The sequence below is a fragment of the Vicugna pacos genome, unplaced genomic scaffold (genome assembly GCF_048564905.1).
Source record: "Vicugna pacos unplaced genomic scaffold, VicPac4 scaffold_19, whole genome shotgun sequence".
Lineage (NCBI taxonomy): Eukaryota > Metazoa > Chordata > Mammalia > Artiodactyla > Camelidae > Vicugna > Vicugna pacos.
Window position 1 is genome coordinate 75,471,255 of NW_027328740.1, and position 72,089 is coordinate 75,543,343.

Below are 72,089 nucleotides of genomic sequence, written 5' to 3' on the forward strand. Positions count from 1 at the left end.
CCGTCCTTCACCTAGCTTGAAGGGAACACAAAGTTTCTTTTCAGTTGCCAACTCCACTCCATACATATATATGGGGAGGTACAAGCTCCAACTCGGTTTTACAGTGAAAACGGCAGGCACTTCAAACCGGCACTAGGAAACAGACTGAGAAACAAGAGTAAGGGTTTCTCCTGCAACCCGTTCCCTTTGTGCTGGATGAACGAACGTCTCTCCACATGCTCAGTTCTGAGAGATAAGTGTGTGTGAAAGCCGTCCTTCACCTAGCTTGAAGGGAACACAAAGTTTCTTTTCAGTTGCCAACTCCACTCCATACATATATATGGGGAGGTACAAGCTCCAACTCGGTTTTACAGTGAAAACGGCAGGCACTTCAAACCGGCACTAGGAAACCGACTGAGAAACCAGAGTAAGGGATTCTCCTGCAACCCGTTACCTTTGTGCTGGATGAACGAACGTCTCTCCACATGCTCAGTTCTGAGAGATAAGTGTGTGTGAAAGCCGTCCTTCACCTAGCTTGAAGGGAACACAAAGTTTCTTTTCAGTTGCCAAATCCACTCCATACATATATATGGGGAGGTACAAGCTCCAACTCGGTTTTACAGTGAAAACGGCAGGCACTTCAAACCGGCACTAGGAAACAGACTGAGAAACCACAGTAAGGGTTTCTCCTGCCAACCGTTCCCTTTGTGCTGGATGAACGAACGTCTCTCCACATGCTCAGTTCTGAGAGATAAGTGTGTGTGAAAGCCGTCCTTCACCTAGCTTGAAGGGAACACAAAGTTTCTTTTCAGTTGCCAACTCCACTTCATAAATATATATAGGGAGGTACAATCTCCAACTCGGTTTTACAGTGAAAACGGCAGGCACTTCAAACCGGCACTAGGAAACAGACTGAGAAACCAGAGTAAGGGTTTCTCCTGCAACCCGTTCCCTTTGTGCTGGATGAACGAACGTCTCTCCACATGCTCAGTTCTGAGAGATAAGTGTGTGTGAAAGCCGTCCTTCACCTAGCTTGAAGGGAACACAAAGTTTCTTTTCAGTTGCCAACTCCACTCCATACATATATATGGGGAGGTACAAGCTCCAACTCGGTTTTACAGTGAAAACGGCAGGCACTTCAAACCGGCACTAGGAAACAGACTGAGAAACCAGAGTAAGGGTTTCTCCTGCAACCCGTTCCCTTTGTGCTGGATGAACGAACGTCTCTCCACATGCTCAGTTCTGAGAGATAAGTGTGTGTGGAAGCCGTCCTTCACCTAGCTTGAAGGGAACACAAAGTTTCTTTTCAGTTGCCAACTCCACTCCATACATATATATGGGGAGGTACAAGCTCCAACTCGGTTTTACAGTGAAAACGGCAGGCACTTCAAACCGGCACTAGGAAACAGACTGAGAAACCAGAGTAAGGGTTTCTCCTGCAACCCGTTCCCTTTGTGCTGGATGAACGAACGTCTCTCCACATGCTCAGTTCTGAGAGATAAGTGTGTGTGAAAGCCGTCCTTCACCTAGCTTGAAGGGAACACAAAGTTTCTTTTCAGTTGCCAACTCCACTCCATACATATATATGGGGAGGTACAAGCTCCAACTCGGTTTTACAGTGAAAACGGCAGGCACTTCAAACCGGCACTAGGAAACAGACTGAGAAACCAGAGTAAGGGTTTCTCCTGCAACCCGTTCCCTTTGTGCTGGATGAACGAACGTCTCTCCACATGCTCAGTTCTGAGAGATAAGTGTGTGTGAAAGCCGTCCTTCACCTAGCTTGAAGGGAACACAAAGTTTCTTTTCAGTTGCCAACTCCACTCCATACATATATATGGGGAGGTACAAGCTCCAACTCGGTTTTACAGTGAAAACGGCAGGCACTTCAAACCGGCACTAGGAAACAGACTGAGAAACCAGAGTAAGGGTTTCTCCTGCAACCCGTTCCCTTTGTGCTGGATGAACGAACGTCTCTCCACATGCTCAGTTCTGAGAGATAAGTGTGTGTGAAAGCCGTCCTTCACCTAGCTTGAAGGGAACACAAAGTTTCTTTTCAGTTGCCAACTCCACTCCATACATATATATGGGGAGGTACAAACTCCAACTCGGTTTTACAGTGAAAACGGCAGGCACTTCAAACCGGCACTAGGAAACAGACTGAGAAACCAGAGTAAGGGTTTCTCCTGCAACCCGTTCCCTTTGTGCTGGATGAACGAACGTCTCTCCACATGCTCAGTTCTGAGAGATAAGTGTGTGTGAAAGCCGTCCTTCACCTAGCTTGAAGGGAACACAAAGTTTCTTTTCAGTTGCCAACTCCACTCCATACATATATATGGGGAGGTACAAGCTCCAACTCGGTTTTACCGTGAAAACGGTAGGCACTTCAAACCGGCACTAGGAAACAGACTGAGAAACCAGAGTAAGGGTTTCTCCTGCAAACCGTTCCCTTTGTGCTGGATGAACGAACGTCTCTCCACATGCTCAGTTCTGAGAGATAAGTGTGTGTGAAAGCCGTCCTTCACCTAGCTTGAAGGGAACACAAAGTTTCTTTTCAGTTGCCAACTCCACTCCATACATATATATGGGGAGGTACAAGCTCCAACTCGGTTTTACAGTGAAAACGGCAGGCACTTCAAACCGGCACTAGGAAACAGACTGAGAAACCAGAGTAAGGGTTTCTCCTGGAACCCGTTCCCTTTGTGCTGGATGAACGAACGTCTCTCCACATGCTCAGTTCTGAGAGATAAGTGTGTGTGAAAGCCGTCCTTCACCTAGCTTGAAGGGAACACAAAGTTTCTTTTCAGTTGCCAAATCCACTCCATACATATACATGGGGAGGTACAAGCTCCAACTCGGTTTTACAGTGAAAACGGCAGGCACTTCAAACCGGCACTAGGAAACAGACTGAGAAACCAGAGTAAGGGTTTCTCCTGCAACCCGTTCCCTTTGTGCTGGATGAACGAACGTCTCTCCACATGCTCAGTTCTGAGAGATAAGTGTGTGTGAAAGCCGTCCTTCACCTAGCTTGAAGGGAACACAAAGTTTCTTTTCAGTTGCCAACACCACTCCCTACATATACATGGGGAGGTACAAGCTCCAACTCGGTTTTACAGTGAAAACGGCAGGCACTTCAAACCGGCACTAGGAAACAGACTGAGAAACCAGAGTAAAGGTTTCTCCTGCAACCCGTTCCCTTTGTGCTGGATGAACGAACGTCTCTCCACATGCTCAGTTCTGAGAGATAAGTGTGTGTGAAAGCCGTCCTTCAACTAGCTTGAAGGGAACACAAAGTTTCTTTTCAGTTGCCAACTCCACTCCATACATATATATGGGGAGGTACAAGCTCCAACTCGGTTTTACAGTGAAAACGGCAGGCACTTCAAACCGGCACTAGGAAACCGACTGAGAAACCAGAGTAAGGGTTTCTCCTGCCAACCGTTCCCTTTGTGCTGGATGAACGAACGTCTCTCCACATGCTCAGTTCTGAGAGATAAGTGTGTGTGAAAGCCGTCCTTCACCTAGCTTGAAGGGAACACAAAGTTTCTTTTCAGTTGCCAACTCCACTGCATACATATATATGGGGAGGTACAAGCTCCAACTCGGTTTTACAGTGAAAACGGCAGGCACTTCAAACCGGCACTAGGAAACAGACTGAGAAACCAGAGTAAGGGTTTCTCCTGCAACCCGTTCCCTTTCTGCTGGATGAACGAACGTCTCTCCACATGCTCAGTTCTGAGAGATAAGTGTGTGTGAAAGCCGTCCTTCACCTAGCTTGAAGGGAACACAAAGTTTCTTTTCAGTTGCCAACTCCACTCCATACATATATATGGGGAGGTACAAGCTCCAACTCGGTTTTACAGTGAAAACGGCAGGCACTTCAAACCGGCACTAGGAAACAGACTGAGAAACCAGAGTAAGGGTTTCTCCTGCAACCCGTTCCCTTTGTGCTGGATGAACGAACGTCTCTCCACATGCTCAGTTCTGAGAGATAAGTGTGTGTGAAAGCCGTCCTTCACCTAGCTTGAAGGGAACACAAAGTTTCTTTTCAGTTGCCAACTCCACTCCATACATATATAAGGGGAGGTACAAGCTCCAACTCGGTTTTACAGTGAAAACGGCAGGCACTTCAAACCGGCACTAGGAAACAGACTGAGAAACCAGAGTAAGGGTTTCTCCTGCAACCCGTTCCCTTTGTGCTGGATGAACGAACGTCTCTCCACATGCTCAGTTCTGAGAGATAAGTGTGTGTGAAAGCCGTCCTTCACCTAGCTTGAAGGGAACACAAAGTTTCTTTTCAGTTGCCAACTCCACTCCATACATATATATGGGGAGGTACAAGCTCCAACTCGGTTTTACAGTGAAAACGGCAGGCACTTCAAACCGGCACTAGGAAACAGACTGAGAAACCAGAGTAAGGGTTTCTCCTGCAACCCGTTCCCTTTGTGCTGGATGAACGAACGTCTCTCCACATGCTCAGTTCTGAGAGATAAGTGTGTGTGAAAGCCGTCCTTCACCTAGCTTGAAGGGAACACAAAGTTTCTTTTCAGTTGCCAACACCACTACATACATATACATGGGGAGGTACAAGCTCCAACTCGGTTTTACAGTGAAAACGGCAGGCACTTCAAACCGGCACTAGGAAACAGACTGAGAAACCAGAGTAAGGGTTTCTCCTGCAACCCGTTCCCTTTGTGCTGGATGAAAGAACGTCTCTCCACATGCTCAGTTCTGAGAGATAAGTGTGTGTGAAAGCCGTCCTTCACCTAGCTTGAAGGGAACACAAAGTTTCTTTTCAGTTGCCAACTCCACTCCATACATATATATGGGGAGGTACAAGCTCCAACTCGGTTTTACAGTGAAAACGGCAGGCACTTCAAACCGGCACTAGGAAACAGACTGAGAAACCAGAGTAAGGGTTTCTCCTGCAACCCGTTCCCTTTGTGCTGGATGAACGAACGTCTCTCCACATGCTCAGTTCTGAGAGATAAGTGTGTGTGAAAGCCGTCCTTCACCTAGCTTGAAGGGAACACAAAGTTTCTTTTCAGTTGCCAACACCACTCCATACATATACATGGGGAGGTACAAGCTCCAACTCGGTTTTACAGTGAAAACGGCAGGCACTTCAAACCGGCACTAGGAAACAGACTGAGAAACCAGAGTAAGGGTTTCTCCTGCAACCCGTTCCCTTTGTGCTGGATGAACGAACGTCTCTCCACATGCTCAGTTCTGAGAGATAAGTGTGTGTGAAAGCCGTCCTTCACCTAGCTTGAAGGGAACACAAAGTTTCTTTTCAGTTGCCAACTCCACTCCATACATATATATGGGGAGGTACAAGCTCCAACTCGGTTTTACAGTGAAAACGGCAGGCACTTCAAACCGGCACTAGGAAACCGACTGAGAAACCAGAGTAAGGGTTTCTCCTGCAACCCGTTCCCTTTGTGCTGGATGAACGAACGTCTCTCCACATGCTCAGTTCTGAGAGATAAGTGTGTGTGAAAGCCGTCCCTCACCTAGCTTGAAGGGAACACAAAGTTTCTTTTCAGTTGCCAACTCCACTCCATACATATATATGGGGAGGTACAAGCTCCAACTCGGTTTTACAGTGAAAACGGCAGGCACTTCAAACCGGCACTAGGAAACAGACTGAGAAACCAGAGTAAGGGTTTCTCCTGCAACCCGTTCCCTTTGTGCTGGATGAACGAACGTCTCTCCACATGCTCAGTTCTGAGAGATAAGTGTGTGTGAAAGCCGTCCTTCACCTAGCTTGAAGGGAACACAAAGTTTCTTTTCAGTTGCCAACACCACTCCATACATATACATGGGGAGGTACAAGCTCCAACTCGGTTTTACAGTGAAAACGGCAGGCACTTCAAACCGGCACTAGGAAACAGACTGAGAAACCAGAGTAAGGGTTTCTCCTGCAACCCGTTCCCTTTGTGCTGGATGAACGAACGTCTCTCCACATGCTCAGTTCTGAGAGATAAGTGTGTGTGAAAGCCGTCCTTCACCTAGCTTGAAGGGAACACAAAGTTTCTTTTCAGTTGCCAACTCCACTCCATACATATATATGGGGAGGTACAAGCTCCAACTCGGTTTTACAGTGAAAACGGCAGGCACTTCAAACCGCTACTAGGAAACCGACTGAGAAACCAGAGTAAGGGTTTCTCCTGCAACCCGTTCCCTTTGTGCTGGATGAACGAACGTCTCTCCACATGCTCAGTTCTGAGAGATAAGTGTGTGTGAAAGCCGTCCTTCACCTAGCTTGAAGGGAACACAAAGTTTCTTTTCAGTTGCCAACTCCACTCCATACATATATATGGGGAGGTACAAGCTCCAACTCGGTTTTACAGAGAAAACGGCAGGCACTTCAAACCGGCACTAGGAAACCGACTGAGAAACCAGAGTAAGGGTTTCTCCTGCAACCCGTTCCCTTTGTGCTGGATAAACGAACGTCTCTCCACATGCTCAGTTCTGAGAGATAAGTGTGTGTGAAAGCCGTCCTTCACCTAGCTTGAAGGGAACACAAAGTTTCTTTTCAGTTGCCAACTCCACTCCATACATATATATGGGGAGGTACAAGCTCCAACTCGGTTTTACAGTGAAAACGGCAGGCACTTCAAACCGGCACTAGGAAACAGACTGAGAAACCAGAGTAAGGGTTTCTCCTGCAACCCGTTCCCTTTGTGCTGGATGAACGAACGTCTCTCCACATGCTCAGTTCTGAGAGATAAGTGTGTGTGAAAGCCGTCCTTCACCTAGCTTGAAGGGAACACAAAGTTTCTTTTCAGTTGCCAACACCACTCCCTACATATACATGGGGAGGTACAAGCTCCAACTCGGTTTTACAGTGAAAACGGCAGGCACTTCAAACCGGCACTAGGAAACAGACTGAGAAACCAGAGTAAAGGTTTCTCCTGCAACCCGTTCCCTTTGTGCTGGATGAACGAACGTCTCTCCACATGCTCAGTTCTGAGAGATAAGTGTGTGTGAAAGCCGTCCTTCAACTAGCTTGAAGGGAACACAAAGTTTCTTTTCAGTTGCCAACTCCACTCCATACATATATATGGGGAGGTACAAGCTCCAACTCGGTTTTACAGTGAAAACGGCAGGCACTTCAAACCGGCACTAGGAAACCGACTGAGAAACCAGAGTAAGGGTTTCTCCTGCCAACCGTTCCCTTTGTGCTGGATGAACGAACGTCTCTCCACATGCTCAGTTCTGAGAGATAAGTGTGTGTGAAAGCCGTCCTTCACCTAGCTTGAAGGGAACACAAAGTTTCTTTTCAGTTGCCAACTCCACTCCATACATATATATGGGGATGTACAAGCTCCAACTCGGTTTTACAGTGAAAACGGCAGGCACTTCAAACCGGCACTAGGAAACAGACTGAGAAACCAGAGTAAGGGTTTCTCCTGCAACCCGTTCCCTTTCTGCTGGATGAACGAACGTCTCTCCACATGCTCAGTTCTGAGAGATAAGTGTGTGTGAAAGCCGTCCTTCACCTAGCTTGAAGGGAACACAAAGTTTCTTTTCAGTTGCCAACTCCACTCCATACATATATATGGGGAGGTACAAGCTCCAACTCGGTTTTACAGTGAAAACGGCAGGCACTTCAAACCGGCACTAGGAAACAGACTGAGAAACCAGAGTAAGGGTTTCTCCTGCAACCCGTTCCCTTTGTGCTGGATGAACGAACGTCTCTCCACATGCTCAGTTCTGAGAGATAAGTGTGTGTGAAAGCCGTCCTTCACCTAGCTTGAAGGGAACACAAAGTTTCTTTTCAGTTGCCAACTCCACTCCATACATATATAAGGGGAGGTACAAGCTCCAACTCGGTTTTACAGTGAAAACGGCAGGCACTTCAAACCGGCACTAGGAAACAGACTGAGAAACCAGAGTAAGGGTTTCTCCTGCAACCCGTTCCCTTTGTGCTGGATGAACGAACGTCTCTCCACATGCTCAGTTCTGAGAGATAAGTGTGTGTGAAAGCCGTCCTTCACCTAGCTTGAAGGGAACACAAAGTTTCTTTTCAGTTGCCAACTCCACTCCATACATATATATGGGGAGGTACAAGCTCCAACTCGGTTTTACAGTGAAAACGGCAGGCACTTCAAACCGGCACTAGGAAACAGACTGAGAAACCAGAGTAAGGGTTTCTCCTGCAACCCGTTCCCTTTGTGCTGGATGAACGAACGTCTCTCCACATGCTCAGTTCTGAGAGATAAGTGTGTGTGAAAGCCGTCCTTCACCTAGCTTGAAGGGAACACAAAGTTTCTTTTCAGTTGCCAACACCACTACATACATATACATGGGGAGGTACAAGCTCCAACTCGGTTTTACAGTGAAAACGGCAGGCACTTCAAACCGGCACTAGGAAACAGACTGAGAAACCAGAGTAAGGGTTTCTCCTGCAACCCGTTCCCTTTGTGCTGGATGAAAGAACGTCTCTCCACATGCTCAGTTCTGAGAGATAAGTGTGTGTGAAAGCCGTCCTTCACCTAGCTTGAAGGGAACACAAAGTTTCTTTTCAGTTGCCAACTCCACTCCATACATATATATGGGGAGGTACAAGCTCCAACTCGGTTTTACACTGAAAACGGCACGCACTTCAAACCGGCACTAGGAAACAGACTGAGAAACCAGAGTAAGGGTTTCTCCTGCAACCCGTTCCCTTTGTGCTGGATGAACGAACGTCTCTCCACATGCTCAGTTCTGAGAGATAAGTGTGTGTGAAAACCGTCCTTCACCTAGCTTGAAGGGAACACAAAGTTTCTTTTCAGTTGCCAACACCACTCCATACATATACATGGGGAGGTACAAGCTCCAACTCGGTTTTACAGTGAAAACGGCAGGCACTTCAAACCGGCACTAGGAAACAGACTGAGAAACCAGAGTAAGGGTTTCTCCTGCAACCCGTTCCCTTTGTGCTGGATGAACGAACGTCTCTCCACATGCTCAGTTCTGAGAGATAAGTGTGTGTGAAAGCCGTCCTTCACCTAGCTTGAAGGGAACACAAAGTTTCTTTTCAGTTGCCAACTCCACTCCATACATATATATGGGGAGGTACAAGCTCCAACTCGGTTTTACAGTGAAAACGGCAGGCACTTCAAACCGGCACTAGGAAACCGACTGAGAAACCAGAGTAAGGGTTTCTCCTGCAACCCGTTCCCTTTGTGCTGGATGAACGAACGTCTCTCCACATGCTCAGTTCTGAGAGATAAGTGTGTGTGAAAGCCGTCCCTCACCTAGCTTGAAGGGAACACAAAGTTTCTTTTCAGTTGCCAACTCCACTCCATACATATATATGGGGAGGTACAAGCTCCAACTCGGTTTTACAGTGAAAACGGCAGGCACTTCAAACCGGCACTAGGAAACAGACTGAGAAACCAGAGTAAGGGTTTCTCCTGCAACCCGTTCCCTTTGTGCTGGATGAACGAACGTCTCTCCACATGCTCAGTTCTGAGAGATAAGTGTGTGTGAAAGCCGTCCTTCACCTAGCTTGAAGGGAACACAAAGTTTCTTTTCAGTTGCCAACTCCACTCCATACATATATATGGGGAGGTACAAGCTCCAACTCGGTTTTACAGTGAAAACGGCAGGCACTTCAAACCGGCACTAGGAAACAGAATGAGAAACCAGAGTAAGGGTTTCTCCTGCAACCCGTTCCCTTTGTGCTGGATGAACGAACGTCTCTCCACATGCTCAGTTCTGAGAGATAAGTGTGTGTGAAAGCCGTCCTTCACCTAGCTTGAAGGGAACACAAAGTTTCTTTTCAGTTGCCAACTCCACTCCATACATATATATGGGGAGGTACAAGCTCCAACTCGGTTTTACAGTGAAAACGGCAGGCACTTCAAACCGGCACTAGGAAACAGACTGAGAAACCAGAGTAAGGGTTTCTCCTGCAACCCGTTCCCTTTGTGCTGGATGAACGAACGTCTCTCCACATGCTCAGTTCTGAGAGATAAGTGTGTGTGAAAGCCGTCCTTCACCTAGCTTGAAGGGAACACAAAGTTTCTTTTCAGTTGCCAACTCCACTCCATACATATATATGGGGAGGTACAAGCTCCAACTCGGTTTTACAGTGAAAACGGCAGGCACTTCAAACCGGCACTAGGAAACAGACTGAGAAACCAGAGTAAGGGTTTCTCCTGCAACCCGTTCCCTTTGTGCTGGATGAACGAACGTCTCTCCACATGCTCAGTTCTGAGAGATAAGTGTGTGTGAAAGCCGTCCTTCACCTAGCTTGAAGGGAACACAAAGTTTCTTTTCAGTTGCCAACTCCACTCCATACATATATATGGGGAGGTACAAGCTCCAACTCGGTTTTACAGTGAAAACGGCAGGCACTTCAAACCGGCACTAGGAAACAGACTGAGAAACCAGAGTAAGGGTTTCTCCTGCAACCCGTTCCCTTTGTGCTGGATGAACGAACGTCTCTCCACATGCTCAGTTCTGAGAGATAAGTGTGTGTGAAAGCCGTCCTTCACCTAGCTTGAAGGGAACACAAAGTTTCTTTTCAGTTGCCAACTCCACTCCATACATATATATGGGGAGGTACAAGCTCCAACTCGGTTTTACAGTGAAAACGGCAGGCACTTCAAACCGCTACTAGGAAACCGACTGAGAAACCAGAGTAAGGGTTTCTCCTGCAAACCGTTCCCTTTGTGCTGGATGAACGAACGTCTCTCCACATGCTCAGTTCTGAGAGATAAGTGTGTGTGAAAGCCGTCCTTCACCTAGCTTGAAGGGAACACAAAGTTTCTTTTCAGTTGCCAACTCCACTCCATACATATATATGGGGAGGTACAAGCTCCAACTCGGTTTTACAGTGAAAACGGCAGGCACTTCAAACCGGCACTAGGAAACCGACTGAGAAACCAGAGTAAGGGTTTCTCCTGCAACCCGTTCCCTTTGTGCTTGATGAACGAACGTCTCTCCACATGCTCAGTTCTGAGAGATAAGTGTGTGTGAAAGCCGTCCTTCACCTAGCTTGAAGGGAACACAAAGTTTCTTTTCAGTTGCCAACTCCACTCCATACATATATATGGGGAGGTACAAGCTCCAACTCGGTTTTACAGTGAAAACGGCAGGCACTTCAAACCGGCACTAGGAAACAGACTGAGAAACCAGAGTAAGGGTTTCTCCTGCAACCCGTTCCCTTTGTGCTGGATGAACGAACGTCTCTCCACATGCTCAGTTCTGAGAGATAAGTGTGTGTGAAAGCCGTCCTTCACCTAGCTTGAAGGGAACACAAAGTTTCTTTTCAGTTGCCAACTCCACTCCATACATATATATGGGGAGGTACAAGCTCCAACTCGGTTTTACAGTGAAAACGGCAGGCACTTCAAACCGGCACTAGGAAACAGACTGAGAAACCAGAGTAAGGGTTTCTCCTGCGACCCGTTCCCTTTGTGCTGGATGAACGAACGTCTCTCCACATGCTCAGTTCTGAGAGATAAGTGTGTGTGAAAGCCGTCCTTCACCTAGCTTGAAGGGAACACAAAGTTTCTTTTCAGTTGCCAACTCCACTCCATACATATATATGGGGAGGTACAAGCTCCAACTCGGTTTTACAGTGAAAACGGCAGGCACTTCAAACCGCTACTAGGAAACCGACTGAGAAACCAGAGTAAGGGTTTCTCCTGCAACCCGTTCCCTTTGTGCTGGATGAACGAACGTCTCTCCACATGCTCAGTTCTGAGAGATAAGTGTGTGTGAAAGCCGTCCTTCACCTAGCTTGAAGGGAACACAAAGTTTCTTTTCAGTTGCCAACTCCACTCCATACATATATATGGGGAGGTACAAGCTCCAACTCGGTTTTACAGTGAAAACGGCAGGCACTTCAAACCGGCACTAGGAAACAGACTGAGAAACCAGAGTAAGGGTTTCTCCTGCAACCCGTTCCCTTTGTGCTGGATGAACGAACGTCTCTCCACATGCTCAGTTCTGAGAGATAAGTGTGTGTGAAAGCCGTCCTTCACCTAGCTTGAAGGGAACACAAAGTTTCTTTTCAGTTGCCAACTCCACTCCATACATATATATGGGGAGGTACAAGCTCCAACTCGGTTTTACAGTGAAAACGGCAGGCACTTCAAACCGGCACTAGGAAACAGACTGAGAAACCAGAGTAAGGGTTTCTCCTGCGACCCGTTCCCTTTGTGCTGGATGAACGAACGTCTCTCCACATGCTCAGTTCTGAGAGATAAGTGTGTGTGAAAGCCGTCCTTCACCTAGCTTGAAGGGAACACAAAGTTTCTTTTCAGTTGCCAACTCCACTCCATACATATATATGGGGAGGTACAAGCTCCAACTCGGTTTTACAGTGAAAACGGCAGGCACTTCAAACCGCTACTAGGAAACCGACTGAGAAACCAGAGTAAGGGTTTCTCCTGCAACCCGTTCCCTTTGTGCTGGATGAACGAACGTCTCTCCACATGCTCAGTTCTGAGAGATAAGTGTGTGTGAAAGCCGTCCTTCACCTAGCTTGAAGGGAACACAAAGTTTCTTTTCAGTTGCCAACTCCACTCCATACATATATATGGGGAGGTACAAGCTCCAACTCGGTTTTACAGTGAAAACGGCAGGCACTTCAAACCGGCACTAGGAAACAGACTGAGAAACCAGAGTAAGGGTTTCTCCTGCAACCCGTTCCCTTTGTGCTGGATGAATGAACGTCTCTCCACATGCTCAGTTCTGAGAGATAAGTGTGTGTGAAAGCCGTCCTTCACCTAGCTTGAAGGGAACACAAAGTTTCTTTTCAGTTGCCAACTCCACTCCATACATATATATGGGGAGGTACAAGCTCCAACTCGGTTTTACAGTGAAAACGGCAGGCACTTCAAACCGGCACTAGGAAACAGACTGAGAAACCAGAGTAAGGGTTTCTCCTGCAACCCGTTCCCTTTGTGCTGGATGAACGAACGTCTCTCCACATGCTCAGTTCTGAGAGATAAGTGTGTGTGAAAGCCGTCCTTCACCTAGCTTGAAGGGAACACAAAGTTTCTTTTCAGTTGCCAACTCCACTCCATACATATATATGGGGAGGTACCAGATCCAACTCGGTTTTACAGTGAAAACGGCAGGCACTTCAAACCGGCACTAGGAAACAGACTGAGAAACCAGAGTAAGGGTTTCTCCTGCAACCCGTTCCCTTTGTGCTGGATGAACGAACGTCTCTCCACATGCTCAGTTCTGAGAGATAAGTGTGTGTGAAGCCGTCCTTCACCTAGCTTGAAGGGAACACAAAGTTTCTTTTCAGTTGCCAACTCCACTCCATACATATATATGGGGAGGTACAAGCTCCAACTCGGTTTTACAGTGAAAACGGCAGGCACTTCAAACCGGCACTAGGAAACCGACTGAGAAACCAGAGTAAGGGTTTCTCCTGCAACCCGTTCCCTTTGTGCTGGATGAACGAAAGTCTCTCCACATGCTCAGTTCTGAGAGATAAGTGTGTGTGAAAGCCGTCCTTCACCTAGCTTGAAGGGAACACAAAGTTTCTTTTCAGTTGCCAACTCCACTCCATATATATATATGGGGAGGTACAAGCTCCAACTCGGTTTTACAGTGAAAACGGCAGGCACTTCAAACCGGCACTAGGAAACAGACTGAGAAACCGGAGTAAGGGTTTCTCCTGCAAACCGTTCCCTTTGTGCTGGATGAACGAACGTCTCTCCACATGCTCAGTTCTGAGAGATAAGTGTGTGTGAAAGCCGTCCTTCACCTAGCTTGAAGGGAACACAAAGTTTCTTTTCAGTTGCCAACTCCACTCCATACATATATATGGGGAGGTACAAGCTCCAACTCGGTTTTACAGTGAAAACGGCAGGCACTTCACACCGGCAATAGGAAACAGACTGAGAAACCAGAGTAAGGGATTCTCCTGCAACCCGTTCCCTTTGTGCTGGATGAACGAACGTCTCTCCACATGCTCAGTTCTGAGAGATAAGTGTGTGTGAAAGCCGTCCTTCACCTAGCTTGAAGGGAACACAAAGTTTCTTTTCAGTTGCCAACTCCACTCCATACATATATATGGGGAGGTACAAGCTCCAACTCGGTTTTACAGTGAAAACGGCAGGCACTTCAAACCGGTACTAGGAAACCGACTGAGAAACCAGAGTAAGGGTTTCTCCTGCCAACCGTTCCCTTTGTGCTGGATGAACGAACGTCTCTCCACATGCTCAGTTCTGAGAGATAAGTGTGTGTGAAAGCCGTCCTTCACCTAGCTTGAAGGGAACACAAAGTTTCTTTTCAGTTGCCAACTCCACTCCATACATATATATGGGGAGGTACAAGCTCAAACTCGGTTTTACAGTGAAAACGGCAGGCACTTCAAACCGGCACTAGGAAACAGACTGAGAAACCAGAGTAAGGGTTTCTCCTGCGACCCGTTCCCTTTGTGCTGGATGAACGAACGTCTCTCCACATGCTCAGTTCTGAGAGATAAGTGTGTGTGAAAGCCGTCCTTCACCTAGCTTGAAGGGAACACAAAGTTTCTTTTCAGTTGCCAACTCCACTCCATACATATATATGGGGAGGTACAAGCTCCAACTCGGTTTTACAGTGAAAACGGCAGGCACTTCAAACCGGCACTAGGAAACAGACTGAGAAACCAGAGTAAGGGTTTCTCCTGCAACCCGTTCCCTTTGTGCTGGATGAATGAACGTCTCTCCACATGCTCAGTTCTGAGAGATAAGTGTGTGTGAAAGCCGTCCTTCACCTAGCTTGAAGGGAACACAAAGTTTCTTTTCAGTTGCCAACTCCACTCCATACATATATATGGGGAGGTACAAGCTCCAACTCGGTTTTACAGTGAAAACGGCAGGCACTTCACACCGGCACTAGGAAACAGACTGAGAAACCAGAGTAAGGGTTTCTCCTGCAACCCGTTCCCTTTGTGCTGGATGAACGAACGTCTCTCCACATGCTCAGTTCTGAGAGATAAGTGTGTGTGAAAGCCGTCCTTCACCTAGCTTGAAGGGAACACAAAGTTTCTTTTCAGTTGCCAACTCCACTCCATACATATATATGGGGAGGTACCAGATCCAACTCGGTTTTACAGTGAAAACGGCAGGCACTTCAAACCGGCACTAGGAAACAGACTGAGAAACCAGAGTAAGGGTTTCTCCTGCAAACCGTTCCCTTTGTGCTGGATGAACGAACGTCTCTCCACATGCTCAGTTCTGAGAGATAAGTGTGTGTGAAGCCGTCCTTCACCTAGCTTGAAGGGAACACAAAGTTTCTTTTCAGTTGCCAACTCCACTCCATACATATATATGGGGAGGTACAAGCTCCAACTCGGTTTTACAGTGAAAACGGCAGGCACTTCAAACCGGCACTAGGAAACCGACTGAGAAACCAGAGTAAGGGTTTCTCCTGCAACCCGTTCCCTTTGTGCTGGATGAACGAAAGTCTCTCCACATGCTCAGTTCTGAGAGATAAGTGTGTGTGAAAGCCGTCCTTCACCTAGCTTGAAGGGAACACAAAGTTTCTTTTCAGTTGCCAACTCCACTCCATATATATATATGGGGAGGTACAAGCTCCAACTCGGTTTTACAGTGAAAACGGCAGGCACTTCAAACCGGCACTAGGAAACCGACTGAGAAACCGGAGTAAGGGTTTCTCCTGCAAACCGTTCCCTTTGTGCTGGATGAACGAACGTCTCTCCACATGCTCAGTTCTGAGAGATAAGTGTGTGTGAAAGCCGTCCTTCACCTAGCTTGAAGGGAACACAAAGTTTCTTTTCAGTTGCCAACTCCACTCCATACATATATATGGGGAGGTACAAGCTCCAACTCGGTTTTACAGTGAAAATGGCAGGCACTTCACACCGGCAATAGGAAACAGACTGAGAAACCAGAGTAAGGGATTCTCCTGCAACCCGTTCCCTTTGTGCTGGATGAACGAACGTCTCTCCACATGCTCAGTTCTGAGAGATAAGTGTGTGTGAAAGCCGTCCTTCACCTAGCTTGAAGGGAACACAAAGTTTCTTTTCAGTTGCCAACTCCACTCCATACATATATATGGGGAGGTACAAGCTCCAACTCGGTTTTACAGTGAAAACGGCAGGCACTTCAAACCGGTACTAGGAAACCGACTGAGAAACCAGAGTAAGGGTTTCTCCTGCCAACCGTTCCCTTTGTGCTGGATGAACGAACGTCTCTCCACATGCTCAGTTCTGAGAGATAAGTGTGTGTGAAAGCCGTCCTTCACCTAGCTTGAAGGGAACACAAAGTTTCTTTTCAGTTGCCAACTCCACTCCATACATATATATGGGGAGGTACAAGCTCCAACTCGGTTTTACAGTGAAAACGGCAGGCACTTCAAACCGGCACTAGGAAACAGACTGAGAAACCAGAGTAAGGGTTTCTCCTGCAACCCGTTCCCTTTGTGCTGGATGAACGAACGTCTCTCCACATGCTCAGTTCTGAGAGATAAGTGTGTGTGAAAGCCGTCCTTCACCTAGCTTGAAGGGAACACAAAGTTTCTTTTCAGTTGCCAACTCCACTCCATACATATATATGGGGAGGTACAAGCTCCAACTCGGTTTTACAGTGAAAACGGCAGGCACTTCAAACCGGCACTAGGAAACAGACTGAGAAACCAGAGTAAGGGTTTCTCCTGCAAACCGTTCCCTTTGTGCTGGATGAATGAACGTCTCTCCACATGCTCAGTTCTGAGAGATAAGTGTGTGTGAAAGCCGTCCTTCACCTAGCTTGAAGGGAACACAAAGTTTCTTTTCAGTTGCCAACTCCACTCCATACATATATATGGGGATGTACAAGCTCCAACTCGGTTTTACAGTGAAAACGGCAGGCACTTCAAACCGGCACTAGGAAACAGACTGAGAAACCAGAGTAAGGGTTTCTCCTGCAACCCGTTCCCTTTGTGCTGGATGAACGAACGTCTCTCCACATGCTCAGTTCTGAGAGATAAGTGTGTGTGAAAGCCGTCCTTCACCTACCTTGAAGGGAACACAAAGTTTCTTTTCAGTTGCCAACTCCACTCCATACATATATATGGGGAGGTACCAGATCCAACTCGGTTTTACAGTGAAAACGGCAGGCACTTCAAACCGGCACTAGGAAACAGACTGAGAAACCAGAGTAAGGGTTTCTCCTGCAACCCGTTCCCTTTGTGCTGGATGAACGAACGTCTCTCCACATGCTCAGTTCTGAGAGATAAGTGTGTGTGAAGCCGTCCTTCACCTAGCTTGAAGGGAACACAAAGTTTCTTTTCAGTTGCCAACTCCACTCCATACATATATATGGGGAGGTACAAGCTCCAACTCGGTTTTACAGTGAAAACGGCAGGCACTTCAAACCGGCACTAGGAAACAGACTGAGAAACCAGAGTAAGGGTTTCTCCTGCAACCCGTTCCCTTTGTGCTGGATGAACGAACGTCTCTCCACATGCTCAGTTCTGAGAGATAAGTGTGTGTGAAAGCCGTCCTTCACCTAGCTTGAAGGGAACACAAAGTTTCTTTTCAGTTGCCAACTCCACTCCATATATATATATGGGGAGGTACAAGCTCCAACTCGGTTTTACAGTGAAAACGGCAGGCACTTCAAACCGGCACTAGGAAACCGACTGAGAAACCGGAGTAAGGGTTTCTCCTGCAAACCGTTCCCTTTGTGCTGGATGAACGAACGTCTCTCCACATGCTCAGTTCTGAGAGATAAGTGTGTGTGAAAGCCGTCCTTCACCTAGCTTGAAGGGAACACAAAGTTTCTTTTCAGTTGCCAACTCCACTCCATACATATATATGGGGAGGTACAAGCTCCAACTCGGTTTTACAGTGAAAACGGCAGGCACTTCACACCGGCAATAGGAAACAGACTGAGAAACCAGAGTAAGGGATTCTCCTGCAACCCGTTCCCTTTGTGCTGGATGAACGAACGTCTCTCCACATGCTCAGTTCTGAGAGATAAGTGTGTGTGAAAGCCGTCCTTCACCTAGCTTGAAGGGAACACAAAGTTTCTTTTCAGTTGCCAACTCCACTCCATACATATATATGGGGAGGTACAAGCTCCAACTCGGTTTTACAGTGAAAACGGCAGGCACTTCAAACCGGTACTAGGAAACCGACTGAGAAACCAGAGTAAGGGTTTCTCCTGCCAACCGTTCCCTTTGTGCTGGATGAACGAACGTCTCTCCACATGCTCAGTTCTGAGAGATAAGTGTGTGTGAAAGCCGTCCTTCACCTAGCTTGAAGGGAACACAAAGTTTCTTTCCAGTTGCCAACTCCACTCCATACATATATATGGGGAGGTACAAGCTCCAACTCGGTTTTACAGTGAAAACGGCAGGCACTTCAAACCGGCACTAGGAAACAGACTGAGAAACCAGAGTAAGGGTTTCTCCTGCAACCCGTTCCCTTTGTGCTGGATGAACGAACGTCTCTCCACATGCTCAGTTCTGAGAGATAAGTGTGTGTGAAAGCCGTCCTTCACCTAGCTTGAAGGGAACACAAAGTTTCTTTTCAGTTGCCAACTCCACTCCATACATATATATGGGGAGGTACAAGCTCCAACTCGGTTTTACAGTGAAAACGGCAGGCACTTCAAACCGGCACTAGGAAACAGACTGAGAAACCAGAGTAAGGGTTTCTCCTGCAACCCGTTCCCTTTCTGCTGGATGAACGAACGTCTCTCCACATGCTCAGTTCTGAGAGATAAGTGTGTGTGAAAGCCGTCCTTCACCTAGCTTGAAGGGAACACAAAGTTTCTTTTCAGTTGCCAACTCCACTCCATACATATATATGGGGAGGTACAAGCTCCAACTCGGTTTTACAGTGAAAACGGCAGGCACTTCAAACCGGCACTAGGAAACCGACTGAGAAACCAGAGTAAGGGTTTCTCCTGCAACCCGTTCCCTTTGTGCTGGATGAACGAACGTCTCTCCACATGCTCAGTTCTGAGAGATAAGTGTGTGTGAAAGCCGTCCTTCACCTAGCTTGAAGGGAACACAAAGTTTCTTTTCAGTTGCCAACTCCACTCCATACATATATATGGGGAGGTACAAGCTCCAACTCGGTTTTACAGTGAAAACGGCAGGCACTTCAAACCGGCACTAGGAAACAGAATGAGAAACCAGAGTAAGGGTTTCTCCTGCAACCCGTTCCCTTTGTGCTGGATGAACGAACGTCTCTCCACATGCTCAGTTCTGAGAGATAAGTGTGTGTGAAAGCCGTCCTTCACCTAGCTTGAAGGGAACACAAAGTTTCTTTTCAGTTGCCAACTCCACTCCATACATATATATGGGGAGGTACAAGCTCCAACTCGGTTTTACAGTGAAAACGGCAGGCACTTCAAACCGGCACTAGGAAACAGACTGAGAAACCAGAGTAAGGGTTTCTCCTGCAACCCGTTCCCTTTGTGCTGGATGAACGAACGTCTCTCCACATGCTCAGTTCTGAGAGATAAGTGTGTGTGAAAGCCGTCCTTCACCTAGCTTGAAGGGAACACAAAGTTTCTTTTCAGTTGCCAACTCCACTCCATACATATATATGGGGAGGTACAAGCTCCAACTCGGTTTTACAGTGAAAACGGCAGGCACTTCAAACCGGCACTAGGAAACAGACTGAGAAACCAGAGTAAGGGTTTCTCCTGCAACCCGTTCCCTTTGTGCTGGATGAACGAACGTCTCTCCACATGCTCAGTTCTGAGAGATAAGTGTGTGTGAAAGCCGTCCTTCACCTAGCTTGAAGGGAACACAAAGTTTCTTTTCAGTTGCCAACTCCACTCCATACATATATATGGGGAGGTACAAGCTCCAACTCGGTTTTACAGTGAAAACGGCAGGCACTTCAAACCGGCACTAGGAAACAGACTGAGAAACCAGAGTAAGGGTTTCTCCTGCAACCCGTTCCCTTTGTGCTGGATGAACGAACGTCTCTCCACATGCTCAGTTCTGAGAGATAAGTGTGTGTGAAAGCCGTCCTTCACCTAGCTTGAAGGGAACACAAAGTTTCTTTTCAGTTGCCAACTCCACTCCATACATATATATGGGGAGGTACAAGCTCCAACTCGGTTTTACAGTGAAAACGGCAGGCACTTCAAACCGCTACTAGGAAACCGACTGAGAAACCAGAGTAAGGGTTTCTCCTGCAACCCGTTCCCTTTGTGCTGGATGAACGAACGTCTCTCCACATGCTCAGTTCTGAGAGATAAGTGTGTGTGAAAGCCGTCCTTCACCTAGCTTGAAGGGAACACAAAGTTTCTTTTCAGTTGCCAACTCCACTCCATACATATATATGGGGAGGTACAAGCTCCAACTCGGTTTTACAGTGAAAACGGCAGGCACTTCAAACCGGCACTAGGAAACCGACTGAGAAACCAGAGTAAGGGTTTCTCCTGCAACCCGTTCCCTTTGTGCTTGATGAACGAACGTCTCTCCACATGCTCAGTTCTGAGAGATAAGTGTGTGTGAAAGCCGTCCTTCACCTAGCTTGAAGGGAACACAAAGTTTCTTTTCAGTTGCCAACTCCACTCCATACATATATATGGGGAGGTACAAGCTCCAACTCGGTTTTACAGTGAAAACGGCAGGCACTTCAAACCGGCACTAGGAAACAGACTGAGAAACCAGAGTAAGGGTTTCTCCTGCAACCCGTTCCCTTTGTGCTGGATGAACGAACGTCTCTCCACATGCTCAGTTCTGAGAGATAAGTGTGTGTGAAAGCCGTCCTTCACCTAGCTTGAAGGGAACACAAAGTTTCTTTTCAGTTGCCAACTCCACTCCATACATATATATGGGGAGGTACAAGCTCCAACTCGGTTTTACAGTGAAAACGGCAGGCACTTCAAACCGGCACTAGGAAACAGACTGAGAAACCAGAGTAAGGGTTTCTCCTGCGACCCGTTCCCTTTGTGCTGGATGAACGAACGTCTCTCCACATGCTCAGTTCTGAGAGATAAGTGTGTGTGAAAGCCGTCCTTCACCTAGCTTGAAGGGAACACAAAGTTTCTTTTCAGTTGCCAACTCCACTCCATACATATATATGGGGAGGTACAAGCTCCAACTCGGTTTTACAGTGAAAACGGCAGGCACTTCAAACCGCTACTAGGAAACCGACTGAGAAACCAGAGTAAGGGTTTCTCCTGCAACCCGTTCCCTTTGTGCTGGATGAACGAACGTCTCTCCACATGCTCAGTTCTGAGAGATAAGTGTGTGTGAAAGCCGTCCTTCACCTAGCTTGAAGGGAACACAAAGTTTCTTTTCAGTTGCCAACTCCACTCCATACATATATATGGGGAGGTACAAGCTCCAACTCGGTTTTACAGTGAAAACGGCAGGCACTTCAAACCGGCACTAGGAAACCGACTGAGAAACCAGAGTAAGGGTTTCTCCTGCAACCCGTTCCCTTTGTGCTGGATGAACGAACGTCTCTCCACATGCTCAGTTCTGAGAGATAAGTGTGTGTGAAAGCCGTCCTTCACCTAGCTTGAAGGGAACACAAAGTTTCTTTTCAGTTGCCAACTCCACTCCATACATATATATGGGGAGGTACAAGCTCCAACTCGGTTTTACAGTGAAAACGGCAGGCACTTCAAACCGGCACTAGGAAACAGACTGAGAAACCAGAGTAAGGGTTTCTCCTGCAACCCGTTCCCTTTGTGCTGGATGAACGAACGTCTCTCCACATGCTCAGTTCTGAGAGATAAGTGTGTGTGAAAGCCGTCCTTCACCTAGCTTGAAGGGAACACAAAGTTTCTTTTCAGTTGCCAACTCCACTCCATACATATATATGGGGAGGTACAAGCTCCAACTCGGTTTTACAGTGAAAACGGCAGGCAATTCAAACCGGCACTAGGAAACAGACTGAGAAACCAGAGTAAGGGTTTCTCCTGCGACCCGTTCCCTTTGTGCTGGATGAACGAACGTCTCTCCACATGCTCAGTTCTGAGAGATAAGTGTGTGTGAAAGCCGTCCTTCACCTAGCTTGAAGGGAACACAAAGTTTCTTTTCAGTTGCCAACTCCACTCCATACATATATATGGGGAGGTACAAGCTCCAACTCGGTTTTACAGTGAAAACGGCAGGCACTTCAAACCGGCACTAGGAAACAGACTGAGAAACCAGAGTAAGGGTTTCTCCTGCAACCCGTTCCCTTTGTGCTGGATGAATGAACGTCTCTCCACATGCTCAGTTCTGAGAGATAAGTGTGTGTGAAAGCCGTCCTTCACCTAGCTTGAAGGGAACACAAAGTTTCTTTTCAGTTGCCAACTCCACTCCATACATATATATGGGGAGGTACAAGCTCCAACTCGGTTTTACAGTGAAAACGGCAGGCACTTCAAACCGGCACTAGGAAACAGACTGAGAAACCAGAGTAAGGGTTTCTCCTGCAACCCGTTCCCTTTGTGCTGGATGAACGAACGTCTCTCCACATGCTCAGTTCTGAGAGATAAGTGTGTGTGAAAGCCGTCCTTCACCTAGCTTGAAGGGAACACAAAGTTTCTTTTCAGTTGCCAACTCCACTCCATACATATATATGGGGAGGTACCAGATCCAACTCGGTTTTACAGTGAAAACGGCAGGCACTTCAAACCGGCACTAGGAAACAGACTGAGAAACCAGAGTAAGGGTTTCTCCTGCAACCCGTTCCCTTTGTGCTGGATGAACGAACGTCTCTCCACATGCTCAGTTCTGAGAGATAAGTGTGTGTGAAGCCGTCCTTCACCTAGCTTGAAGGGAACACAAAGTTTCTTTTCAGTTGCCAACTCCACTCCATACATATATATGGGGAGGTACAAGCTCCAACTCGGTTTTACAGTGAAAACGGCAGGCACTTCAAACCGGCACTAGGAAACCGACTGAGAAACCAGAGTAAGGGTTTCTCCTGCAACCCGTTCCCTTTGTGCTGGATGAACGAAAGTCTCTCCACATGCTCAGTTCTGAGAGATAAGTGTGTGTGAAAGCCGTCCTTCACCTAGCTTGAAGGGAACACAAAGTTTCTTTTCAGTTGCAAACACCACTCCATATATATATATGGGGAGGTACAAGCTCCAACTCGGTTTTACAGTGAAAACGGCAGGCACTTCAAACCGGCACTAGGAAACAGACTGAGAAACCGGAGTAAGGGTTTCTCCTGCAAACCGTTCCCTTTGTGCTGGATGAACGAACGTCTCTCCACATGCTCAGTTCTGAGAGATAAGTGTGTGTGAAAGCCGTCCTTCACCTAGCTTGAAGGGAACACAAAGTTTCTTTTCAGTTGCCAACTCCACTCCATACATATATATGGGGAGGTACAAGCTCCAACTCGGTTTTACAGTGAAAACGGCAGGCACTTCACACCGGCAATAGGAAACAGACTGAGAAACCAGAGTAAGGGATTCTCCTGCAACCCGTTCCCTTTGTGCTGGATGAACGAACGTCTCTCCACATGCTCAGTTCTGAGAGATAAGTGTGTGTGAAAGCCGTCCTTCACCTAGCTTGAAGGGAACACAAAGTTTCTTTTCAGTTGCCAACTCCACTCCATACATATATATGGGGAGGTACAAGCTCCAACTCGGTTTTACAGTGAAAACGGCAGGCACTTCAAACCGGTACTAGGAAACCGACTGAGAAACCAGAGTAAGGGTTTCTCCTGCCAACCGTTCCCTTTGTGCTGGATGAACGAACGTCTCTCCACATGCTCAGTTCTGAGAGATAAGTGTGTGTGAAAGCCGTCCTTCACCTAGCTTGAAGGGAACACAAAGTTTCTTTTCAGTTGCCAACTCCACTCCATACATATATATGGGGAGGTACAAGCTCAAACTCGGTTTTACAGTGAAAACGGCAGGCACTTCAAACCGGCACTAGGAAACAGACTGAGAAACCAGAGTAAGGGTTTCTCCTGCGACCCGTTCCCTTTGTGCTGGATGAACGAACGTCTCTCCACATGCTCAGTTCTGAGAGATAAGTGTGTGTGAAAGCCGTCCTTCACCTAGCTTGAAGGGAACACAAAGTTTCTTTTCAGTTGCCAACTCCACTCCATACATATATATGGGGAGGTACAAGCTCCAACTCGGTTTTACAGTGAAAACGGCAGGCACTTCAAACCGGCACTAGGAAACAGACTGAGAAACCAGAGTAAGGGTTTCTCCTGCAACCCGTTCCCTTTGTGCTGGATGAATGAACGTCTCTCCACATGCTCAGTTCTGAGAGATAAGTGTGTGTGAAAGCCGTCCTTCACCTAGCTTGAAGGGAACACAAAGTTTCTTTTCAGTTGCCAACTCCACTCCATACATATATATGGGGAGGTACAAGCTCCAACTCGGTTTTACAGTGAAAACGGCAGGCACTTCACACCGGCACTAGGAAACAGACTGAGAAACCAGAGTAAGGGTTTCTCCTGCAACCCGTTCCCTTTGTGCTGGATGAACGAACGTCTCTCCACATGCTCAGTTCTGAGAGATAAGTGTGTGTGAAAGCCGTCCTTCACCTAGCTTGAAGGGAACACAAAGTTTCTTTTCAGTTGCCAACTCCACTCCATACATATATATGGGGAGGTACCAGATCCAACTCGGTTTTACAGTGAAAACGGCAGGCACTTCAAACCGGCACTAGGAAACAGACTGAGAAACCAGAGTAAGGGTTTCTCCTGCAAACCGTTCCCTTTGTGCTGGATGAACGAACGTCTCTCCACATGCTCAGTTCTGAGAGATAAGTGTGTGTGAAGCCGTCCTTCACCTAGCTTGAAGGGAACACAAAGTTTCTTTTCAGTTGCCAACTCCACTCCATACATATATATGGGGAGGTACAAGCTCCAACTCGGTTTTACAGTGAAAACGGCAGGCACTTCAAACCGGCACTAGGAAACCGACTGAGAAACCAGAGTAAGGGTTTCTCCTGCAACCCGTTCCCTTTGTGCTGGATGAACGAAAGTCTCTCCACATGCTCAGTTCTGAGAGATAAGTGTGTGTGAAAGCCGTCCTTCACCTAGCTTGAAGGGAACACAAAGTTTCTTTTCAGTTGCCAACTCCACTCCATATATATATATGGGGAGGTACAAGCTCCAACTCGGTTTTACAGTGAAAACGGCAGGCACTTCAAACCGGCACTAGGAAACCGACTGAGAAACCGGAGTAAGGGTTTCTCCTGCAAACCGTTCCCTTTGTGCTGGATGAACGAACGTCTCTCCACATGCTCAGTTCTGAGAGATAAGTGTGTGTGAAAGCCGTCCTTCACCTAGCTTGAAGGGAACACAAAGTTTCTTTTCAGTTGCCAACTCCACTCCATACATATATATGGGGAGGTACAAGCTCCAACTCGGTTTTACAGTGAAAATGGCAGGCACTTCACACCGGCAATAGGAAACAGACTGAGAAACCAGAGTAAGGGATTCTCCTGCAACCCGTTCCCTTTGTGCTGGATGAACGAACGTCTCTCCACATGCTCAGTTCTGAGAGATAAGTGTGTGTGAAAGCCGTCCTTCACCTAGCTTGAAGGGAACACAAAGTTTCTTTTCAGTTGCCAACTCCACTCCATACATATATATGGGGAGGTACAAGCTCCAACTCGGTTTTACAGTGAAAACGGCAGGCACTTCAAACCGGTACTAGGAAACCGACTGAGAAACCAGAGTAAGGGTTTCTCCTGCCAACCGTTCCCTTTGTGCTGGATGAACGAACGTCTCTCCACATGCTCAGTTCTGAGAGATAAGTGTGTGTGAAAGCCGTCCTTCACCTAGCTTGAAGGGAACACAAAGTTTCTTTTCAGTTGCCAACTCCACTCCATACATATATATGGGGAGGTACAAGCTCCAACTCGGTTTTACAGTGAAAACGGCAGGCACTTCAAACCGGCACTAGGAAACAGACTGAGAAACCAGAGTAAGGGTTTCTCCTGCAACCCGTTCCCTTTGTGCTGGATGAACGAACGTCTCTCCACATGCTCAGTTCTGAGAGATAAGTGTGTGTGAAAGCCGTCCTTCACCTAGCTTGAAGGGAACACAAAGTTTCTTTTCAGTTGCCAACTCCACTCCATACATATATATGGGGAGGTACAAGCTCCAACTCGGTTTTACAGTGAAAACGGCAGGCACTTCAAACCGGCACTAGGAAACAGACTGAGAAACCAGAGTAAGGGTTTCTCCTGCAACCCGTTCCCTTTGTGCTGGATGAACGAACGTCTCTCCACATGCTCAGTTCTGAGAGATAAGTGTGTGTGAAAGCCGTCCTTCACCTAGCTTGAAGGGAACACAAAGTTTCTTTTCAGTTGCCAACTCCACTCCATACATATATATGGGGAGGTACAAGCTCCAACTCGGTTTTACAGTGAAAACGGCAGGCACTTCAAACCGGCACTAGGAAACAGACTGAGAAACCAGAGTAAGGGTTTCTCCTGCAACCCGTTCCCTTTGTGCTGGATGAACGAACGTCTCTCCACATGCTCAGTTCTGAGAGATAAGTGTGTGTGAAAGCCGTCCTTCACCTAGCTTGAAGGGAACACAAAGTTTCTTTTCAGTTGCCAACTCCACTCCATACATATATATGGGGAGGTACAAGCTCCAACTCGGTTTTACAGTGAAAACGGCAGGCACTTCAAACCGGCACTAGGAAACAGACTGAGAAACCAGAGTAAGGGTTTCTCCTGCAACCCGTTCCCTTTGTGCTGGATGAACGAACGTCTCTCCACATGCTCAGTTCTGAGAGATAAGTGTGTGTGAAAGCCGTCCTTCACCTAGCTTGAAGGGAACACAAAGTTTCTTTTCAGTTGCCAACTCCACTCCATACATATATATGGGGAGGTACAAGCTCCAACTCGGTTTTACAGTGAAAACGGCAGGCACTTCAAACCGGCACTAGGAAACCGACTGAGAAACCAGAGTAAGGGTTTCTCCTGCAACCCGTTCCCTTTGTGCTGGATGAACGAACGTCTCTCCACATGCTCAGTTCTGAGAGATAAGTGTGTGTGAAAGCCGTCCTTCACCTAGCTTGAAGGGAACACAAAGTTTCTTTTCAGTTGCCAACTCCACTCCATACATATATATGGGGAGGTACAAGCTCCAACTCGGTTTTACAGTGAAAACGGCAGGCACTTCAAACCGCTACTAGGAAACCGACTGAGAAACCAGAGTAAGGGTTTCTCCTGCAACCCGTTCCCTTTGTGCTGGATGAACGAACGTCTCTCCACATGCTCAGTTCTGAGAGATAAGTGTGTGTGAAAGCCGTCCTTCACCTAGCTTGAAGGGAACACAAAGTTTCTTTTCAGTTGCCAACTCCACTCCATACATATATATGGGGAGGTACAAGCTCCAACTCGGTTTTACAGTGAAAACGGCAGGCACTTCAAACCGGCACTAGGAAACCGACTGAGAAACCAGAGTAAGGGTTTCTCCTGCAACCCGTTCCCTTTGTGCTGGATGAACGAACGTCTCTCCACATGCTCAGTTCTGAGAGATAAGTGTGTGTGAAAGCCGTCCTTCACCTAGCTTGAAGGGAATACAAAGTTTCTTTTCAGTTGCCAACTCCACTCCATACATATATATGGGGAGGTACAAGCTCCAACTCGGTTTTACAGTGAAAACGGCAGGCACTTCAAACCGGCACTAGGAAACAGACTGAGAAACCAGAGTAAGGGTTTCTCCTGCAACCCGTTCCCTTTGTGCTGGATGAACGAACGTCTCTCCACATGCTCAGTTCTGAGAGATAAGTGTGTGTGAAAGCCGTCCTTCACCTAGCTGGAAGGGAACACAAAGTTTCTTTTCAGTTGCCAACTCCACTCCATACATATATATGGGGAGGTACAAGCTCCAACTCGGTTTTACAGTGAAAACGGCAGGCACTTCAAACCGGCACTAGGAAACAGACTGAGAAACCAGAGTAAGGGTTTCTCCTGCGACCCGTTCCCTTTGTGCTGGATGAACGAACGTCTCTCCACATGCTCAGTTCTGAGAGATAAGTGTGTGTGAAAGCCGTCCTTCACCTAGCTTGAAGGGAACACAAAGTTTCTTTTCAGTTGCCAACTCCACTCCATACATATATATGGGGAGGTACAAGCTCCAACTCGGTTTTACAGTGAAAACGGCAGGCACTTCAAACCGGCACTAGGAAACAGACTGAGAAACCAGAGTAAGGGTTTCTCCTGCAACCCGTTCCCTTTGTGCTGGATGAATGAACGTCTCTCCACATGCTCAGTTCTGAGAGATAAGTGTGTGTGAAAGCCGTCCTTCACCTAGCTTGAAGGGAACACAAATTTTCTTTTCAGTTGCCAACTCCACTCCATACATATATATGGGGAGGTACAAGCTCCAACTCGGTTTTACAGTGAAAACGGCAGGCACTTCAAACCGGCACTAGGAAACAGACTGAGAAACCAGAGTAAGGGTTTCTCCTGCAACCCGTTCCCTTTGTGCTGGATGAACGAACGTCTCTCCACATGCTCAGTTCTGAGAGATAAGTGTGTGTGAAAGCCGTCCTTCACCTAGCTTGAAGGGAACACAAAGTTTCTTTTCAGTTGCCAACTCCACTCCATACATATATATGGGGAGGTACCAGATCCAACTCGGTTTTACAGTGAAAACGGCAGGCACTTCAAACCGGCACTAGGAAACAGACTGAGAAACCAGAGTAAGGGTTTCTTCTGCAACCCGTTCCCTTTGTGCTGGATGAACGAACGTCTCTCCACATGCTCAGTTCTGAGAGATAAGTGTGTGTGAAGCCGTCCTTCACCTAGCTTGAAGGGAACACAAAGTTTCTTTTCAGTTGCCAACTCCACTCCATACATATATATGGGGTGGTACAAGCTCCAACTCGGTTTTACAGTGAAAACGGCAGGCACTTCAAACCGGCACTAGGAAACAGACTGAGAAACCAGAGTAAGGGTTTCTCCTGCAACCCGTTCCCTTTCTGCTGGATGAACGAACGTCTCTCCACATGCTCAGTTCTGAGAGATAAGTGTGTGTGAAAGCCGTCCTTCACCTAGCTTGAAGGGAACACAAAGTTTCTTTTCAGTTGCCAACTCCACTCCATACATATATATGGGGAGGTACAAGCTCCAACTCGGTTTTACAGTGAAAACGGCAGGCACTTCAAACCGGCACTAGGAAACAGACTGAGAAACCAGAGTAAGGGTTTCTCCTGCAACCCGTTCCCTTTGTGCTGGATGAACGAACGTCTCTCCACATGCTCAGTTCTGAGAGATAAGTGTGTGTGAAAGCCGTCCTTCACCTAGCTGGAAGGGAACACAAAGTTTCTTTTCAGTTGCCAACTCCACTCCATACATATATATGGGGAGGTACAAGCTCCAACTCGGTTTTACAGTGAAAACGGCAGGCACTTCAAACCGGCACTAGGAAACAGACTGAGAAACCAGAGTAAGGGTTTCTCCTGCGACCCGTTCCCTTTGTGCTGGATGAACGAACGTCTCTCCACATGCTCAGTTCTGAGAGATAAGTGTGTGTGAAAGCCGTCCTTCACCTAGCTTGAAGGGAACACAAAGTTTCTTTTCAGTTGCCAACTCCACTCCATACATATATATGGGGAGGTACAAGCTCCAACTCGGTTTTACAGTGAAAACGGCAGGCACTTCAAACCGGCACTAGGAAACAGACTGAGAAACCAGAGTAAGGGTTTCTCCTGCAACCCGTTCCCTTTGTGCTGGATGAATGAACGTCTCTCCACATGCTCAGTTCTGAGAGATAAGTGTGTGTGAAAGCCGTCCTTCACCTAGCTTGAAGGGAACACAAAGTTTCTTTTCAGTTGCCAACTCCACTCCATACATATATATGGGGAGGTACAAGCTCCAACTCGGTTTTACAGTGAAAACGGCAGGCACTTCAAACCGGCACTAGGAAACAGACTGAGAAACCAGAGTAAGGGTTTCTCCTGCAATCCGTTCCCTTTGTGCTGGATGAACGAACGTCTCTCCACATGCTCAGTTCTGAGAGATAAGTGTGTGTGAAAGCCGTCCTTCACCTAGCTTGAAGGGAACACAAAGTTTCTTTTCAGTTGCCAACTCCACTCCATACATATATATGGGGAGGTACCAGATCCAACTCGGTTTTACAGTGAAAACGGCAGGCACTTCAAACCGGCACTAGGAAACAGACTGAGAAACCAGAGTAAGGGTTTCTTCTGCAACCCGTTCCCTTTCTGCTGGATGAACGAACGTCTCTCCACATGCTCAGTTCTGAGAGATAAGTGTGTGTGAAAGCCGTCCTTCACCTAGCTTGAAGGGAACACAAAGTTTCTTTTCAGTTGCCAACTCCACTCCATACATATATATGGGGAGGTACAAGCTCCAACTCGGTTTTACAGTGAAAACGGCAGGCACTTCAAACCGGCACTAGGAAACAGACTGAGAAACCAGAGTAAGGGTTTCTCCTGCAACCCGTTCCCTTTGTGCTGGATGAACGAACGTCTCTCCACATGCTCAGTTCTGAGAGATAAGTGTGTGTGAAAGCCGTCCTTCACCTAGCTTGAAGGGAACACAAAGTTTCTTTTCAGTTGCCAACTCCACTCCATACATATATATGGGGAGGTACAAGCTCCAACTCGGTTTTACAGTGAAAACGGCAGGCACTTCAAACCGGCACTAGGAAACCGACTGAGAAACCAGAGTAAGGGTTTCTCCTGCAACCCGTTCCCTTTGTGCTGGATGAACGAACGTCTCTCCACATGCTCAGTTCTGAGAGATAAGTGTGTATGAAAGCCGTCCTTCACCTAGCTTGAAGGGAACACAAAGTTTCTTTTCAGTTGCCAACTCCACTCCATACATATATATGGGGAGGTACAAGCTCCAACTCGGTTTTACAGTGAAAACGGCAGGCACTTCAAACCGGCACTAGGAAACAGACTGAGAAACCAGAGTAAGGGTTTCTCCTGCAACCCGTTCCCTTTGTGCTGGATGAACGAACGTCTCTCCACATGCTCAGTTCTGAGAGATAAGTGTGTGTGAAAGCCGTCCTTCACCTAGCTTGAAGGGAACACAAAGTTTCTTTTCAGTTGCCAACTCCACTCCATACATATATATGGGGAGGTACAAGCTCCAACTCGGTTTTACAGTGAAAACGGCAGGCACTTCAAACCGGCACTAGGAAACCGACTGAGAAACCAGAGTAAGGGTTTCTCCTGCAACCCGTTCCCTTTGTGCTGGATGAACGAACGTCTCTCCACATGCTCAGTTCTGAGAGATAAGTGTGTGTGAAAGCCGTCCTTCACCTAGCTTGAAGGGAACACAAAGTTTCTTTTCAGTTGCCAACTCCACTCCATACATATATATGGGGAGGTACAAGCTCCAACTCGGTTTTACAGTGAAAACGGCAGGCACTTCAAACCGGCACTAGGAAACAGACTGAGAAACCAGAGTAAGGGTTTCTCCTGCAACCCGTTCCCTTTGTGCTGGATGAACGAACGTCTCTCCACATGCTCAGTTCTGAGAGATAAGTGTGTGTGAAAGCCGTCCTTCACCTAGCTTGAAGGGAACACAAAGTTTCTTTTCAGTTGCCAACTCCACTCCATACATATATATGGGGAGGTACAAGCTCCAACTCGGTTTTACAGTGAAAACGGCAGGCACTTCAAACCGCTACTAGGAAACCGACTGAGAAACCAGAGTAAGGGTTTCTCCTGCAACCCGTTCCCTTTGTGCTGGATGAACGAACGTCTCTCCACATGCTCAGTTCTGAGAGATAAGTGTGTGTGAAAGCCGTCCTTCACCTAGCTTGAAGGGAACACAAAGTTTCTTTTCAGTTGCCAACTCCACTCCATACATATATATGGGGAGGTACAAGCTCCAACTCGGTTTTACAGTGAAAACGGCAGGCACTTCAAACCGGCACTAGGAAACCGACTGAGAAACCAGAGTAAGGGTTTCTCCTGCAACCCGTTCCCTTTGTGCTGGATGAACGAACGTCTCTCCACATGCTCAGTTCTGAGAGATAAGTGTGTGTGAAAGCCGTCCTTCACCTAGCTTGAAGGGAACACAAAGTTTCTTTTCAGTTGCCAACTCCACTCCATACATATATATGGGGAGGTACAAGCTCCAACTCGGTTTTACAGTGAAAACGGCAGGCACTTCAAACCGGCACTAGGAAACAGACTGAGAAACCAGAGTAAGGGTTTCTCCTGCAACCCGTTCCCTTTGTGCTGGATGAACGAACGTCTCTCCACATGCTCAGTTCTGAGAGATAAGTGTGTGTGAAAGCCGTCCTTCACCTAGCTTGAAGGGAACACAAAGTTTCTTTTCAGTTGCCAACTCCACTCCATACATATATATGGGGAGGTACAAGCTCCAACTCGGTTTTACAGTGAAAACGGCAGGCAATTCAAACCGGCACTAGGAAACAGACTGAGAAACCAGAGTAAGGGTTTCTCCTGCGACCAGTTCCCTTTGTGCTGGATGAACGAACGTCTCTCCACATGCTCAGTTCTGAGAGATAAGTGTGTGTGAAAGCCGTCCTTCACCTAGCTTGAAGGGAACACAAAGTTTCTTTTCAGTTGCCAACTCCACTCCATACATATATATGGGGAGGTACAAGCTCCAACTCGGTTTTACAGTGAAAACGGCAGGCACTTCAAACCGGCACTAGGAAACAGACTGAGAAACCAGAGTAAGGGTTTCTCCTGCAACCCGTTCCCTTTGTGCTGGATGAATGAACGTCTCTCCACATGCTCAGTTCTGAGAGATAAGTGTGTGTGAAAGCCGTCCTTCACCTAGCTTGAAGGGAACACAAAGTTTCTTTTCAGTTGCCAACTCCACTCCATACATATATATGGGGAGGTACAAGCTCCAACTCGGTTTTACAGTGAAAATGGCAGGCACTTCACACCGGCAATAGGAAACAGACTGAGAAACCAGAGTAAGGGATTCTCCTGCAACCCGTTCCCTTTGTGCTGGATGAACGAACGTCTCTCCACATGCTCAGTTCTGAGAGATAAGTGTGTGTGAAAGCCGTCCTTCACCTAGCTTGAAGGGAACACAAAGTTTCTTTTCAGTTGCCAACTCCACTCCATACATATATATGGGGAGGTACAAGCTCCAACTCGGTTTTACAGTGAAAACGGCAGGCACTTCAAACCGGTACTAGGAAACCGACTGAGAAACCAGAGTAAGGGTTTCTCCTGCCAACCGTTCCCTTTGTGCTGGATGAACGAACGTCTCTCCACATGCTCAGTTCTGAGAGATAAGTGTGTGTGAAAGCCGTCCTTCACCTAGCTTGAAGGGAACACAAAGTTTCTTTTCAGTTGCCAACTCCACTCCATACATATATATGGGGAGGTACAAGCTCAAACTCGGTTTTACAGTGAAAACGGCAGGCACTTCAAACCGGCACTAGGAAACAGACTGAGAAACAAGAGTAAGGGTTTCTCCTGCAACCCGTTCCCTTTGTGCTGGATGAACGAACGTCTCTCCACATGCTCAGTTCTGAGAGATAAGTGTGTGTGAAAGCCGTCCTTCACCTAGCTTGAAGGGAACACAAAGTTTCTTTTCAGTTGCCAACTCCACTCCATACATATATATGGGGAGGTACAAGCTCCAACTCGGTTTTACAGTGAAAACGGCAGGCACTTCAAACCGGCAATAGGAAACAGACTGAGAAACCAGAGTAAGGGATTCTCCTGCAACCCGTTACCTTTGTGCTGGATGAACGAACGTCTCTCCACATGCTCAGTTCTGAGAGATAAGTGTGTGTGAAAGCCGTCCTTCACCTAGCTTGAAGGGAACACAAAGTTTCTTTTCAGTTGCCAACTCCACTCCATACATATATATGGGGAGGTACAAGCTCCAACTCGGTTTTACAGTGAAAACGGCAGGCACTTCAAACCGGCACTAGGAAACCGACTGAGAAACCACAGTAAGGGTTTCTCCTGCCAACCGTTCCCTTTGTGCTGGATGAACGAACGTCTCTCCACATGCTCAGTTCTGAGAGATAAGTGTGTGTGAAAGCCGTCCTTCACCTAGCTTGAAGGGAACACAAAGTTTCTTTTCAGTTGCCAACTCCACTTCATAAATATATATAGGGAGGTACAATCTCCAACTCGGTTTTACAGTGAAAACGGCAGGCACTTCAAACCGGCACTAGGAAACAGACTGAGAAACCAGAGTAAGGGTTTCTCCTGCAACCCGTTCCCTTTGTGCTGGATGAACGAACGTCTCTCCACATGCTCAGTTCTGAGAGATAAGTGTGTGTGAAAGACGTCCTTCACCTAGCTTGAAGGGAACACAAAGTTTCTTTTCAGTTGCCAACTCCACTCCATACATATATATGGGGAGGTACAATCTCCAACTCGGTTTTACAGTGAAAACGGCAGGCACTTCAAACCGGCACTAGGAAACAGACTGAGAAACCAGAGTAAGGGTTTCTCCTGCAACCCGTTCCCTTTGTGCTGGATGAACGAACGTCTCTCCACATGCTCAGTTCTGAGAGATAAGTGTGTGTGGAAGCCGTCCTTCACCTAGCTTGAAGGGAACACAAAGTTTCTTTTCAGTTGCCAACTCCACTCCATACATATATATGGGGAGGTACAAGCTCCAACTCGGTTTTACAGTGAAAACGGCAGGCACTTCAAACCGGCACTAGGAAACAGACTGAGAAACCAGAGTAAGGGTTTCTCCTGCAACCCGTTCCCTTTGTGCTGGATGAACGAACGTCTCTCCACATGCTCAGTTCTGAGAGATAAGTGTGTGTGAAAGCCGTCCTTCACCTAGCTTGAAGGGAACACAAAGTTTCTTTTCAGGTGCCAACTCCACTCCATACATATATATGGGGAGGTACAAGCTCCAACTCGGTTTTACAGTGAAAACGGCAGGCACTTCAAACCGGCACTAGGAAACAGACTGAGAAACCAGAGTAAGGGTTTCGCCTGCAACCCGTTCCCTTTCTGCTGGATGAACGAACGTCTCTCCACATGCTCAGTTCTGAGAGATAAGTGTGTGTGAAAGCCGTCCTTCACCTAGCTTGAAGGGAACACAAAGTTTCTTTTCAGTTGCCAACTCCACTCCATACATATATATGGGGAGGTACAAGCTCCAACTCGGTTTTACAGTGAAAACGGCAGGCACTTCAAACCGGCACTAGGAAACAGACTGAGAAACCAGAGTAAGGGTTTCTCCTGCAACCCGTTCCCTTTGTGCTGGATGAACGAACGTCTCTCCACATGCTCAGTTCTGAGAGATAAGTGTGTGTGAAAGCCGTCCTTCACCTAGCTTGAAGGGAACACAAAGTTTCTTTTCAGTTGCCAACTCCACTCCGTACATATATATGGGGAGGTACAAGCTCCAACTCGGTTTTACAGTGAAAACGGCAGGCACTTCAAACCGGCACTAGGAAACAGACTGAGAAACCAGAGTAAGGGTTTCTCCTGCAACCCGTTCCCTTTGTGCTGGATGAACGAAAGTCTCTCCACATGCTCAGTTCTGAGAGATAAGTGTGTGTGAAAGCCGTCCTTCACCTAGCTTGAAGGGAACACAAAGTTTCTTTTCAGTTGCCAACTCCACTCCATACATATATATGGGGAGGTACAAGCTCCAACTCGGTTTTACAGTGAAAACGGCAGGCACTTCAAACCGGCACTAGGAAACAGACTGAGAAACCAGAGTAAGGGTTTCTCCTGCAACCCGTTCCCTTTGTGCTGGATGAACGAACGTCTCTCCACATGCTCAGTTCTGAGAGATAAGTGTGTGTGAAAGCCGCCCTTCACCTAGCTTGAAGGGAACACATAGTTTCTTTTCAGTTGCCAACTCCACTCCATACATATATATGGGGAGGTACAAACTCCAACTCGGTTTTACAGTGAAAACGGCAGGCACTTCAAACCGGCACTAGGAAACAGACTGAGAAACCAGAGTAAGGGTTTCTCCTGCAACCCGTTCCCTTTGTGCTGGATGAACGAACGTCTCTCCACATGCTCAGTTCTGAGAGATAAGTGTGTGTGAAAGCCGTCCTTCACCTAGCTTGAAGGGAACACAAAGTTTCTTTTCAGTTGCCAACTCCACTCCATACATATATATGGGGAGGTACAAGCTCCAACTCGGTTTTACAGTGAAAACGGTAGGCACTTCAAACCGGCACTAGGAAACAGACTGAGAAACCAGAGTAAGGGTTTCTCCTGCAAACCGTTCCCTTTGTGCTGGATGAACGAACGTCTCTCCACATGCTCAGTTCTGAGAGATAAGTGTGTGTGAAAGCCGTCCTTCACCTAGCTTGAAGGGAACACAAAGTTTCTTTTCAGTTGCCAACTCCACTCCATACATATATATGGGGAGGTACAAGCTCCAACTCGGTTTTACAGTGAAAACGGCAGGCACTTCAAACCGGCACTAGGAAACAGACTGAGAAACCAGAGTAAGGGTTTCTCCTGGAACCCGTTCCCTTTGTGCTGGATGAACGAACGTCTCTCCACATGCTCAGTTCTGAGAGATAAGTGTGTGTGAAAGCCGTCCTTCACCTAGCTTGAAGGGAACACAAAGTTTCTTTTCAGTTGCCAAATCCACTCCATACATATACATGGGGAGGTACAAGCTCCAACTCGGTTTTACAGTGAAAACGGCAGGCACTTCAAACCGGCACTAGGAAACAGACTGAGAAACCAGAGTAAGGGTTTCTCCTGCAACCCGTTCCCTTTGTGCTGGATGAACGAACGTCTCTCCACATGCTCAGTTCTGAGAGATAAGTGTGTGTGAAAGCCGTCCTTCACCTAGCTTGAAGGGAACACAAAGTTTCTTTTCAGTTGCCAACACCACTCCCTACATATACATGGGGAGGTACAAGCTCCAACTCGGTTTTACAGTGAAAACGGCAGGCACTTCAAACCGGCACTAGGAAACAGACTGAGAAACCAGAGTAAAGGTTTCTCCTGCAACCCGTTCCCTTTGTGCTGGATGAACGAACGTCTCTCCACATGCTCAGTTCTGAGAGATAAGTGTGTGTGAAAGCCGTCCTTCACCTAGCTTGAAGGGAACACAAAGTTTCTTTTCAGTTGCCAACTCCACTCCATACATATATATGGGGAGGTACAAGCTCCAACTCGGTTTTACAGTGAAAACGGCAGGCACTTCAAACCGGCACTAGGAAACCGACTGAGAAACCAGAGTAAGGGTTTCTCCTGCCAACCGTTCCCTTTGTGCTGGATGAACGAACGTCTCTCCACATGCTCAGTTCTGAGAGATAAGTGTGTGTGAAAGCCGTCCTTCACCTAGCTTGAAGGGAACACAAAGTTTCTTTTCAGTTGCCAACTACACTGCATACATATATATGGGGAGGTACAAGCTCCAACTCGGTTTTACAGTGAAAACGGCAGGCACTTCAAACCGGCACTAGGAAACCGACTGAGAAACCAGAGTAAGGGTTTCTCCTGCAACCCGTTCCCTTTGTGCTGGATGAACGAACGTCTCTCCACATGCTCAGTTCTGAGAGATAAGTGTGTGTGAAAGCCGTCCTTCACCTAGCTTGAAGGGAACACAAAGTTTCTTTTCAGTTGCCAACTCCACTCCATACATATATATGGGGAGGTACAAGCTCCAACTCGGTTTTACAGTGAAAACGGCAGGCACTTCAAACCGGCACTAGGAAACAGACTGAGAAACCAGAGTAAGGGTTTCTCCTGCAACCCGTTCCCTTTCTGCTGGATGAACGAACGTCTCTCCACATGCTCAGTTCTGAGAGATAAGTGTGTGTGAAAGCCGTCCTTCACCTAGCTTGAAGGGAACACAAAGTTTCTTTTCAGTTGCCAACTCCACTCCATACATATATATGGGGAGGTACAAGCTCCAACTCGGTTTTACAGTGAAAACGGCAGGCACTTCAAACCGGCACTAGGAAACAGACTGAGAAACCAGAGTAAGGGTTTCTCCTGCAACCCGTTCCCTTTGTGCTGGATGAACGAACGTCTCTCCACATGCTCAGTTCTGAGAGATAAGTGTGTGTGAAAGCCGTCCTTCAGCTAGCTTGAAGGGAACACAAAGTTTCTTTTCAGTTGCCAACTCCACTCCATACATATATATGGGGAGGTACAAGCTCCAACTCGGTTTTACAGTGAAAACGGCAGGCACTTCAAACCGGCACTAGGAAACCGACTGAGAAAACAGAGTAAGGGTTTCTCCTGCAACCCGTTCCCTTTGTGCTGGATGAACGAACGTCTCTCCACATGCTCAGTTCTGAGAGATAAGTGTGTGTGAAAGCCGTCCTTCACCTAGCTTGAAGGGAACACAAAGTTTCTTTTCAGTTGCCAACTCCACTCCATACATATATATGGGGAGGTACAAGCTCCAACTCGGTTTTACAGTGAAAACGGCAGGCACTTCAAACCGGCACTAGGAAACAGACTGAGAAACCAGAGTAAGGGTTTCTCCTGCAACCCGTTCCCTTTGTGCTGGATGAACGAACGTCTCTCCACATGCTCAGTTCTGAGAGATAAGTGTGTGTGAAAGCCGTCCTTCACCTAGCTTGAAGGGAACACAAAGTTTCTTTTCAGTTGCCAACACCACTCCATACATATACATGGGGAGGTACAAGCTCCAACTCGGTTTTACAGTGAAAACGGCAGGCACTTCAAACCGGCACTAGGAAACAGACTGAGAAACCAGAGTAAGGGTTTCTCCTGCAACCCGTTCCCTTTGTGCTGGATGAACGAACGTCTCTCCACATGCTCAGTTCTGAGAGATAAGTGTGTGTGAAAGCCGTCCTTCACCTAGCTTGAAGGGAACACAAAGTTTCTTTTCAGTTGCCAACTCCACTCCATACATATATATGGGGAGGTACAAGCTCCAACTCGGTTTTACAGTGAAAACGGCAGGCACTTCAAACCGGCACTAGGAAACAGACTGAGAAACCAGAGTAAGGGTTTCTCCTGCAACCCGTTCCCTTTGTGCTGGATGAACGAACGTCTCTCCACATGCTCAGTTCTGAGAGATAAGTGTGTGTGAAAGCCGTCCTTCACCTAGCTTGAAGGGAACACAAAGTTTCTTTTCAGTTGCCAACACCACTCCATACATATACATGGGGAGGTACAAGCTCCAACTCGGTTTTACAGTGAAAACGGCAGGCACTTCAAACCGGCACTAGGAAACAGACTGAGAAACCAGAGTAAGGGTTTCTCCTGCAACCCGTTCCCTTTGTGCTGGATGAACGAACGTCTCTCCACATGCTCAGTTCTGAGAGATAAGTGTGTGTGAAAGCCGTCCTTCACCTAGCTTGAAGGGAACCCAAAGTTTCTTTTCAGTTGCCAACTCCACTCCATACATATATATGGGGAGGTACAAGCTCCAACTCGGTTTTACAGTGAAAACGGCAGGCACTTCAAACCGGCACTAGGAAACCGACTGAGAAACCAGAGTAAGGGTTTCTCCTGCAACCCGTTCCCTTTGTGCTGGATGAACGAACGTCTCTCCACATGCTCAGTTCTGAGAGATAAGTGTGTGTGAAAGCCGTCCTTCACCTAGCTTGAAGGGAACACAAAGTTTCTTTTCAGTTGCCAACTCCACTCCATACATATATATGGGGAGGTACAAGCTCCAACTCGGTTTTACAGTGAAAACGGCAGGCACTTCAAACCGGCACTAGGAAACAGACTGAGAAACCAGAGTAAGGGTTTCTCCTGCAACCCGTTCCCTTTGTGCTGGATGAACGAACGTCTCTCCACATGCTCAGTTCTGAGAGATAAGTGTGTGTGAAAGCCGTCCTTCACCTAGCTTGAAGGGAACACAAAGTTTCTTTTCAGTTGCCAACACCACTCCATACATATACATGGGGAGGTACAAGCTCCAACTCGGTTTTACAGTGAAAACGGCAGGCACTTCAAACCGGCACTAGGAAACAGACTGAGAAACCAGAGTAAGGGTTTCTCCTGCAACCCGTTCCCTTTGTGCTGGATGAACGAACGTCTCTCCACATGCTCAGTTCTGAGAGATAAGTGTGTGTGAAAGCCGTCCTTCACCTAGCTTGAAGGGAACACAAAGTTTCTTTTCAGTTGCCAACTCCACTCCATACATATATATGAGGAGGTACAAGCTCCAACTCGGTTTTACAGTGAAAACGGCAGGCACTTCAAACCGGCACTAGGAAACAGACTGAGAAACCAGAGTAAGGGTTTCTCCTGCCAACCGTTCCCTTTGTGCTGGATGAACGAACGTCTCTCCACATGCTCAGTTCTGAGAGATAAGTGTGTGTGAAAGCCGTCCTTCACCTAGCTTGAAGGGAACCCAAAGTTTCTTTTCAGTTGCCAACTCCACTCCATACATATATATGGGGAGGTACAAGCTCCAACTCGGTTTTACAGTGAAAACGGCAGGCACTTCAAACCGGCACTAGGAAACAGACTGAGAAACCAGAGTAAGGGTTTCTCCTGCAACCCGTTCCCTTTGTGCTGGATGAACGAACGTCTCTCCACATGCTCAGTTCTGAGAGATAAGTGTGTGTGAAAGCCGTCCTTCACCTAGCTTGAAGGGAACACAAAGTTTCTTTTCAGTTGCCAACTCCACTCCATACATATATATGGGGAGGTACAAGCTCCAACTCGGTTTTACAGTGAAAACGGAAGGCACTTCAAACCGGCACTAGGAAACAGACTGAGAAACCAGAGTAAGGGTTTCTCCTGCAACCCGTTCCCTTTGTGCTGGATGAACGAACGTCTCTCCACATGCTCAGTTCTGAGAGATAAGTGTGTGTGAAAGCCGTCCTTCACCTAGCTTGAAGGGAACACAAAGTTTCTTTTCAGTTGCCAACTCCACTCCATACATATATATGGGGAGGTACAAGCTCCAACTCGGTTTTACAGTGAAAACGGCAGGCACTTCAAACCGGCACTAGGAAACAGACTGAGAAACCAGAGTAAGGGTTTCTCCTGCAACCCGTTCCCTTTGTGCTGGATGAACGAACGTCTCTCCACATGCTCAGTTCTGAGAGATAAGTGTGTGTGAAAGCCGTCCTTCACCTAGCTTGAAGGGAACACAAAGTTTCTTTTCAGTTGCCAACTCCACTCCATACATATATATGGGGAGGTACAAACTCCAACTCGGTTTTACAGTGAAAACGGCAGGCACTTCAAACCGGCACTAGGAAACAGACTGAGAAACCAGAGTAAGGGTTTTTCCTGCAAACCGTTCCCTTTGTGCTAGATGAACGAACGTCTCTCCACATGCTCAGTTCTGAGAGATAAGTGTGTGTGAAAGCCGTCCTTCACCTAGCTTGAAGGGAACACAAAGTTTCTTTTCAGTTGCCAACTCCACTCCATACATATATATGGGGAGGTACAAACTCCAACTCGGTTTTACAGTGAAAACGGCAGGCACTTCAAACCGGCACTAGGAAACAGACTGAGAAACCAGAGTAAGGGTTTCTCCTGCAACCCGTTCCCTTTGTGCTGGATGAACGAACGTCTCTCCACATGCTCAGTTCTGAGAGATAAGTGTGTGTGAAAGCCGTCCTTCACCTAGCTTGAAGGGAACACAAAGTTTCTTTTCAGTTGCCAACTCCACTCCATACATATATATGGGGAGGTACAAGCTCCAACTCGGTTTTACAGTGAAAACGGCAGGCACTTCAAACCGGCACTAGGAAACCGACTGAGAAACCAGAGTAAGGGTTTCTCCTGCAACCCGTTCCCTTTGTGCTGGATGAACGAACGTCTCTCCACATGCTCAGTTCTGAGAGATAAGTGTGTGTGAAAGCCGTCCTTCACCTAGCTTGAAGGGAACACAAAGTTTCTTTTCAGTTGCCAACTCCACTCCATACATATATATGGGGAGGTACAAACTCCAACTCGGTTTTACAGTGAAAACGGCAGGCACTTCAAACCGGCACTAGGAAACAGACTGAGAAACCAGAGTAAGGGTTTCTCCTGCAACCCGTTCCCTTTGTGCTGGATGAACGAACGTCTCTCCACATGCTCAGTTCTGAGAGATAAGTGTGTGTGAAAGCCGTCCTTCACCTAGCTTGAAAGGAACACAAAGTTTCTTTTCAGTTGCCAACACCACTTCATACATATACATGGGGAGGTACAAGCTCCAACTCGGTTTTACAGTGAAAACGGCAGGCACTTCAAACCGGCACTAGGAAACAGACTGAGAAACCTGAGTAAGGGTTTCTCCTGCAACCCGTTCCCTTTGTGCTGGATGAACGAACGTCTCTCCACATGCTCAGTTCTGAGAGATAAGTGTGTGTGAAAGCCGTCCTTCACCTAGCTTGAAGGGAACACAAAGTTTCTTTTCAGTTGCCAACTCCACTCCATACATATATATGGGGAGGTACAAGCTCCAACTCGGTTTTACAGTGAAAACGGCAGGCACTTCAAACCGGCACTAGGAAACCGACTGAGAAACCAGAGTAAGGGTTTCTCCTGCAACCCGTTCCCTTTGTGCTGGATGAACGAACGTCTCTCCACATGCTCAGTTCTGAGAGATAAGTGTGTGTGAAAGCCGTCCTTCACCTAGCTTGAAGGGAACACAAAGTTTCTTTTCAGTTGCCAACTCCACTCCATACATATATATGGGGAGGTACAAGCTCCAACTCGGTTTTACAGTGAAAACGGCAGGCACTTCAAACCGGCACTAGGAAACAGACTGAGAAACCAGAGTAAGGGTTTCTCCTGCAACCCGTTCCCTTTCTGCTGGATGAACGAACGTCTCTCCACATGCTCAGTTCTGAGAGATAAGTGTGTGTGAAAGCCGTCCTTCACCTAGCTTGAAGGGAACACAAAGTTTCTTTTCAGTTGCCAACTCCACTCCATACATATATATGGGGAGGTACAAACTCCAACTCGGTTTTACAGTGAAAACGGCAGGCACTTCAAACCGGCACTAGGAAACAGACTGAGAAACCAGAGTAAGGGTTTCTCCTGCAACCCGTTCCCTTTCTGCTGGATGAACGAACGTCTCTCCACATGCTCAGTTCTGAGAGATAAGTGTGTGTGAAAGCCGTCCTTCACCTAGCTTGAAGGGAACACAAAGTTTCTTTTCAGTTGCCAACTCCACTCCATACATATATATGGGGAGGTACAAGCTCCAACTCGGTTTTACAGTGAAAACGGCAGGCACTTCAAACCGGCACTAGGAAACAGACTGAGAAACCAGAGTAAGGGTTTCTCCTGCAACCCGTTCCCTTTCTGCTGGATGAACGAACGTCTCTCCACATGCTCAGTTCTGAGAGATAAGTGTGTGTGAAAGCCGTCCTTCACCTAGCTTGAAGGGAACACAAAGTTTCTTTTCAGTTGCCAACTCCACTCCATACATATATATGGGGAGGTACAAGCTCCAACTCGGTTTTACAGTGAAAACGGCAGGCACTTCAAACCGGCACTAGGAAACAGACTGAGAAACCAGAGTAAGGGTTTCTCCTGCAACCCGTTCCCTTTGTGCTGGATGAACGAACGTCTCTCCACATGCTCAGTTCTGAGAGATAAGTGTGTGTGAAAGCCGTCCTTCACCTAGCTTGAAGGGAACACAAAGTTTCTTTTCAGTTGCCAACTCCACTCCATACATATATATGGGGAGGTACAAGCTCCAACTCGGTTTTACAGTGAAAACGGCAGGCACTTCAAACCGGCACTAGGAAACAGACTGAGAAACCAGAGTAAGGGTTTCTCCTGCAACCCGTTCCCTTTGTGCTGGATGAACGAACGTCTCTCCACATGCTCAGTTCTGAGAGATAAGTGTGTGTGAAAGCCGTCCTTCACCTAGCTTGAAGGGAACACAAAGTTTCTTTTCAGTTGCCAACTCCACTCCATACATATATATGGGGAGGTACAAGCTCCAACTCGGTTTTACAGTGAAAACGGCAGGCACTTCAAACCGGCACTAGGAAACCGACTGAGAAACCAGAGTAAGGGTTTCTCCTGCAACCCGTTCCCTTTGTGCTGGATGAACGAACGTCTCTCCACATGCTCAGTTCTGAGAGATAAGTGTGTGTGAAAGCCGTCCTTCACCTAGCTTGAAGGGAACACAAAGTTTCTTTTCAGTTGCCAACTCCACTCCATACATATATATGGGGAGGTACAAGCTCCAACTCGGTTTTACAGTGAAAACGGCAGGCACTTCAAACCGGCACTAGGAAACCGACTGAGAAACCAGAGTAAGGGTTTCTCCTGCAACCCGTTCCCTTTGTGCTGGATGAACGAACGTCTCTCCACATGCTCAGTTCTGAGAGATAAGTGTGTGTGAAAGCCGTCCTTCACCTAGCTTGAAGGGAACACAAAGTTTCTTTTCAGTTGCCAACTCCACTCCATACATATATATGGGGAGGTACAAGCTCCAACTCGGTTTTACAGTGAAAACGGCAGGCACTTCAAACCGGCACTAGGAAACAGACTGAGAAACCAGAGTAAGGGTTTCTCCTGCAACCCGTTCCCTTTCTGCTCGATGAACGAACGTCTCTCCACATGCTCAGTTCTGAGAGATAAGTGTGTGTGAAAGCCGTCCTTCACCTAGCTTGAAGGGAACACAAAGTTTCTTTTCAGTTGCCAACTCCACTCCATACATATATATGGGGAGGTACAAGCTCCAACTCGGTTTTACAGTGAAAACGGCAGGCACTTCAAACCGGCACTAGGAAACAGACTGAGAAACCAGAGTAAGGGTTTCTCCTGCAACCCGTTCCCTTTGTGCTGGATGAACGAACGTCTCTCCACATGCTCAGTTCTGAGAGATAAGTGTGTGTGAAAGCCGTCCTTCACCTAGCTTGAAGGGAACACAAAGTTTCTTTTCAGTTGCCAACTCCACTCCATACATATATATGGGGAGGTACAAACTCCAACTCGGTTTTACAGTGAAAACGGCAGGCACTTCAAACCGGCACTAGGAAACAGACTGAGAAACCAGAGTAAGGGTTTCTCCTGCTACCCGTTCCCTTTGTGCTGGATGAACGAACGTCTCTCCACATGCTCAGTTCTGAGAGATAAGTGTGTGTGAAAGCCGTCCTTCACCTAGCTTGAAGGGAACACAAAGTTTCTTTTCAGTTGCCAACTCCACTCCATACATATACATGGGGAGGTACAAGCTCCAACTCGGTTTTACAGTGAAAACGGCAGGCACTTCAAACCGGCACTAGGAAACAGACTGAGAAACCAGAGTAAGGGTTTCTCCTGCAACCCGTTCCCTTTGTGCTGGATGAACGAACGTCTCTCCACATGCTCAGTTCTGAGAGATAAGTGTGTGTGAAAGCCGTCCTTCACCTAGCTTGAAGGGAACACAAAGTTTCTTTTCAGTTGCCAACTCCACTCCATACATATATATGGGGAGGTACAAGCTCCAACTCGGTTTTACAGTGAAAACGGCAGGCACTTCAAACCGGCACTAGGAAACAGACTGAGAAACCAGAGTAAGGGTTTCTCCTGCAACCCGTTCCCTTTGTGCTGGATGAACGAACGTCTCTCCACATGCTCAGTTCTGAGAGATAAGTGTGTGTGAAAGCCGTCCTTCACCTAGCTTGAAGGGAACACAAAGTTTCTTTTCAGTTGCCAACTCCACTCCATACATATATATGGGGAGGTACAAGCTCCAACTCGGTTTTACAGTGAAAACGGCAGGCACTTCAAACCGGCACTAGGAAACCGACTGAGAAACCAGAGTAAGGGTTTCTCCTGCAACCCGTTCCCTTTGTGCTGGATGAACGAACGTCTCTCCACATGCTCAGTTCTGAGAGATAAGTGTGTGTGAAAGCCGTCCTTCACCTAGCTTGAAGGGAACACAAAGTTTCTTTTCAGTTGCCAACTCCACTCCATACATATATATGGGGAGGTACAAGCTCCAACTCGGTTTTACAGTGAAAACGGCAGGCACTTCAAACCGGCACTAGGAAACAGACTGAGAAACCAGAGTAAGGGTTTCTCCTGCAACCCGTTCCCTTTGTGCTGGATGAACGAACGTCTCTCCACATGCTCAGTTCTGAGAGATAAGTGTGTGTGAAAGCCGTCCTTCACCTAGCTTGAAGGGAACACAAAGTTTCTTTTCAGTTGCCAACTCCACTCCATACATATATATGGGGAGGTACAAGCTCCAACTCGGTTTTACAGTGAAAACGGCAGGCACTTCAAACCGGCACTAGGAAACAGACTGAGAAACCAGAGTAAGGGTTTCTCCTGCAACCCGTTCCCTTTGTGCTGGATGAACGAACGTCTCTCCACATGCTCAGTTCTGAGAGATAAGTGTGTGTGAAAGCCGTCCTTCACCTAGCTTGAAGGGAACACAAAGTTTCTTTTCAGTTGCCAACTCCACTCCATACATATATATGGGGAGGTACAAGCTCCAACTCGGTTTTACAGTGAAAACGGCAGGCACTTCAAACCGGCACTAGGAAACAGACTGAGAAACCAGAGTAAGGGTTTCTCCTGCAACCCGTTCCCTTTGTGCTGGATGAACGAACGTCTCTCCACATGCTCAGTTCTGAGAGATAAGTGTGTGTGAAAGCCGTCCTTCACCTAGCTTGAAGGGAACACAAAGTTTCTTTTCAGTTGCCAACTCCACTCCATACATATATATGGGGAGGTACAAGCTCCAACTCGGTTTTACAGTGAAAACGGCAGGCACTTCAAACCGGCACTAGGAAACAGACTGAGAAACCAGAGTAAGGGTTTCTCCTGCCACCAGTTCCCTTTGTGCTGGATGAACGAACGTCTCTCCACATGCTCAGTTCTGAGAGATAAGTGTGTGTGAAAGCCGTCCTTCACCTAGCTTGAAGGGAACAGAAAGTTTCTTTTCAGTTGCCAACTCCACTCCATACATATATATGGGGAGGTACAAGCTCCAACTCGGTTTTACAGTGAAAACGGCAGGCACTTCAAACCGGCACTAGGAAACCGACTGAGAAACCAGAGTAAGGGTTTCTCCTGCAACCCGTTCCCTTTGTGCTGGATGAACGAACGTCTCTCCACATGCTCAGTTCTGAGAGATAAGTGTGTGTGAAAGCCGTCCTTCACCTAGCTTGAAGGGAACACAAAGTTTCTTTTCAGTTGCCAACACCACTCCATACATATATATGGGTAGGTACAAACTCCAACTCGGTTTTACAGTGAAAACGGCAGGCACTTCAAACCGGCACTAGGAAACCGACTGAGAAACCAGAGTAAGGGTTTCTCCTGCGACCCGTTCCCTTTGTGCTGGATGAACGAACGTCTCTCCACATGCTCAGTTCTGAGAGATAAGTGTGTGTGAAAGCCGTCCTTCACCTAGCTTGAAGGGAACACAAAGTTTCTTTTCAGTTGCCAACACCACTCCATACATATACATGGGGAGGTACAAGCTCCAACTCGGTTTTACAGTGAAAACGGCAGGCACTTCAAACCGGCACTAGGAAACAGACTGAGAAACCAGAGTAAGGGTTTCGCCTGCAACCCGTTCCCTTTGTGCTGGATGAACGAACGTCTCTCCACATGCTCAGTTCTGAGAGATAAGTGTGTGTGAAAGCCGTCCTTCACCTAGCTTGAAGGGAACACAAAGTTTCTTTTCAGTTGCCAACTCCACTCCATACATATATATGGGGAGGTACAAGCTCCAACTCGGTTTTACAGTGAAAACGGCAGGCACTTCAAACCGGCACTAGGAAACAGACTGAGAAACCAGAGTAAGGGTTTCTCCTGCAACCCGTTCCCTTTGTGCTGGATGAATGAACGTCTCTCCACATGCTCAGTTCTGAGAGATAAGTGTGTGTGAAAGCCGTCCTTCACCTAGCTTGAAGGGAACACAAAGTTTCTTTTCAGTTGCCAACTCCACTCCATACATATATATGGGGAGGTACAAGCTCCAACTCGGTTTTACAGTGAAAACGGCAGGCACTTCAAACCGGCACTAGGAAACAGACTGAGAAACCAGAGTAAGGGTTTCTCCTGCAACCCGTTCCCTTTGTGCTGGATGAACGAACGTCTCTCCACATGCTCAGTTCTGAGAGATAAGTGTGTGTGAAAGCCGTCCTTCACCTAGCTTGAAGGGAACACAAAGTTTCTTTTCAGTTGCCAACTCCACTCCATACATATATATGGGGAGGTACAAGCTCCAACTCGGTTTTACAGTGAAAACGGCAGGCACTTCAAACCGGCACTAGGAAACAGACTGAGAAACCAGAGTAAGGGTTTCTCCTGCAACCCGTTCCCTTTGTGCTGGATGAACGAACGTCTCTCCACATGCTCAGTTCTGAGAGATAAGTGTGTGTGAAAGCCGTCCTTCACCTAGCTTGAAGGGAACACAAAGTTTCTTTTCAGTTGCCAACTCCACTCCATACATATATATGGGGAGGTACAAGCTCCAACTCGGTTTTACAGTGAAAAAGGCAGGCACTTCAAACCGGCACTAGGAAACAGACTGAGAAACCAGAGTAAGGGTTTCTCCTGCAACCCGTTCCCTTTGTGCTGGATGAACGAACGTCTCTCCACATGCTCAGTTCTGAGAGATAAGTGTGTGTGAAAGCCGTCCTTCACCTAGCTTGAAGGGAACACAAAGTTTCTTTTCAGTTGCCAACTCCACTCCATACATATATATGGGGAGGTACAAGCTCCAACTCGGTTTTACAGTGAAAACGGCAGGCACTTCAAACCGGCACTAGGAAACAGACTGAGAAACCAGAGTAAGGGTTTCTCCTGCAACCCGTTCCCTTTGTGCTGGATGAACGAACGTCTCTCCACATGCTCAGTTCTGAGAGATAAGTGTGTGTGAAAGCCGTCCTTCACCTAGCTTGAAGGGAACACAAAGTTTCTTTTCAGTTGCCAACACCACTCCATACATATACATGGGGAGGTACAAGCTCCAACTCGGTTTTACAGTGAAAACGGCAGGCACTTCAAACCGGCACTAGGAAACAGACTGAGAAACCAGAGTAAGGGTTTCTCCTGCAACCCGTTCCCTTTGTGCTGGATGAACGAACGTCTCTCCACATGCTCAGTTCTGAGAGATAAGTGTGTGTGAAAGCCGTCCTTCACCTAGCTTGAAGGGAACACAAAGTTTCTTTTCAGTTGCCAACTCCACTCCATACATATATATGGGGAGGTACAAGCTCCAACTCGGTTTTACAGTGAAAACGGCAGGCACTTCAAACCGGCACTAGGAAACAGACTGAGAAACCAGAGTAAGGGTTTCTCCTGCCACCAGTTCCCTTTGTGCTGGATGAACGAACGTCTCTCCACATGCTCAGTTCTGAGAGATAAGTGTGTGTGAAAGCCGTCCTTCACCTAGCTTGAAGGGAACACAAAGTTTCTTTTCAGTTGCCAACTCCACTCCATACATATATATGGGGAGGTACAAGCTCCAACTCGGTTTTACAGTGAAAACGGCAGGCACTTCAAACCGGCACTAGGAAACAGACTGAGAAACCAGAGTAAGGGTTTCTCCTGCAACCCGTTCCCTTTGTGCTGGATGAGCGAACGTCTCTCCACATGCTCAGTTCTGAGAGATAAGTGTGTGTGAAAGCCGTCCTTCACCTAGCTTGAAGGGAACACAAAGTTTCTTTTCAGTTGCCAACTCCACTCCATACATATATATGGGGAGGTGCAAGCTCCAACTCGGTTTTACAGTGAAAACGGCAGGCACTTCAAACCGGCACTAGGAAACAGACTGAGAAACCAGAGTAAGGGTTTCTCCTGCCACCAGTTCCCTTTGTGCTGGATGAACGAACGTCTCTCCACATGCTCAGTTCTGAGAGATAAGTGTGTGTGAAAGCCGTCCTTCACCTAGCTTGAAGGGAACACAAAGTTTCTTTTCAGTTGCCAACTCCACTCCATACATATATATGGGGAGGTACAAGCTCCAACTCGGTTTTACAGTGAAAACGGCAGGCACTTCAAACCGGCACTAGGGAACAGACTGAGAAACCAGAGTAAGGGTTTCTCCTGCAACCCGTTCCCTTTGTGCTGGATGAACGAACGTCTCTCCACATGCTCAGTTCTGAGAGATAAGTGTGTGTGAAAGCCGTCCTTCACCTAGCTTGAAGGGAACACAAAGTTTCTTTTCAGTTGCCAACTCCACTCCATACATATATATGGGGAGGTACAAGCTCCAACTCGGTTTTACAGTGAAAACGGCAGGCACTTCAAACCGGCACTAGGAAACAGACTGAGAAACCAGAGTAAGGGTTTCTCCTGCAACCCGTTCCCTTTGTGCTGGATGAACGAACGTCTCTCCACATGCTCAGTTCTGAGAGATAAGTGTGTGTGAAAGCCGTCCTTCACCTAGCTTGAAGGGAACACAAAGTTTCTTTTCAGTTGCCAACTCCACTCCATACATATATATGGGGAGGTACAAGCTCCAACTCGGTTTTACAGTGAAAACGGCAGGCACTTCAAACCGGCACTAGGAAACCGACTGAGAAACCAGAGTAAGGGTTTCTCCTGCAACCCGTTCCCTTTGTGCTGGATGAATGAACGTCTCTCCACATGCTCAGTTCTGAGAGATAAGTGTGTGTGAAAGCCGTCCTTCACCTAGCTTGAAGGGAACACAAAGTTTCTTTTCAGTTGCCAACTCCACTCCATACATATATATGGGGAGGTACAAGCTCCAACTCGGTTTTACAGTGAAAACGGCAGGCACTTCAAACCGGCACTAGGAAACAGACTGAGAAACTAGAGTAAGGGTTTTTCCTGCAACCCGTTCCCTTTGTGCTGGATGAACGAACGTCTCTCCACATGCTCAGTTCTGAGAGATAAGTGTGTGTGAAAGCCGTCCTTCACCTAGCTTGAAGGGAACACAAAGTTTCTTTTCAGTTGCCAACTCCACTCCATACATATATATGGGGAGGTACAAGCTCCAACTCGGTTTTACAGTGAAAACGGCAGGCACTTCAAACCGGCACTAGGAATCAGACTGAGAAACCAGAGTAAGGGTTTCTCCTGCAACCCGTTCCCTTTGTGCTGGATGAACGAACGTCTCTCCACATGCTCAGTTCTGAGAGATAAGTGTGTGTGAAAGCCGTCCTTCACCTAGCTTGAAGGGAACACAAAGTTTCTTTTCAGTTGCCAACTCCACTCCATACATATATATGGGGAGGTACAAGCTCCAACTCGGTTTTACAGTGAAAACGGCAGGCACTTCAAACCGGCACTAGGAAACAGACTGAGAAACCAGAGTAAGGGTTTCTCCTGCAACCCGTTCCCTTTGTGCTGGATGAGCGAACGTCTCCCAACATGCTCAGTTCTGAGATATAAGTGTGTGTGAAAGCCGTCCTTCACCTAGCTTGAAGGGAACACAAAGTTTCTTTTCAGTTGCCAACTCCACTCCATACATATATATGGGGAGGTACAAGCTCCAACTCGGTTTTACAGTGAAAACGGCAGGCACTTCAACCCGGCACTAGGAAACAGACTGAGAAACCAGAGTAAGGGTTTCTCCTGCAACCCGTTCCCTTTGTGCTGGATGAACGAACGTCTCTCCACATGCTCAGTTCTGAGAGATAAGTGTGTGTGAAAGCCGTCCTTCACCTAGCTTGAAGGGAACACAAAGTTTCTTTTCAGTTGCCAACTCCACTCCATACATATATATGGGGAGGTACAAGCTCCAACTCGGTTTTACAGTGAAAACGGCAGGCACTTCAAACCGGCACTAGGAAACAGACTGAGAAACCAGAGTAAGGGTTTCTCCTGCAACCCGTTCCCTTTGTGCTGGATGAACGAACGTCTCTCCACATGCTCAGTTCTGAGAGATAAGTGTGTGTGAAAGCCGTCCTTCACCTAGCTTGAAGGGAACACAAAGTTTCTTTTCAGTTGCCAACTCCACTCCATACATATATATGGGGAGGTACAAGCTCCAACTCGGTTTTACAGTGAAAACGGCAGGCACTTCAAACCGGCACTAGGAAACCGACTGAGAAACCAGAGTAAGGGTTTCTCCTGCAACCCGTTCCCTTTGTGCTGGATGAACGAACGTCTCTCCACATGCTCAGTTCTGAGAGATAAGTGTGTGTGAAAGCCGTCCTTCACCTAGCTTGAAGGGAACACAAAGTTTCTTTTCAGTTGCCAACTCCACTCCATACATATATATGGGGAGGTACAAGCTCCAACTCGGTTTTACAGTGAAAACGGCAGGCACTTCAAACCGGCACTAGGAAACAGACTGAGAAACCAGAGTAAGGGTTTCTCCTGCAACCCGTTCCCTTTGTGCTGGATGAACGAACGTCTCTCCACATGCTCAGTTCTGAGAGATAAGTGTGTGTGAAAGCCGTCCTTCACCTAGCTTGAAGGGAACACAAAGTTTCTTTTCAGTTGCCAACTCCACTCCATACATATATATGGGGAGGTACAAGCTCCAACTCGGTTTTACAGTGAAAACGGCAGGCACTTCAAACCGGCACTAGGAAACAGACTGAGAAACCAGAGTAAGGGTTTCTCCTGCAACCCGTTCCCTTTGTGCTGGATGAACGAACGTCTCTCCACATGCTCAGTTCTGAGAGATAAGTGTGTGTGAAAGCCGTCCTTCACCTAGCTTGAAGGGAACACAAAGTTTCTTTTCAGTTGCCAACTCCACTCCATACATATATATGGGGAGGTACAAGCTCCAACTCGGTTTTACAGTGAAAACGGCAGGCACTTCAAACCGGCACTAGGAAACCGACTGAGAAACCAGAGTAAGGGTTTCTCCTGCAACCCGTTCCCTTTGTGCTGGATGAACGAACGTCTCTCCACATGCTCAGTTCTGAGAGATAAGTGTGTGTGAAAGCCGTCCTTCACCTAGCTTGAAGGGAACACAAAGTTTCTTTTCAGTTGCCAACTCCACTCCATACATATATATGGGGAGGTACAAGCTCCAACTCGGTTTTACAGTGAAAACGGCAGGCACTTCAAACCGGCACTAGGAAACAGACTGAGAAACCAGAGAAAGGGTTTCTCCTGCAACCCGTTCCCTTTGTGCTGGATGAATGAACGTCCCTCCACATGCTCAGTTCTGAGAGAAAAGTGTGTGTGAAAGCCGTCCTTCACATAGCTTGAAGGGAACACAAAGTTTCTTTTCAGTTGCCAACTCCACTCCATACATATATATGGGGAGGTACAAGCTCCAACTCGGTTTTACAGTGAAAACGGCAGGCACTTCAAACCGGCACTAGGAAACAGACTGAGAAACCAGAGTAAGGGTTTCTCCTGCAACCCGTTCCCTTTGTGCTGGATGAACGAACGTCTCTCCACATGCTCAGTTCTGAGAGATAAGTGTGTGTGAAAGCCGTCCTTCACCTAGCTTGAAGGGAACACAAAGTTTCTTTTCAGTTGCCAACTCCACTCCATACATATATAAGGGGAGGTACAAGCTCCAACTCGGTTTTACAGTGAAAACGGCAGGCACTTCAAACCGGCACTAGGAAACCGACTGAGAATCCAGAGTAAGGGTTTCTCCTGCAACCCGTTCCCTTTGTGCTGGATGAACGAACGTCTCTCCACATGCTCAGTTCTGAGAGATAAGTGTGTGTGAAAGCCGTCCTTCACATAGCTTGAAGGGAACACAAAGTTTCTTTTCAGTTGCCAACTCCACTCCATACATATATATGGGGAGGTACAAGCTCCAACTCGGTTTTACAGTGAAAACGGCAGGCACTTCAAACCGGCACTAGGAAACAGACTGAGAAACCAGAGTAAGGGTTTCTCCTGCAACCCGTTCCCTTTGTGCTGGATGAGCGAACGTCTCTCCACATGCTCAGTTCTGAGAGATAAGTGTGTGTGAAAGCCGTCCTTCACCTAGCTTGAAGGGAACACAAAGTTTCTTTTCAGTTGCCAACTCCACTCCATACATATATATGGGGAGGTACAAGCTCCAACTCGGTTTTACAGTGAAAACGGCAGGCACTTCAAACCGGCACTAGGAAACAGACTGAGAAACCAGAGTAAGGGTTTCTCCTGCAACCCGTTCCCTTTGTGCTGGATGAACGAACGTCTCTCCACATGCTCAGTTCTGAGAGATAAGTGTGTGTGAAAGCCGTCCTTCACCTAGCTTGAAGGGAACACAAAGTTTCTTTTCAGTTGCCAACTCCACTCCATACATATATATGGGGAGGTACAAGCTCCAACTCGGTTTTACAGTGAAAACGGCAGGCACTTCAAACCGGCACTAGGAAACAGACTGAGAAACCAGAGTAAGGGTTTCTCCTGCAACCCGTTCCCTTTGTGCTGGATGAACGAACGTCTCTCCACATGCTCAGTTCTGAGAGATAAGTGTGTGTGAAAGCCGTCCTTCACCTAGCTTGAAGGGAACACAAAGTTTCTTTTCAGTTGCCAACTCCACTCCATACATATATATGGGGAGGTACAAGCTCCAACTCGGTTTTACAGTGAAAACGGCAGGCACTTCAAACCGGCACTAGGAAACAGACTGAGAAACCAGAGTAAGGGTTTCTCCTGCAACCCGTTCCCTTTGTGCTGGATGAACGAACGTCTCTCCACATGCTCAGTTCTGAGAGATAAGTGTGTGTGAAAGCCGTCCTTCACCTAGCTTGAAGGGAACACAAAGTTTCTTTTCAGTTGCCAACTCCACTCCATACATATATATGGGGAGGTACAAGCTCCAACTCGGTTTTACAGTGAAAACGGCAGGCACTTCAAACCGGCACTAGGAAACAGACTGAGAAACCAGAGTAAGGGTTTCTCCTGCAACCCGTTCCCTTTGTGCTGGATGAACGAACGTCTCTCCACATGCTCAGTTCTGAGAGATAAGTGTGTGTGAAAGCCGTCCTTCACCTAGCTTGAAGGGAACACAAAGTTTCTTTTCAGTTGCCAACTCCACTCCATACATATATATGGGGAGGTACAAGCTCCAACTCGGTTTTACAGTGAAAACGGCAGGCACTTCAAACCGGCACTAGGAAACCGACTGAGAAACCAGAGTAAGGGTTTCTCCTGCAACCCGTTCCCTTTGTGCTGGATGAACGAACGTCTCTCCACATGCTCAGTTCTGAGAGATAAGTGTGTGTGAAAGCCGTCCTTCACCTAGCTTGAAGGGAACACAAAGTTTCTTTTCAGTTGCCAACTCCACTCCATACATATATATGGGGAGGTACAAGCTCCAACTCGGTTTTACAGTGAAAACGGCAGGCACTTCAAACCGGCACTAGGAAACCGACTGAGAAACCAGAGTAAGGGTTTCTCCTGCAACCCGTTCCCTTTGTGCTGGATGAACGAACGTCTCTCCACATGCTCAGTTCTGAGAGATAAGTGTGTGTGAAAGCCGTCCTTCACCTAGCTTGAAGGGAACACAAAGTTTCTTTTCAGTTGCCAACTCCACTCCATACATATATATGGGGAGGTACAAGCTCCAACTCGGTTTTACAGTGAAAACGGCAGGCACTTCAAACCGGCACTAGGAAACAGACTGAGAAACCAGAGAAAGGGTTTCTCCTGCAACCCGTTCCCTTTGTGCTGGATGAATGAACGTCCCTCCACATGCTCAGTTCTGAGAGAAAAGTGTGTGTGAAAGCCGTCCTTCACATAGCTTGAAGGGAACACAAAGTTTCTTTTCAGTTGCCAACTCCACTCCATACATATATATGGGGAGGTACAAGCTCCAACTCGGTTTTACAGTGAAAACGGCAGGCACTTCAAACCGGCACTAGGAAACAGACTGAGAAACCAGAGTAAGGGTTTCTCCTGCAACCCGTTCCCTTTGTGCTGGATGAACGAACGTCTCTCCACATGCTCAGTTCTGAGAGATAAGTGTGTGTGAAAGCCGTCCTTCACCTAGCTTGAAGGGAACACAAAGTTTCTTTTCAGTTGCCAACTCCACTCCATACATATATAAGGGGAGGTACAAGCTCCAACTCGGTTTTACAGTGAAAACGGCAGGCACTTCAAACCGGCACTAGGAAACCGACTGAGAATCCAGAGTAAGGGTTTCTCCTGCAACCCGTTCCCTTTGTGCTGGATGAACGAACGTCTCTCCACATGCTCAGTTCTGAGAGATAAGTGTGTGTGAAAGCCGTCCTTCACATAGCTTGAAGGGAACACAAAGTTTCTTTTCAGTTGCCAACTCCACTCCATACATATATATGGGGAGGTACAAGCTCCAACTCGGTTTTACAGTGAAAACGGCAGGCACTTCAAACCGGCACTAGGAAACAGACTGAGAAACCAGAGTAAGGGTTTCTCCTGCAACCCGTTCCCTTTGTGCTGGATGAGCGAACGTCTCTCCACATGCTCAGTTCTGAGAGATAAGTGTGTGTGAAAGCCGTCCTTCACCTAGCTTGAAGGGAACACAAAGTTTCTTTTCAGTTGCCAACTCCACTCCATACATATATATGGGGAGGTACAAGCTCCAACTCGGTTTTACAGTGAAAACGGCAGGCACTTCAAACCGGCACTAGGAAACAGACTGAGAAACCAGAGTAAGGGTTTCTCCTGCAACCCGTTCCCTTTGTGCTGGATGAACGAACGTCTCTCCACATGCTCAGTTCTGAGAGATAAGTGTGTGTGAAAGCCGTCCTTCACCTAGCTTGAAGGGAACACAAAGTTTCTTTTCAGTTGCCAACTCCACTCCATACATATATATGGGGAGGTACAAGCTCCAACTCGGTTTTACAGTGAAAACGGCAGGCACTTCAAACCGGCACTAGGAAACAGACTGAGAAACCAGAGTAAGGGTTTCTCCTGCAACCCGTTCCCTTTGTGCTGGATGAACGAACGTCTCTCCACATGCTCAGTTCTGAGAGATAAGTGTGTGTGAAAGCCGTCCTTCACCTAGCTTGAAGGGAACACAAAGTTTCTTTTCAGTTGCCAACTCCACTCCATACATATATATGGGGAGGTACAAGCTCCAACTCGGTTTTACAGTGAAAACGGCAGGCACTTCAAACCGGCACTAGGAAACAGACTGAGAAACCAGAGTAAGGGTTTCTCCTGCAACCCGTTCCCTTTGTGCTGGATGAACGAACGTCTCTCCACATGCTCAGTTCTGAGAGATAAGTGTGTGTGAAAGCCGTCCTTCACCTAGCTTGAAGGGAACACAAAGTTTCTTTTCAGTTGCCAACTCCACTCCATACATATATATGGGGAGGTACAAGCTCCAACTCGGTTTTACAGTGAAAACGGCAGGCACTTCAAACCGGCACTAGGAAACAGACTGAGAAACCAGAGTAAGGGTTTCTCCTGCAACCCGTTCCCTTTGTGCTGGATGAACGAACGTCTCTCCACATGCTCAGTTCTGAGAGATAAGTGTGTGTGAAAGCCGTCCTTCACCTAGCTTGAAGGGAACACAAAGTTTCTTTTCAGTTGCCAACTCCACTCCATACATATATATGGGGAGGTACAAGCTCCAACTCGGTTTTACAGTGAAAACGGCAGGCACTTCAAACCGGCACTAGGAAACCGACTGAGAAACCAGAGTAAGGGTTTCTCCTGCAACCCGTTCCCTTTGTGCTGGATGAACGAACGTCTCTCCACATGCTCAGTTCTGAGAGATAAGTGTGTGTGAAAGCCGTCCTTCACCTAGCTTGAAGGGAACACAAAGTTTCTTTTCAGTTGCCAACTCCACTCCATACATATATATGGGGAGGTACAAGCTCCAACTCGGTTTTACAGTGAAAACGGCAGGCACTTCAAACCGGCACTAGGAAACAGACTGAGAAACCAGAGAAAGGGTTTCTCCTGCAACCCGTTCCCTTTGTGCTGGATGAATGAACGTCCCTCCACATGCTCAGTTCTGAGAGAAAAGTGTGTGTGAAAGCCGTCCTTCACATAGCTTGAAGGGAACACAAAGTTTCTTTTCAGTTGCCAACTCCACTCCATACATATATATGGGGAGGTACAAGCTCCAACTCGGTTTTACAGTGAAAACGGCAGGCACTTCAAACCGGCACTAGGAAACAGACTGAGAAACCAGAGTAAGGGTTTCTCCTGCAACCCGTTCCCTTTGTGCTGGATGAACGAACGTCTCTCCACATGCTCAGTTCTGAGAGATAAGTGTGTGTGAAAGCCGTCCTTCACCTAGCTTGAAGGGAACACAAAGTTTCTTTTCAGTTGCCAACTCCACTCCATACATATATAAGGGGAGGTACAAGCTCCAACTCGGTTTTACAGTGAAAACGGCAGGCACTTCAAAACGGCACTAGGAAACAGACTGAGAATCCAGAGTAAGGGTTTCTCCTGAAACCCGTTCCCTTTGTGCTGGATGAACGAACGTCTCTCCACATGCTCAGTTCTGAGAGATAAGTGTGTGTGAAAGCCGTCCTTCACATAGCTTGAAGGGAACACAAAGTTTCTTTTCAGTTGCCAACTCCACTCCATACATATATATGGGGAGGTACAAGCTCCAACTCGGTTTTACAGTGAAAACGGCAGGCACTTCAAACCGGCACTTGGAAACAGACTGAGAAACCAGAGTAAGGGTTTCTGCTACAACCCGTTCCCTTTGTGCTGGATGAGCGAACGTCTCTCCACATGCTCAGTTCTGAGAGATAAGTGTGTGTGAAAGCCGTCCTTCACCTAGCTTGAAGGGAACACAAAGTTTCTTTTCAGTTGCCAACTCCACTCCATACATATATATGGGGAGGTACAAGCACCAACTCGGTTTTACAGTGAAAACGGCAGGCACTTCAAACCGGCACTAGGAAACAGACTGAGAAACCAGAGTAAGGGTTTCTCCTGCAACCCGTTCCCTTTGTGCTGGATGAACGAACGTCTCTCCACATGCTCAGTTCTGAGAGATAAGTGTGTGTGAAAGCCGTCCTTCACCTAGCTTGAAGGGAACACAAAGTTTCTTTTCAGTTGCCAACTCCACTCCATACATATATATGGGGAGGTACAAGCTCCAACTCGGTTTTACAGTGAAAACGGCAGGCACTTCAAACCGGCACTAGGAAACAGACTGAGAAACCAGAGTAAGGGTTTCTCCTGCAACCCGTTCCCTTTGTGCTGGATGAACGAACGTCTCTCCACATGCTCAGTTCTGAGAGATAAGTGTGTGTGAAAGCCGTCCTTCACCTAGCTTGAAGGGAACACAAAGTTTCTTTTCAGTTGCCAACTCCACTCCATACATATATATGGGGAGGTACAAGCTCCAACTCGGTTTTACAGTGAAAACGGCAGGCACTTCAAACCGGCACTAGGAAACAGACTGAGAAACCAGAGTAAGGGTTTCTCCTGCAATCCGTTCCCTTTGTGCTGGATGAACGAACGTCTCTCCACATGCTCATTTCTGAGAGATAAGTGTGTGTGAAAGCCGTCCTTCACCTAGCTTGAAGGGAACACAAAGTTTCTTTTCAGTTGCCAACTCCACTCCATACATATATAAGGGGAGGTACAAGCTCCAACTCGGTTTTACAGTGAAAACTGCAGGTACTTCAAAACGGCACTAGGAAACAGACTGAGAATCCAGAGTAAGGGTTTCTCCTGCAACCCGTTCCCTTTGTGCTGGATGAACGAACGTCTCTCAACATGCTCAGTTCTGAGAGATAAGTGTGTGTGAAAGCCGTCCTTCACCTAGCTTGAAGGGAACACAAAGTTTCTTTTCAGTTGCCAACTCCACTCCATACATATATATGGGGAGGTACAAGCTCCAACTCGGTTTTACAGTGAAAACGGCAGGCACTTCAAACCGGCACTAGGAAACAGACTGAGAAACCAGAGTAAGGGTTTCTCCTGCAACCCGTTCCCTTTGTGCTGGATGAACGAACGTCTCTCCACATGCTCAGTTCTGAGAGATAAGTGTGTGTGAAAGCCGTCCTTCACCTAGCTTGAAGGGAACACAAAGTTTCTTTTCAGTTGCCAACTCCACTCCATACATATATATGGGGAGGTACAAGCTCCAACTCGGTTTTACAGTGAAAACGGCAGGCACTTCAAACCGGCACTAGGAAACAGACTGAGAAACCAGAGTAAGGGTTTCTCCTGCAACCCGTTCCCTTTGTGCTGGATGAACGAACGTCTCTCCACATGCTCAGTTCTGAGAGATAAGTGTGTGTGAAAGCCGTCCTTCACCTAGCTTGAAGGGAACACAAAGTTTCTTTTCAGTTGCCAACTCCACTCCATACATATATAAGGGGAGGTACAAGCTCCAACTCGGTTTTACAGTGAAAACGGCAGGCACTTCAAACCGGCACTAGGAAACCGACTGAGAAACCAGAGTAAGGGTTTCTCCTGCAACCCGTTCCCTTTGTGCTGGATGAACGAACGTCTCTCCACATGCTCAGTTCTGAGAGATAAGTGTGTGTGAAAGCCGTCCTTCACCTAGCTTGAAGGGAACACAAAGTTTCTTTTCAGTTGCCAACTCCACTCCATACATATATATGGGGAGGTACAAGCTCCAACTCGGTTTTACAGTGAAAACGGGAGGCACTTCAAACCGGCACTAGGAAACAGACTGAGAAACCAGAGTAAGGGTTTCTCCTGCAACCCGTTCCCTTTGTGCTGGATGAATGAACGTCTCTCCACATGCTCAGTTCTGAGAGATAAGTGTGTGTGAAAGCCGTCCTTCACCTAGCTTGAAGGGAACACAAAGTTTCTTTTCAGTTGCCAACTCCACTCCATACATATATATGGGGAGATACAAGCTCCAACTCGGTTTTACAGTGAAAACGGCAGGCACTTCAAACCGGCACTAGGAAACAGACTGAGAAACCAGAGTAAGGGTTTCTCCTGCAACCCGTTCCCTTTGTGCTGGATGAACGAACGTCTCTCCACATGCTCAGTTCTGAGAGATAAGTGTGTGTGAAAGCCGTCCTTCACCTAGCTTGAAGGGAACACAAAGTTTCTTTTCAGTTGCCAACTCCACTCCATACATATATATGGGGAGGTACAAGCTCCAACTCGGTTTTACAGTGAAAACGGCAGGCACTTCAAACCGGCACTAGGAAACAGACTGAGAAACCAGAGTAAGGGTTTCTCCTGCCACCAGTTCCCTTTGTGCTGGATGAACGAACGTCTCTCCACATGCTCAGTTCTGAGAGATAAGTGTGTGTGAAAGCCGTCCTTCACCTAGCTTGAAGGGAACACAAAGTTTCTTTTCAGTTGCCAACTCCACTCCATACATATATATGGGGAGGTACAAGCTCCAACTCGGTTTTACAGTGAAAACGGCAGGCACTTCAAACCGGCACTAGGAATCAGACTGAGAAACCAGAGTAAGGGTTTCTCCTGCAACCCGTTCCCTTTGTGCTGGATGAACGAACGTCTCTCCACATGCTCAGTTCTGAGAGATAAGTGTGTGTGAAAGCCGTCCTTCACCTAGCTTGAAGGGAACACAAAGTTTCTTTTCAGTTGCCAACTCCACTCCATACATATATATGGGGAGGTACAAGCTCCAACTCGGTTTTACAGTGAAAACGGCAGGCACTTCAAACCGGCACTAGGAAACAGACTGAGAAACCAGAGTAAGGGTTTCTCCTGCAACCCGTTCCCTTTGTGCTGGATGAGCGAACGTCTCTCCACATGCTCAGTTCTGAGAGATAAGTGTGTGTGAAAGCCGTCCTTCACCTAGCTTGAAGGGAACACAAAGTTTCTTTTCAGTTGCCAACTCCACTCCATACATATATATGGGGAGGTACAAGCTCCAACTCGGTTTTACAGTGAAAACGGCAGGCACTTCAAACCGGCACTAGGAAACAGACTGAGAAACCAGAGTAAGGGTTTCTCCTGCAACCCGTTCCCTTTGTGCTGGATGAACGAACGTCTCTCCACATGCTCAGTTCTGAGAGATAAGTGTGTGTGAAAGCCGTCCTTCACCTAGCTTGAAGGGAACACAAAGTTTCTTTTCAGTTGCCAAATCCACTCCATACATATATATGGGGAGGTACAAGCTCCAACTCGGTTTTACAGTGAAAACGGCAGGCACTTCAAACCGGCACTAGGAAACAGACTGAGAAACCAGAGTAAGGGTTTCTCCTGCAACCCGTTCCCTTTGTGCTGGATGAACGAACGTCTCTCCACATGCTCAGTTCTGAGAGATAAGTGTGTGTGAAAGCCGTCCTTCACCTAGCTTGAAGGGAACACAAAGTTTCTTTTCAGTTGCCAACTCCACTCCATACATATATATGGGGAGGTACAAGCTCCAACTCGGTTTTACAGTGAAAACGGCAGGCACTTCAAACCGGCACTAGGAAACAGACTGAGAAACCAGAGTAAGGGTTTCTCCTGCAACCCGTTCCCTTTGTGCTGGATGAACGAACGTCTCTCCACATGCTCAGTTCTGAGAGATAAGTGTGTGTGAAAGCCGTCCTTCACCTAGCTTGAAGGGAACACAAAGTTTCTTTTCAGTTGCCAACTCCACTCCATACATATATATGGGGAGGTACAAGCTCCAACTCGGTTTTACAGTGAAAACGGCAGGCACTTCAAACCGGCACTAGGAAACAGACTGAGAAACCAGAGTAAGGGTTTCTCCTGCAACCCGTTCCCTTTGTGCTGGATGAACGAACGTCTCTCCACATGCTCAGTTCTGAGAGATAAGTGTGTGTGAAAGCCGTCCTTCACCTAGCTTGAAGGGAACACAAAGTTTCTTTTCAGTTGCCAACTCCACTCCATACATATATATGGGGAGGTACAAGCTCCAACTCGGTTTTACAGTGAAAACGGCAGGCACTTCAAACCGGCACTAGGAAACCGACTGAGAAACCAGAGTAAGGGTTTCTCCTGCAACCCGTTCCCTTTGTGCTGGATGAACGAACGTCTCTCCACATGCTCAGTTCTGAGAGATAAGTGTGTGTGAAAGCCGTCCTTCACCTAGCTTGAAGGGAACACAAAGTTTCTTTTCAGTTGCCAACTCCACTCCATACATATATATGGGGAGGTACAAGCTCCAACTCGGTTTTACAGTGAAAACGGCAGGCACTTCAAACCGGCACTAGGAAACAGACTGAGAAACCAGAGAAAGGGTTTCCCCTGCAACCCGTTCCCTTTGTGCTGTATTAATGAACGTCCCTCCACATGCTCAGTTCTGAGAGAAAAGTGTGTGTGAAAGCCGTCCTTCACATAGCTTGAAGGGAACACAAAGTTTCTTTTCAGTTGCCAACTCCACTCCATACATATATAAGGGGAGGGACAAGCTCCAACTCGGTTTTACAGTGAAAACGGCAGGCACTTCAAACCGGCACTAGGAAACAGACTGAGAAACCAGAGTAAGGGTTTCTCCTGCAACCCGTTCCCTTTGTGCTGGATGAACGAACGTCTCTCCACATGCTCAGTTCTGAGAGATAAGTGTGTGTGAAAGCCGTCCTTCACCTAGCTTGAAGGGAACACAAAGTTTCTTTTCAGTTGCCAACTCCACTCCATACATATATAAGGGGAGGTACAAGCTCCAACTCAGTTTTACAGTGAAAACTGCAGGCACTTCAAAACGGCACTAGGAAACAGACTGAGAATCCAGAGTAAGGGTTTCTCCTGCAACCCGTTCCCTTTGTGCTGGATGAACGAACGTCTCTCCACATGCTCAGTTCTGAGAGATAAGTGTGTGTGAAAGCCGTCCTTCACCTAGCTTGAAGGGAACACAAAGTTTCTTTTCAGTTGCCAACTCCACTCCATACATATATATGGGGAGGTACAAGCTCCAACTCGGTTTTACAGTGAAAACGGCAGGCACTTCAAACCGGCACTAGGAAACAGACTGAGAAACCAGAGAAAGGGTTTCTCCTGCAACCCGTTCCCTTTGTGCTGGATGAACGAACGTCTCTCCACATGCTCAGTTCTGAGAGATAAGTGTGTGTGAAAGCCGTCCTTCACCTAGCTTGAAGGGAACACAAAGTTTCTTTTCAGTTGCCAACTCCACTCCATACATATATATGGGGAGGTACAAGCTCCAACTCGGTTTTACAGTGAAAACGGCAGGCACTTCAAACCGGCACTAGGAAACAGACTGAGAAACCAGAGTAAGGGTTTCTCCTGCAACCCGTTCCCTTTGTGCTGGATGAACGAACGTCTCTCCACATGCTCAGTTCTGAGAGATAAGTGTGTGTGAAAGCCGTCCTTCACCTAGCTTGAAGGGAACACAAAGTTTCTTTTCAGTTGCCAACTCCACTCCATACATATATATGGGGAGGTACAAGCTCCAACTCGGTTTTACAGTGAAAACGGCAGGCACTTCAAACCGGCACTAGGAAACAGACTGAGAAACCAGAGTAAGGGTTTCTCCTGCAACCCGTTCCCTTTGTGCTGGATGAACGAACGTCTCTCCACATGCTCAGTTCTGAGAGATAAGTGTGTGTGAAAGCCGTCCTTCACCTAGCTTGAAGGGAACACAAAGTTTCTTTTCAGTTGCCAACTCCACTCCATACATATATATGGGGAGGTACAAGCTCCAACTCGGTTTTACAGTGAAAACGGCAGGCACTTCAAACCGGCACTAGGAAACAGACTGAGAAACCAGAGTAAGGGTTTCTCCTGCAACCCGTTCCCTTTGTGCTGGATGAACGAACGTCTCTCCACATGCTCAGTTCTGAGAGATAAGTGTGTGTGAAAGCCGTCCTTCACCTAGCTTGAAGGGAACACAAAGTTTCTTTTCAGTTGCCAACTCCACTCCATACATATATATGGGGAGGTACAAGCTCCAACTCGGTTTTACAGTGAAAACGGCAGGCACTTCAAACCGGCACTAGGAAACAGACTGAGAAACCAGAGTAAGGGTTTCTCCTGCAACCCGTTCCCTTTGTGCTGGATGAACGAACGTCTCTCCACATGCTCAGTTCTGAGAGATAAGTGTGTGTGAAAGCCGTCCTTCACCTAGCTTGAAGGGAACACAAAGTTTCTTTTCAGTTGCCAACTCCACTCCATACATATATATGGGGAGGTACAAGCTCCAACTCGGTTTTACAGTGAAAACGGCAGGCACTTCTAAACGGCACTAGGAAACAGACTGAAAAACCAGAGTAAGAGTTTCTCCTGCAACCCGTTCCCTTTGCGCTGGATGAACGAACGTCTCTCCACATGCTCAGTTCTGAGAGATAAGTGTGTGTGAAAGCCGTCCTTCACCTAGCTTGAAGGGAACACAAAGTTTCTTTTCAGTTGCCAACTCCACTCCATACATATATATGGGGAGGTACAAGCACCAACTCGGTTTTACAGTGAAAACGGCAGGCACTTCAAACCGGCACTAGGAAACAGACTGAGAAACCAGAGTAAGGGTTTCTCCTGCAACCCGTTCCCATTGTGCTGGATGAACGAACGTCTCTCCACATGCTCAGTTCTGAGAGATAAATGTGTGTGAAAGCCGTCCTTCACCTAGCTTGAAGGGAACACAAAGTTTCTTTTCAGTTGCCAACTCCACTCCATACATATATATGGGGAGGTACAAGCTCCAACTCGGTTTTACAGTGAAAACGGCAGGCACTTCAAACCGGCACTAGGAAACAGACTGAGAAACCAGAGTAAGGGTTTCTCCTGCAACCCGTTCCCTTTGTGCTGGATGAACGAACGTCTCTCCACATGCTCAGTTCTGAGAGATAAGTGTGTGTGAAAGCCGTCCTTCACCTAGCTTGAAGGGAACACAAAGTTTCTTTTCAGTTGCCAACTCCACTCCATACATATATATGGGGAGGTACAAGCTCCAACTCGGTTTTACAGTGAAAACGGCAGGCACTTCAAACCGGCACTAGGAAACAGACTGAGAAACCAGAGTAAGGGTTTCTCCTGCAACCCGTTCCCTTTGTGCTGGATGAACGAACGTCTCTCCACATGCTCAGTTCTGAGAGATAAGTGTGTGTGAAAGCCGTCCTTCACCTAGCTTGAAGGGAACACAAAGTTTCTTTTCAGTTGCCAACTCCACTCCATACATATATATGGGGAGGTACAAGCTCCAACTCGGTTTTACAGTGAAAACGGCAGGCACTTCAAACCGGCACTAGGAAACAGACTGAGAAACCAGAGTAAGGGTTTCCCCTGCAACCCGTTCCCTTTGTGCTGGATGAACGAACGTCTCTCCACATGCTCAGTTCTGAGAGATAAGTGTGTGTGAAAGCCGTCCTTCACCTAGCTTGAAGGGAACACAAAGTTTCTTTTCAGTTGCCAACTCCACTCCATACATATATAAGGGGAGGTACAAGCTCCAACTCGGTTTTACAGTGAAAACGGCAGGCACTTCAAACCGGCACTAGGAAACCGACTGAGAAACCAGAGTAAGGGTTTCTCCTGCAACCCGTTCCCTTTGTGCTGGATGAACGAACGTCTCTCCACATGCTCAGTTCTGAGAGATAAGTGTGTGTGAAAGCCGTCCTTCACCTAGCTTGAAGGGAACACAAAGTTTCTTTTCAGTTGCCAACTCCACTCCATACATATATATGGGGAGGTACAAGCTCCAACTCGGTTTTACAGTGAAAACGGCAGGCACTTCAAACCGGCACTAGGAAACAGACTGAGAAACCAGAGAAAGGGTTTCTCCTGCAACCGTTTCCCTTTGTGCTGGATGAACGAACGTCTCTCCACATGCTCAGTTCTGAGAGATAAGTGTGTGTGAAAGCCGTCCTTCACCTAGCTTGAAGGGAACACAAAGTTTCTTTTCAGTTGCCAACTCCACTCCATACATATATATGGGGAGGTACAAGCTCCAACTCGGTTTTACAGTGAAAACGGCAGGCACTTCAAACCGGCACTAGGAAACAGACTGAGAAACCAGAGTAAGGGTTTCTCCTGCAACCCGTTCCCTTTGTGCTGGATGAACGAACGTCTCTCCACATGCTCAGTTCTGAGAGATAAGTGTGTGTGAAAGCCGTCCTTCACCTAGCTTGAAGGGAACACAAAGTTTCTTTTCAGTTGCCAACTCCACTCCATACATATATATGGGGAGGTACAAGCTCCAACTCGGTTTTACAGTGAAAACGGCAGGCACTTCAAAACGGCACTAGGAAACAGACTGAGAATCCAGAGTAAGGGTTTCTCCTGCAACCCGTTCCCTTTGTGCTGGATGAACGAACGTCTCTCCACATGCTCAGTTCTGAGAGATAAGTGTGTGTGAAAGCCGTCCTTCACATAGCTTGAAGGGAACACAAAGTTTCTTTTCAGTTGCCAACTCCACTCCATACATATATATGGGGAGGTACAAGCTCCAACTCGGTTTTACAGTGAAAACGGCAGGCACTTCAAACCGGCACTTGGAAACAGACTGAGAAACCAGAGTAAGGGTTTCTCCTGAAACCCGTTCCCTTTGTGCTGGATGAGCGAACGTCTCTCCACATGCTCAGTTCTGAGAGATAAGTGTGTGTGAAAGCCGTCCTTCACCTAGCTTGAAGGGAACACAAAGTTTCTTTTCAGTTGCCAACTCCACTCCATACATATATATGGGGAGGTACAAGCTCCAACTCGGTTTTACAGTGAAAACGGCAGGCACTTCAAACCGGCACTAGGAAACAGACTGAGAAACCAGAGTAAGGGTTTCTCCTGCAACCCGTTCCCTTTGTGCTGGATGAACGAACGTCTCTCCACATGCTCAGTTCTGAGAGATAAGTGTGTGTGAAAGCCGTCCTTCACCTAGCTTGAAGGGAACACAAAGTTTCTTTTCAGTTGCCAACTCCACTCCATACATATATATGGGGAGGTACAAGCTCCAACTCGGTTTTACAGTGAAAACGGCAGGCACTTCAAACCGGCACTAGGAAACAGACTGAGAAACCAGAGTAAGGGTTTCTCCTGCAACCCGTTCCCTTTGTGCTGGATGAACGAACGTCTCTCCACATGCTCAGTTCTGAGAGATAAGTGTGTGTGAAAGCCGTCCTTCACCTAGCTTGAAGGGAACACAAAGTTTCTGTTCAGTTGCCAACTCCACTCCATACATATATATGGGGAGGTACAAGCTCCAACTCGGTTTTACAGTGAAAACGGCAGGCACTTCAAACCGGCACTAGGAAACAGACTGAGAAACCAGAGTAAGGGTTTCTCCTGCAACCCGTTCCCTTTGTGCTGGATGAACGAACGTCTCTCCACATGCTCAGTTCTGAGAGATAAGTGTGTGTGAAAGCCGTCCTTCACCTAGCTTGAAGGGAACACAAAGTTTCTTTTCAGTTGCCAACTCCACTCCATACATATATATGGGGAGGTACAAGCTCCAACTCGGTTTTACAGTGAAAACGGCAGGCACTTCAAACCGGCACTAGGAAACAGACTGAGAAACCAGAGTAAGGGTTTCTCCTGCAACCCGTTCCCTTTGTGCTGGATGAACGAACGTCTCTCCACATGCTCAGTTCTGAGAGATAAGTGTGTGTGAAAGCCGTCCTTCACCTAGCTTGAAGGGAACACAAAGTTTCTTTTCAGTTGCCAACTCCACTCCATACATATATAAGGGGAGGTACAAGCTCCAACTCGGTTTTACAGTGAAAACTGCAGGCACTTCAAACCGGCACTAGGAAACCGACTGAGAAACCAGAGTAAGGGTTTCTCCTGCAACCCGTTCCCTTTGTGCTGGATGAACGAACGTCTCTCCACATGCTCAGTTCTGAGAGATAAGTGTGTGTGAAAGCCGTCCTTCACCTAGCTTGAAGGGAACACAAAGTTTCTTTTCAGTTGCCAACTCCACTCCATACATATATATGGGGAGGTACAAGCTCCAACTCGGTTTTACAGTGAAAACGGCAGGCACTTCAAACCGGCAGTAGGAAACAGACTGAGAAACCAGAGTAAGGGTTTCTCCTGCAACCCGTTCCCTTTGTGCTGGATGAACGAACGTCTCTCCACATGCTCAGTTCTGAGAGATAAGTGTGTGTGAAAGCCGTCCTTCACCTAGCTTGAAGGGAACACAAAGTTTCTTTTCAGTTGCCAACTCCACTCCATACATATATATGGGGAGGTACAAGCTCCAACTCGGTTTTACAGTGAAAACGGCAGGCACTTCAAACCGGCACTAGGAAACAGACTGAGAAACCAGAGTAAGGGTTTCTCCTGCAACCCGTTCCCTTTGTGCTGGATGAACGAACGTCTCTCCACATGCTCAGTTCTGAGAGATAAGTGTGTGTGAAAGCCGTCCTTCACCTAGCTTGAAGGGAACACAAAGTTTCTTTTCAGTTGCCAACTCCACTCCATACATATATATGGGGAGGTACAAGCTCCAACTCGGTTTTACAGTGAAAACGGCAGGCACTTCTAAACGGCACTAGGAAACAGACTGAAAAACCAGAGTAAGAGTTTCTCCTGGCAACCCGTTCCCTTTGCGCTGGATGAACGAACGTCTCTCCACATGCTCAGTTCTGAGAGATAAGTGTGTGTGAAAGCCGTCCTTCACCTAGCTTGAAGGGAACACAAAGTTTCTTTTCAGTTGCCAACTCCACTCCATACATATATATGGGGAGGTACAAGCTCCAACTCGGTTTTACAGTGAAAACGGCAGGCAATTCAAACCGGCACTAGGAAACAGACTGAGAAACCAGAGTAAGGGTTTCTCCTGCAACCCGTTCCCTTTGTGCTGGATGAACGAACGTCTCTCCACATGCTCAGTTCTGAGAGATAAGTGTGTGTGAAAGCCGTCCTTCACCTAGCTTGAAGGGAACACAAAGTTTCTTTTCAGTTGCCAACTCCACTCCATACATATATAAGGGGAGGTACAAGCTCCAACTCGGTTTTACAGTGAAAACTGCAGGCACTTCAAACCGGCACTAGGAAACCGACTGAGAAACCAGAGTAAGGGTTTCTCCTGCAACCCGTTCCCTTTGTGCTGGATGAACGAACGTCTCTCCACATGCTCAGTTCTGAGAGATAAGTGTGTGTGAAAGCCGTCCTTCACCTAGCTTGAAGGGAACACAAAGTTTCTTTTCAGTTGCCAACTCCACTCCATACATATATATGGGGAGGTACAAGCTCCAACTCGGTTTTACAGTGAAAACGGCAGGCACTTCAAACCGGCAGTAGGAAACAGACTGAGAAACCAGAGTAAGGGTTTCTCCTGCAACCCGTTCCCTTTGTGCTGGATGAACGAACGTCTCTCCACATGCTCAGTTCTGAGAGATAAGTGTGTGTGAAAGCCGTCCTTCACCTAGCTTGAAGGGAACACAAAGTTTCTTTTCAGTTGCCAACTCCACTCCATACATATATATGGGGAGGTACAAGCTCCAACTCGGTTTTACAGTGAAAACGGCAGGCACTTCAAAACGGCACTAGGAAACAGACTGAGAATCCAGAGTAAGGGTTTCTCCTGCAACCCGTTCCCTTTGTGCTGGATGAACGAACGTCTCTCCACATGCTCAGTTCTGAGAGATAAGTGTGTGTGAAAGCCGTCCTTCACATAGCTTGAAGGGAACACAAAGTTTCTTTTCAGTTGCCAACTCCACTCCATACATATATATGGGGAGGTACAAGCTCCAACTCGGTTTTACAGTGAAAACGGCAGGCACTTCAAACCGGCACTTGGAAACAGACTGAGAAACCAGAGTAAGGGTTTCTCCTGAAACCCGTTCCCTTTGTGCTGGATGAGCGAACGTCTCTCCACATGCTCAGTTCTGAGAGATAAGTGTGTGTGAAAGCCGTCCTTCACCTAGCTTGAAGGGAACACAAAGTTTCTTTTCAGTTGCCAACTCCACTCCATACATATATATGGGGAGGTACAAGCTCCAACTCGGTTTTACAGTGAAAACGGCAGGCACTTCAAACCGGCACTAGGAAACAGACTGAGAAACCAGAGTAAGGGTTTCTCCTGCAACCCGTTCCCTTTGTGCTGGATGAACGAACGTCTCTCCACATGCTCAGTTCTGAGAGATAAGTGTGTGTGAAAGCCGTCCTTCACCTAGCTTGAAGGGAACACAAAGTTTCTTTTCAGTTGCCAACTCCACTCCATACATATATATGGGGAGGTACAAGCTCCAACTCGGTTTTACAGTGAAAACGGCAGGCACTTCAAACCGGCACTAGGAAACAGACTGAGAAACCAGAGTAAGGGTTTCTCCTGCAACCCGTTCCCTTTGTGCTGGATGAACGAACGTCTCTCCACATGCTCAGTTCTGAGAGATAAGTGTGTGTGAAAGCCGTCCTTCACCTAGCTTGAAGGGAACACAAAGTTTCTTTTCAGTTGCCAACTCCACTCCATACATATATATGGGGAGGTACAAGCTCCAACTCGGTTTTACAGTGAAAACGGCAGGCACTTCAAACCGGCACTAGGAAACAGACTGAGAAACCAGAGTAAGGGTTTCTCCTGCAACCCGTTCCCTTTGTGCTGGATGAACGAACGTCTCTCCACATGCTCAGTTCTGAGAGATAAGTGTGTGTGAAAGCCGTCCTTCACCTAGCTTGAAGGGAACACAAAGTTTCTTTTCAGTTGCCAACTCCACTCCATACATATATAAGGGGAGGTACAAGCTCCAACTCGGTTTTACAGTGAAAACTGCAGGCACTTCAAACCGGCACTAGGAAACCGACTGAGAAACCAGAGTAAGGGTTTCTCCTGCAACCCGTTCCCTTTGTGCTGGATGAACGAACGTCTCTCCACATGCTCAGTTCTGAGAGATAAGTGTGTGTGAAAGCCGTCCTTCACCTAGCTTGAAGGGAACACAAAGTTTCTTTTCAGTTGCCAACTCCACTCCATACATATATATGGGGAGGTACAAGCTCCAACTCGGTTTTACAGTGAAAACGGCAGGCACTTCAAACCGGCACTAGGAAACAGACTGAGAAACCAGAGTAAGGGTTTCTCCTGCAACCCGTTCCCTTTGTGCTGGATGAACGAACGTCTCTCCACATGCTCAGTTCTGAGAGATAAGTGTGTGTGAAAGCCGTCCTTCACCTAGCTTGAAGGGAACACAAAGTTTCTTTTCAGTTGCCAACTCCACTCCATACATATATATGGGGAGGTACAAGCTCCAACTCGGTTTTACAGTGAAAACGGCAGGCACTTCAAACCGGCACTAGGAAACAGACTGAGAAACCAGAGTAAGGGTTTCTCCTGCAACCCGTTCCCTTTGTGCTGGATGAACGAACGTCTCTCCACATGCTCAGTTCTGAGAGATAAGTGTGTGTGAAAGCCGTCCTTCACCTAGCTTGAAGGGAACACAAAGTTTCTTTTCAGTTGCCAACTCCACTCCATACATATATATGGGGAGGTACAAGCTCCAACTCGGTTTTACAGTGAAAACGGCAGGCACTTCTAAACGGCACTAGGAAACAGACTGAAAAACCAGAGTAAGAGTTTCTCCTGGCAACCCGTTCCCTTTGCGCTGGATGAACGAACGTCTCTCCACATGCTCAGTTCTGAGAGATAAGTGTGTGTGAAAGCCGTCCTTCACCTAGCTTGAAGGGAACACAAAGTTTCTTTTCAGTTGCCAACTCCACTCCATACATATATATGGGGAGGTACAAGCTCCAACTCGGTTTTACAGTGAAAACGGCAGGCACTTCAAACCGGCA